The sequence below is a fragment of the Lolium perenne genome, chromosome 3, assembly GCF_019359855.2.
Source record: "Lolium perenne isolate Kyuss_39 chromosome 3, Kyuss_2.0, whole genome shotgun sequence".
NCBI classification, from domain to species: Eukaryota; Viridiplantae; Streptophyta; class Magnoliopsida; order Poales; family Poaceae; genus Lolium; species Lolium perenne.
The window spans coordinates 194,948,137-195,020,225 of record NC_067246.2 but is presented as its reverse complement, the minus strand read 5'-3'; the positions used below and the strand labels follow the sequence as shown (position 1 = coordinate 195,020,225).

The 72,089-nt window shown below is 43.5% G+C and overlaps 4 protein-coding genes across 4 annotated transcripts; 3 read left to right on the top strand and 1 right to left on the bottom strand.

The window, feature by feature from the left end:
- Positions 1–17,827: 17,827 nt before the first annotated feature.
- Positions 17,828–18,652, bottom strand: LOC127339742 (uncharacterized). The gene has a single exon (XM_051365559.2). It carries the CDS (start codon positions 18,650–18,652, stop codon positions 17,828–17,830), a length of 825 nt encoding a protein of 274 aa, XP_051221519.2.
- A 3,362-nt stretch (positions 18,653–22,014) lies between these two features.
- LOC127342974 (ATP-dependent zinc metalloprotease FTSH 9, chloroplastic/mitochondrial) lies at positions 22,015–28,390 on the top strand. Its single transcript, XM_051369037.2, has 17 exons — positions 22,015–22,555; positions 23,201–23,354; positions 23,804–23,896; positions 24,025–24,113; positions 24,555–24,678; positions 24,870–24,989; positions 25,147–25,197; positions 25,407–25,468; positions 25,769–25,826; positions 26,045–26,170; positions 26,244–26,324; positions 26,467–26,596; positions 26,875–27,023; positions 27,144–27,425; positions 27,495–27,584; positions 27,782–27,835; positions 27,920–28,390. Exons 1-17 carry the CDS (start codon positions 22,101–22,103, stop codon positions 28,055–28,057), a joined length of 2,256 nt encoding a protein of 751 aa, XP_051224997.1. The 5' UTR covers positions 22,015–22,100; the 3' UTR covers positions 28,058–28,390.
- A 6,074-nt stretch (positions 28,391–34,464) lies between these two features.
- On the top strand, positions 34,465–35,563 carry LOC127342973 (expansin-A9). Its single transcript, XM_051369036.2, has 2 exons — positions 34,465–34,650; positions 34,777–35,563. Exons 1-2 carry the CDS (start codon positions 34,518–34,520, stop codon positions 35,403–35,405), a joined length of 762 nt encoding a protein of 253 aa, XP_051224996.1. The 5' UTR covers positions 34,465–34,517; the 3' UTR covers positions 35,406–35,563.
- Positions 35,564–39,798: 4,235 nt separating this feature from the next.
- Positions 39,799–45,564, top strand: LOC127342972 (ARF guanine-nucleotide exchange factor GNOM). Its single transcript, XM_051369035.2, has 2 exons — positions 39,799–40,598; positions 41,568–45,564. Exons 1-2 carry the CDS (start codon positions 39,897–39,899, stop codon positions 45,132–45,134), a joined length of 4,269 nt encoding a protein of 1,422 aa, XP_051224995.1. The 5' UTR covers positions 39,799–39,896; the 3' UTR covers positions 45,135–45,564.
- Positions 45,565–72,089: the final 26,525 nt, after the last annotated feature.

Genomic DNA, 72,089 nt, shown 5'->3' with positions numbered 1-72,089 from the left:
AATGTGTAGGACACAAAATGGAACATGCAGCTTACATATATGCTATATGCAATAATAGATTTGAGCTAGCTTTTTTTCCTTATGTATATTCAGATTAAATGTTTTTTGTTTTCACAGTTAAACTAACTAATGTTCTTAGACAGAAAATATAACTATGGACAACAACGAAGAATCTAGGAACCCCATGGTTTCTCGTTTAGTTATGGATTACCTTAGTCTGCAGCCTGGCCCAGTAATTGGTGTCCTCTTGGTTTGTGTCCGTTTCTCTTCATCACCTGAGGCAATTTTTCATACACTCCACACAGTCAAAGCTTTGACTACTGCTCCTATCAATTATGTCGTAAACAGCACACGGCATGCTCAACTGATTGTTAGGTGCACAAACCCAGTTGATGCACTAAACCTAGATTACACAAGGGGCACCTTCAAGTTTAATGACACGTTGATCAAATGCATCAACTTCGAAACCATCAGCATGTTACCTTATGATGAAGACGATGTTTACTCATGCACTGTTGAGCATTTCCTTGCATGCCATGAGGGCAATTCTATTATGCACTACCCTAGAGGGTTTGGGACTCCAATCGAAGACATGGACTTGCATTACTACCCCACGTTGTCCGCCACCACAATGGACATCCTTGGTGTATAAGAAGGCCCTTCAGATTCTCTGCTCAGAGTGGAAATCAAGTATTTCGGACGCCCTAGGGATTTCCTGTATGCCATACGAGTTGCCAACCTCCCAAACCACAAGTTTGCTGTTGACCAAGATGGAACAATGTACATGAAGTACAGGACCACATTTGAAGCTCATTACACATCTATCCATCACTTCTACGTGGGTGGACACATGATGATCAAGTTCTATCGAGTAGCAAATGTCAACAAAAGGATTGCTGCCCTTGACGCGTCTTTCATGCCAATATATTTCAGGGCTTCAATTGATGATGCATGGGAACGTGTTGTCTAGTGCATCTAGGGGAGGAAATACCATCAGGCTGCACCGGGGGGGAGAGGCTTCGAGTGATCTTTTTTTTTGGAATTTCATAACTAGATTTTTGGGAGGATGTTCCCAAATCTTCTTTGTCATATTTTCCCTGTGTTTTTTTACCTATGCTGCAATGTACTTCTGAACATGGAAATGTAATAAGTACTTTTTATTATGTCGAACCTTCATTCTCATTTTGTATTAGTTCCTATGAACGACATTTATGGTCTGTAATTTTTTTATATATGTGTGGATTGTTCGTTTCTTTTTAGAGAGAGTCTATAACTCTTTTCTGTAATGTATTCCATCTCAATTTCTATTACTCTGAAATTTTAAGGGTTCACTTTTCTGGGGAAATGTCTTATGCAGGTTACATTTTTCTAATAAACTGTAACTTCTTTTTTTATGCAGATTTTTTGTTACAGGTACAATGACAAGATCTAGTAGTAACAAGAAAAACAAGTCTGTCAGAAGATATTCAAAGTACAACCAGATGCGCCATAAGCTTACACTGAAGCGTTCGATGTCACCAGTCCAATTCATAATCAAGCAAGAGGAAAATGTGCCTGAAGCTAGACCAGCCATTCAATTTGTGAAACAAGAATCTCCAGGGGCTGGTAATGAACAGCACCAAGATAATATGGTTAGTCACTTTATAACATCCTAGTCTACTGCCTTTTTTGCTCTTTTTCATTTGTATTCTGTAACTGTCATAGTGAAAAATACATCCTCTGATTTTTTTCAACTACTTTTTTGCTTTGTTCTGTAGACAAAAAGTAAGAAATTGTTTTAGAGAGCTTCACCTATGAGGATGGTCAGGTTATACCCAAACATTATAGAGGAACAACAGCTGTTGATAAGGAACAATGACTATGGCGGTCTCCTGGATATTAAGTGTTCTAAGTTGCATCCCGATCTGTGCCAGTTTCTAATGGAAAGCTTTGATCTTGCGTCTTGCACATTAGTGTTCCCGGGACGTGGCACAATACCTGTGACATAAGAGTCTGTTCAACAAGTTATCGGTGTTCCATTTGGAGATATTGATGTCATTTTTGCTCGAGATCGAGAGGCAACTGCTTTCATGAAGGAGCAACTATCGCTTACTGGGAGGAAACAGCCGACCCTTACCTCATTAGAAACAAGGCTTACTGCAATGAGACCTGCTAACAGCAAATTTCTGAGGCTTTTCATAACTTTTGCAATGTGCTCTGTTCTGGCTCCAACAACTGGAATCCGCGTCAGCCCTAGAGTATATCCTTCATTGATAAATATTAAAGAAGCAAAGCGGCTCAACATGTGCAAGTTTGTTATAATGATCCTTTGTAAATCATTGAGTGTAGATGCAGACAAGGAACAAGTCAGTCCATGCATGCTGTACCTCATGGTACCTCTTCCTTCTCCAATTTATTCATATGTTTTTGAAATCTAACTTTTACCCATGCATCGTCTCTTCTCAACATGATTCTACAAAGGAAACGCTTTTATTACATCCATGGTCTTCTTTTTCTTCTCTTTTTTTATGACAGGTAAGGTAAAATATCTTGACTCATTACAGTTGCGGGATTTGGATGTAAACCCTGAAGGTACTAGAGTGTTAGTATGGACAAATGAAATGGCTAGAAAAGCTATAAAGCAAGACACTAAAGAAAATGGCTCATTCGGTGCATTACCGGTGAGTTTTTCCCTCTTCATTTAGGTGCTTTTAGTGTTCGTTTTTTCATAAACTCCATTACTCTGACATGTTACATTGCATTTCACACCCATGTCTTTTTTAGAAACAACCTTATTATATCCTTATGTTTTTTTCTCGATATAATTGCAGCTAAAGCAAGAATTCTCAGAAGTACAAGATGCATCGGATGACAGGACAATAACAGATGGAAGTGATAATGAGAATGTGAATGTTGCATCCGATCCAGAGATGAATGAAAGCTATGGTAATGATGGTTGCATGTCGGAGTCTGAAGTTGCAAAAAGCATAACAAGCGGCCCATCTGATGCACTAGCGCAGGGGTATGAAAACAACAATACTGCTAATGACAATGGGCAATCAGAAGAAGACGAATATGTTCAGATGTCACAAAGCATTCTATTCTCAGACCCTCGCAAAATAACCAAGTTCATCGAAACGAATGCTCCACAAAACGTTACACAGGAAGTAAGTCGTGAAATCATTTTTTTATACTTGCACATTTAAATGCTGACCACTATCATTACATCCTTTTTGAAAAATTTATATAAAACACCATTTTCTATGAACAACAATTTTAAATTTCTTCTTCTACAGTACATCTCATTTCTTTCCAATTATCTTCTTTTGTAGGACAAAAGGAGATTTACAGAAGCAGTTGAGTATGCGTGCCATGGTTTTGAAGCTTCCTTGCAAATGCTAGTCAGGAACCTAGCCACGAGCCGAAGTGACCCAACGACATCAATGAACCACAATTCTATGCCAGAGAAATCAATATTACCCAGTCCAAAACAAAGCAAGAGAGCTCCTCCAAGGAAACCAAAGGTACACAAAGACACATAGTTGCAAGGTCCTAAACATGAGGATGTTGGTACGATTCATTCTCAAGTGGAAACCAAGGATTCAAGTAAAATAACGGCAGATGTAACTAAAGCAAGACCAAGCAATACTACCAGTTAAGAGAATGTACAAGGAGAATCAAAGTTGGATGGTAACACGCATGCCGCCCAACATCCTTCAGTTGGTGCAGTCATAGCAATTCGAGAGTCAGAGAAGGAAGAGTCTGATCCTGCTCCCGCAAGCTCTGATGCCAAAACCAAAAAGCTTGTCAGTGAACATGCGAGTTTGGAAAAAGAAGATGAAGCTTCAGTTGATGCGAAGAATCTTCAAAAGGATGAGGAGCATGTAGTTATAGTTGACACAGAAATATCAGCACAACAAAATGCAGTGTTGCCCATAGAGGACCAGCACACCACGAAACATGCTCTTCCCACTGCAAAAAGTGCTGCCACATTCGATAATCAGCTCAGTGATCATGGAAAACTTGAAGAACAAGCTGAAGTTACAGTAGTGGAGCAGGAATGTGGAAATGTTATTCCACTCATTGGTGGCAAAGGAAATAAAGTTCTTGAAGATGCAGAGGTTACATTGGCAGATACAGATAATGTCACAACCAACACCCTCAAGTTTACTCACATTGACAGTACGAAAACTGAACACATAGTGGCTTTGATGAGGGATCTGAAGAGGAAAAGATGTAACAGAGCAGAGGATGATATTGACCAACATGAAAACAATGAAGAAGAAGTTAAACCAGAAACTACATGCATCAATTTTGCTGCCATCGATCGCAACGCAAACATGACTTCATCATAGAAGGAACATGTGGTACAGACACCAAACATGTTAGCAGATGACAGCACTTGCAGTGAAGAATCAGAATCCAAACTAGAAGAAAATAGGAGGAAGGAGTTCTTGAAGTATGTTGGCACCGAGATACACAAACAGCCTGAATTTCCTTTGTTCGAAGAACCTGAGTTCGTTGATATCGGCACACCTATTCTAGCTAGGTGTCAGTTAATGAAGAACATACCACAAATGGAACCTTCAATGGATGGGCTGGAAACTGTGCATGATGCTATTCTGAGGCCTGATTGCCAACAAATTCTTGCTCAAATGGAGCCTAAAATCATACTAAAGAAAAGGAAAGATGTAAGGTTTGTTGACAAAAAAGACAAGAGAACCAAAGTTGAGGAAACCAATGTAACATCACCAGGCAGGTACCGAACTAGGTCTGTTGTGCGTCAAGAGCTCAAAAACAGTCCTATGAAGGATGGAATAGGCACAACACCAAGGAAAAATGCAACTGACTCGGGAGCCAGCCCAAGCAGTAGCAATTCGCGCAGGCAGACTAGGTCACAAGTGAAAGGATACGGATGTCGCCTAGAGGGGGGGGGTGAATATGCGGTTTAAAACTTTTACGAGATGGGCTTATCAAATGCGGAATAAAACTAGCGTTTACTTTGTCAAGCCCAAAGCCTATATGGTTCACCTATGTGCACCAACAACTTATTCTAAGCAAAGGTTCACCTAAGTGCACCAACAACTTATGCTAAGCAATACAAGCAAGCATGTGATAGCAAGATATATATAACTTCAAGCACGATGGCTATCACAAGGTAAAGTGCATAAGTAAAGAGCTCGGGTATAGAGATAACCGAGGCACGCGGGAGACGAAGATTTATCCCGAAGTTCACACTCTTGCGAGTGCTAATCTCCGTTGGAGAGGTGCGGTGGCTTAGTGCTCCCGAACGCCACAAGAGGCTCACCTTGAGGTGTGGTTGCTCGATGCACACCAACGCCACAAAGGCCTCACCCCAAGATGCGGTACTCACACCACACACCGAACGCCACGAAGGCGCCTCACCTAAATCTCCGGTGACCCTCGCCACAAAGGCCTAGGTCAAGGTTCCACTAAGGGATTTCCTTCGAGGCGAAAACCGGGCCTTACACAAAGATTGGGGCACACATCCACAACTTAATTGGAGGCTCCCAACAAACCGCCACAAAGGCCTAGAATCCGTCTAGGGTTCCAAGAACCCAAGAGTAACAACCTTCTTGCTTTCACCACCACGAATCACCGTGGAGAACTCAAACCGATGCACCAAATGCAATGGCAAGAACACCACAAAGATGCTCAAGTACTTCTCTCTCAAATTCCAACAAAGCTACAAAAGCTATTGGGGGAATAAGAGAGGAAGAACAAAATAAGAGGAGGAACACCAAATTTCTCCAAGATCTAGATCTAGTGGATTCCTCTCACAAAGAGAGGGATTTGATTGGTAGGAATGTAGATCTAGATCTCCTCTTCCTTTTCCCTCAAAAAGATTCAAGAAGCATAGGAGGAATAGAGGGAAAGGGAAGCTCTCAAGGTCAACAATGGTGGAGAGCACAAAGGGGAAGAGGTAGCTGCCCAAGGAGGAAGAAGGGGGGCATAAATACCCCCTCCCATCGAAATATGACCGTTTGGGTGTGCTCAGGCCGGATTTTCCGGGCCGGATATTTACAAAATATCCGGGCCCCAAAAAACGGCTAAGGACATGAGAAAACTGCTCTCAGCAAGGGGCCCGGACATTTGGCCGGATATTCGGCCGGATTTTCCCAAAAACCGGATATTTCGGGGGGGCCGGATTATCCGCCCCAAACTTGGGCCGGAATATCCGCCCCCCTGAAAACTGGCAGAAACATCAAACTGAAACGAGCATAACTTTAGCATCCGGACTCCGATTTTGATGATCTTGGGCTTGTTTTAAAGCTAGGAACAAGCTCTACAAGATCATGCAGGGAACCATCATAATCCAACAATGTAGGATAGAAATAAATGATGAAAGGTTTGACCTATCTAAAAAGTACATACCGGTAAAACCTCCAACCTTGAAAATGCAACAAGTTGCCCGTGCAAAAACCATTCTTGATGAAATAGAGCTTGTCATGAGAATAAGCACAAGCTCTAAATCATCACATGGATAAGATCCAAATAACAACCAAGAAAGATGATGAACCAAACTCGAAAACGCAACAAGTGATCTATGCGAAATCCGTTTTCGATGAACTAGAGCTTGTCATGAGAATAAGCACAAGCTCTAAAACATCACATGGATAAGGTCCAAATAACAACCAAGAAAGATGATGCAAGGATGCAAAGGTTTGAGCTCTCTCCGAACGATACGATCAAGTTACTCACTCGAGAGCCCTCTTGATAGTACGGCAACTAAACTATAAATCGGTCTCCAACTACACTATGAGACCGGTGAGAAACAAACCCTATCAAGAGCAAACCTTATACTTGCGCATTCCACTTGAGCTCGATGACGACGATCTTGACCTCAACAAGATGGAACGCCTTTCTTGCTTGTGCTTGCTTGACGAAGTCTTGTGGATTGCTCCCCCATAATCCACCATGGGAGAGCTTCTTCTTCGGCGCATCTTCACATAACCATGACCACCATGTGGATTGCTCCCCCATAATCCACCATGGGAGAGCTTCTTCTTCGGCGCATCTTCACATATCCATGATCACCATATGGATGGCAAGACTCAAGCAAAGGATCTCTTCGAGATGGCTCATCTTGAACTTGCACTTCATTTCTTCATTCTTCATCATGTTGATGCCTTGAAGTAACTTGAGGGCTCACTTCATCTTCATCTTCAAGACATACTTAACACTTGATATCCTTCATCAATTTCTTCTTATTGCAACCTTGAAGCCAACATATGGTTCAAGAATTGCCTATGGACAACTCCTACAAATATAACTCAATGCAAACATTAGTCCATAGGGATTGTCATTAATTACCAAAACCACACATGGGGGCTCCATGCACTTTCAATCTCCCCCATTTTGGTAATTGATGACAATCTCTTTGAGAGGGTTTATATAAGGAATTGAAGTAACAAATAAGTTGAATATATAGAGCAAACTCCCCCATAATATATGCATGTGTGAATGATCTTGACTTTCATTGCATATATTGGCATTCAAAGCCTAGTGGCATTCAAAGCCTAGTGGAGTTTCCTCTAAATATTCAACTATGCAAAGCAACAAGATGCAATGCAATAAAGGCACATGCTTAAGCACAAAGCAAAGACATAACCAAATTCTCTTAAACCCTCCAAACTTCTCCCCCATTGGCACCAATTTCCGAAATGGGTGAAAAATTTAGAAGGCCAATATAGTGAGATTTCCTCCATAGCGTGTGCATTTCTCATAATTTGAGTGGAATCAAATGCACATATCCAATGACGAATATTCGGAAGGAATCACACTATAGATAGGATCAAAGATTGCAAAAAGATAACAAAGTCAAGAAGCTTCAACAAATGAAGCAAGCAACCAAATGAACCACAAGGAAGATACCAAAAGAAAGATAGATATTATGATAAGATCAAGAAGATTGCTCTAAATAATATGAGGAAGCTCCCCAAGGTTTGTACACAAAACTAGACAATTTGCATTGGAGTATAAAGTGCACAAACATGGAATCACCACTCCCTTAATATCATTCAAAAACAAAAGATACCAAGTGAATCAAACTCTAATGATCACCACAAGATAGTGTTCTAAATCAAATGAGGAAGCTCCCCAAGGTACATGCATAAAATAAAATGTTGCATTTGAATACAATATGCATAACATGGGATCCTCACTCCCTCATTTAAAACACAAACATTTGTGATAGATCATAGATAGAAAAGTAAGCTAAACACTTGCAACAAACAAATAGTTGAGCAACAAGTAAGAGCACCATAATAAAAAGGCTCAACCAAGAGGATATGTGAAAGGCATGATAAAGCATATTATAAGACTATTACAAGGATGAGCAAAAAGCATCATCATAGTCTTCAATGAATTATATTGCTTAGCATGACCAATCAACATGCAATAAATAAATAAGATATCAAAAGGAGATGTATCATCTCTTATGTGTATAAGTTTCTCTAAGTGGGCAATATCACAAAGATATTTATCCACAAAGAAACATGCACACACAAAATAGATACGCAAGAAAAATAGTATGATATCCAAGACGAAGTCATGCAATATACCAATAAGAATTTTTGCTTAATAGCATGGCCAAAGGCTCAATTTTATCTCATTGTACATTCATGAACTTCAACCACAAACAACTAAAATACATCACAAATATCAACAAGGGATAGAAGATAGTTGGGATGCATTTGAGAAAGGCAACAAGTATCACAAACGGGGATACCAAAAGAAGTAACTAAATTTGCACTTTCATCTATATTGCACATGTGAGAGCCTTGAGGAATAGATATGCAACAAAATTGCTAGATAGGCATAGTTGGGATGGATGAATCATGAGCATGATTTAAAATACTTCCCAACAAATGCACTCATCTCAAATTACTCACATTCACAATAAAGAGGTTTCATTAAGACTTTTGCAAGAAGCACAACATTTGCAAATCAAGAGATTCATGCCAAGATGCAACAATAAGGTTGGATACAAGAAAAGTATGCATGAGAAGATACTTGTTACCAAGATAGCATTGGTGTGGATGTAGTAGATATGTGTTCGTTGACCATCCTAGCTTGCCTCAAGTTACCATTGAGTCACCACTTCTTTCCAAGAGTGAGACAAGCATTCAATGCATATCCATTGTACCTAACACAAAGGTAAGTACAAAATGGTCCCCAAACTAATTGGGTCCGAAGTAGTTAGACACTACAACATATAGGACAAACTCCACAATTCTATTTGCATATAGATATGAAATTGAATTTCATGCACATCTTAACCAAATTAGGATTTGATGGAGTTTATCCTATATATTGGATCAAAGAAAGTGACACATGCCATAAGATATACATATATTAAATATGCATGCACAATACTTTCAAGAACCAAAGGAAGATACAATTTGGACAAAACACCAAATAAACCAAGAGACAATGGTTGTCCAAATTATATCAAAGAATCAAATCAACACAAGATTGACTCCAAAGACTTATCTCATTATAAGAAGCTAATTAAACCTAAACACAAAGGAATGAGATAACCAACTCCCAAGAGAGCAAGGTTCTAACAAATAAACCAAACCCTCGAAACTTTTTATGATGGCACAAAGTACCAAAAAGAAAATTTTATGTCTCCCAAAACCAAATTTTTGATAAAGATCAAGGGATGTTAAGCATTCTAATAAATATAGAAGAGCTCCCCCAAGATTGGTGTATTATCTAGGATTTTTTATATGAATACAAAATGCACAAAACTAGGATCATCACGCTACCTATATCTTCTAACAATGCTAAGAACGTTTGAATAGACAACTTAGATCCATAAGATGCAAGGAAGACACATGGGAGTCAAAGCACAACAAATTCATGGCAATAAATAAGGAAATTTAAACACAAGAGCCAATGTAGATATGATCAATAAATATCTACCTCATAATGATTACCAATTGTCCTAGGACAAGAGGTATTAGGAAATATTTCCCGGTGGTAGTTTGTAAGTATACATAAGATCATATTTACACCGAACAAAGCATATGGTAAAAGGTAAGAGTTAACCATCATGCAAAGAAAGTTTCTTGATAACTTCATTTAGTCACACCAACATGCAAGGCAATTAATAGTATTCATACCAACATGCAAAGCAATTAATAGTATTCATACCAACATGCAAAGCAATTAATAGTATGACTTGAAGCACATGATTTTTCCAAAAATGTATTGAGGGACACGTTGTGAAAAACCATGCCAAGAAAAACTTTCACAAATAAGATCCACAAAGATATTAGCAATGAAGCTATTTAAGCAAATTGGAGCTTGTTTGAGCAAACATGCCACATAGGAGAGAGATAATTTACAATATCAATTCTATGTGACACAACCTCAAATGTTCACATTTTCTAGGCTTGTAATATGCACAAAGCTTATTACTCCCCCATAATGTGATAAGGAATTTATTTTCACAAGAGGCAAATAAGATCCAACTAGAGATATTAATGGACATTAGAATTTTAATTTCTCATGAATACGACATACCACATAGAGACTAGATAATCTTGCAATATCAATTCTAAGTGATATTCCTCATGTACACACATTGTTAGGATCATGAAATTCCCAAAGGAATATCACTCCCCCAAAATGAGATAGTCCATATCGCTCATAAGAGCCATATAAGATACAACAAGATGCAAAGTGGCTCCAACACAAACACAAATACATGGTGTGCAACCCAACATGCATAGACTTGATTTCTCAAGAAAAGCAAGTAGGAAGCACAACATATACAAACACATGTTAGGAACAAAAACTAACACATGCAAAGGGGCGAGTAACTTTCAATATAAATGAGTTGAGCACATGTTACCGCAAGGAGGAACATTGATCATATGATAGAAGCAAGATAACCAAGACTTGGCTTGAGATAATATAAATGATGAAGATCCCTTAATTCTTCATGATGTAGCCAAGTCTCCAATGCCCTCCAACAAGCACCTATTGATCAAGTTTTGGATTGTTGGTCCCCAACTAAGTTGGGTCCTAAGAGGTTAGTCACAATAGGCTTGGCAACCCAAATGGTTCTTTTCTTGACACCACTTTGAGCACCAACATATTTGGCAAACACATGGCCACCCTCATCCTTACGAAGAGAATAAACATCATCAATGGTGATAGAGTTGGATGAGGTACCAATAGTGCAAAAGGAGGAGATGTGGCCCTTCTCGCGGCATATGTAGCAAGTTCTTTTCTTCTCCTTCTTCTCACTAGATTTCTCCACAATGGGAGCATTGGCTTGATTCTTCTTGGGAAGTGGCATTTCTTCAACTTGAGGTTGAATATGTGTTTGAGCTTGAGGCCGCTTCCCTTTTTGCTTCTTCTTCAAAGGGCAAGATCTAACATGGTGCCCTTCAATTTTGCACTTGAAGCAAACAATCTTGGCCGGGTCTTTGACTTGTACTTGGCCCTTCTTGTTGTTGTTCTTCTTGGACTTGTTCTTGTTGTTGGATTTGAATCCAAGTCCACTCTTGTCATTGGGGGATTGTTGCACACTTAACATCGTGTCAAGTTTGCATTTCCCTTCATGACTCTTTACCAAGTCGGTCTTCAAGGAAGTGACTTGGGCCTTGAGCTCTTTGATTTCCTCTACATGGTTAGTAACAACACAAGTACTAGAGGAAGTAGAACCTTCATTGTTAGAGCAACAAGGCAAGGAAGATAATTCACCACAAGATTTAGCAATACTATGAGTGGATGAATTACTAGTACTAACACATGACAATATAGCATTTTGAGTAGTAGTGCTAGTATCCACATGAGGCTCACAAGGTGTTTCCTTTGATATGATAGCCTCATGAGCTAACTTTAGCCTATCATGAGAAGCTAGAAGATCCTCATAGGAGCTAGAAAGCTTTCCATGATTTTCTTCCAATTTCCCATAATTGCTAGTTAGCAATTTAAATTGAGCCCTTAGCTCAACATTCTCCTTCAAGATAGATGCTTCACAAGAAGTAGAGTTAGTAGCACAAGCATCATTATTAATAGCAATGGGAGAAGGCAAGTTGTCATGCTCTTTTAGATAAGAAGCTTTAAGTTGCTCATGCGACTCGGTGAGTTTGGTGAGCGCACTCTCAATAGCCATTGAGCCTTTTTTGAGTTGCTCAAAATCCTCAAGGAGTTTAGCATTAACAAACACAAGCTTATCATTTTTTAGCTTTAGTTCATTTGCCACCTCAAGAGCTCTATCATGGTTTTCCTTTTCTCTAGACAATTCTAGAGCAAAGGTTTCCTCAAGAGCTTCCTTGGTGGTTTGTTCTTCTTCAAGTTCATCCTTTAGGGATGCCACATCATTGGCATACTCACGTTCAAGAGCACCCATTTTATCAATGGTGTTCTCATGCATCCAAATAAGTTTTTGGCTCTCAATAGCGGTAGTCAAGATTTCAAAGAAGTGAGAGCTAGCAATTTTATCTTTGCAAAGAACCTTGAATACACTCTTACCCTTATCGCGTAGAGAGACAACCCAATCCTCTTCTTCATATTCATCCTCATCCTTATCACCACGAGACATATTAGGTTCCATGGTAGGAGGTACCGTGGAACCCTTGGCCATAAGGCATACATGAGGACCGTGAGATAAAGATGAGGAGTTACTTGAGGCTCCTTTCAAGATCTTGTCTTGACCAATAGAATCTTTGGTTTCCTCTACATTGTTAGACACATAACAACTAGAGGAAATAGAAGCATTTTTATCATGGCCACAAGATAATGCAAGCATATCATCATTAGATTTATTCAAGCAACTTACACATGATATGCAAGGACTATCAACACAAGCATGTAAATCATTTCTAGTGCTAGATGTGTTTGAGTCCGTAGATGAAGCATTGCAATGAGATAGAGATGAAGAATCATCAATAGTAAGCTCAATATCAACATTGCAATTTTCATCACCACTCACCATATCATTACCTTGTGTCTTGACACACTTTGGTGAAGTGGATGAAGATGAGAACTCATCACGGCCGGAAGTGGAAGCAATACAATCATCCTCAATAATATTGGACACATCATATTTATCTTGAAGCTTTGTCCATAATTCATGAGAGCTCCCAAAAGGCATGATTGATGAAGTAACTACATTGCTCACAACAATGGAAAACACATGAGAAGCAAGAGCATCGAGGCAAGAGTTTTTCTCCTCCTCAAGAGATAAATTTTGAGGATCCTTAGGAGAAGAAAAACCCATGCCAAGAAATCGCTCCATGTCCGGGGACATACCCCGTAAGATTTTAAGCACATAAATTTTCCATAGAGCATAATTTGTGCCATCAAATATAAACAAGTTATTGTGCACTAATCCCCTAACCGACATCTTTACTCTCAAGGCGGTGAAGCCTAAGAATGAGAGACCTCGCTCTGATACCAATTGAAAGGATACGGATGTCGCCTAGAGGGGGGGGGGGTGAATAGGCGGTTTAAAACTTTTACGAGATGGGCTTATCAAATGCGGAATAAAACTAGCGTTTACTTTGTCAAGCCCAAAGCCTATATACTATGGTTCACCTATGTGCACCAACAACTTATTCTAAGCAAAGGTTCACCTAAGTGCACCAACAACTTATGCTAAGCAATACAAGCAAGCATGTGATAGCAAGATATATATAACTTCAAGCACGATGGCTATCACAAGGTAAAGTGCATAAGTAAAGAGCTCGGGTATAGAGATAACCGAGGCACGCGGGAGACGAAGATTTATCCCGAAGTTCACACTCTTGCGAGTGCTAATCTCCGTTGGAGAGGTGCGGTGGCTTAGTGCTCCCGAACGCCACAAGAGGCTCACCTTGAGGTGTGGTTGCTCGATGCACACCAACGCCACAAAGGCCTCACCCCAAGATGCGGTACTCACACCACACACCGAACGCCACGAAGGCGCCTCACCTAAATCTCCGGTGACCCTCGCCACAAAGGCCTAGGTCACGGTTCCACTAAGGGATTTCCTTCGAGGCGGAAACTGGGCCTTACACAAAGATTGGGGCACACATCCACAACTTAATTGGAGGCTCCCAACAAACCGCCACAAAGGCCTAGAATCCGTCTAGGGTTCCAAGAACCCAAGAGTAACAACCTTCTTGCTTTCACCACCACGAATCACCGTGGAGAACTCAAACCGATGCACCAAATGCAATGGCAAGAACACCACAAAGATGCTCAAGTACTTCTCTCTCAAATTCCAACAAAGCTACAAAAGCTATTCGGGGAATAAGAGAGGAAGAACAAAATAAGAGGAGGAACACCAAATTTCTCCAAGATCTAGATCTAGTGGATTCCCCTCACAAAGAGAGGGATTTGATTGGTAGGAATGTAGATCTAGATCTCCTCTTCCTTTTCCCTCAAAAAGATTCAAGAAGCATAGGAGGAATAGAGGGAAAGGGAAGCTCTCAAGGTCAACAATGGTGGAGAGCACAAAGGGGAAGAGGTAGCTGCCCAAGGAGGAAGAAGGGGGGCATAAATACCCCCTCCCATCGAAATATGACCGTTTGGGTGTGCTCAGGCCGGATTTTCCGGGCCGGATATTTACAAAATATCCGGGCCCCAAAAAACGGCTAAGGACATGAGAAAACTGCTCTCAGCAAGGGGGCCGGACATTTGGCCGGATATTTGGCCGGATTTTCCCAAAAACCGGATATTTCGGGGGGGGGGGGGGGCGGATTATCCGCCCCAAACTTGGGCCGGAATATCCGCCCCCCTGAAAACTGGCAGAAACATCAAACTGAAACGAGCATAACTTTAGCATCCGTACTCCGATTTTGATGATCTTGGGCTTGTTTTAAAGCTAGGAACAAGCTCTACAAGATCATGCAGGGAACCATCATAATCCAACAATGTAGGATAGCAATAAATGATGAAAGGTTTGACCTATCTAAAAAGTACATACCGGTAAAACCTCCAACCTTGAAAATGCAACAAGTTGCCCGTGCAAAAACCATTCTTGATGAAATAGAGCTTGTCATGAGAATAAGCACAAGATCTAAATCATCACATGGATAAGATCCAAATAACAACCAAGAAAGATGATGAACCAAACTCGAAAACGCAACAAGTGATCTATGCGAAATCCGTTTTCGATGAACTAGAGCTTGTCATGAGAATAAGCACAAGCTCTAAAACATCACATGGATAAGGTCCAAATAACAACCAAGAAAGATGATGCAAGGATGCAAAGGTTTGAGCTCTCTCCGAACAATACGATCGAGTTACTCACTCGAGAGCCCTCTTGATAGTACGGCAACTAAACTATAAATCGATCTCCAACTACACTATGAGACCGGTGAGAAACAAACCCTATCAAGAGCAAACCTTATACTTGCGCATTCCACTTGAGCTCGATGACGACGATCTTGACCTCAACAAGATGGAACGCCTTTCTTGCTTGTGCTTGCTTGATGAAGTCTTGTGGATTGCTCCCCCATAATCCACCATGGGAGAGCTTCTTCTTCGGCGCATCTTCACATAACCATGACCACCATGTGGATTGCTCCCCCATAATCCACCATGGGAGAGCTTCTTCTTCGGCGCATCTTCACATATCCATGATCACCATATGGATGGCAAGACTCAAGCAAAGGATCTCTTCGAGATGGCTCATCTTGAACTTGCACTTCATTTCTTCATTCTTCATCATGTTGATGCCTTGAAGTAACTTGAGGGCTCACTTCATCTTCATCTTCAAGACATACTTAACACTTGATATCCTTCATCAATTTCTTCTTATTGCAACCTTGAAGCCAACATATGGTTCAAGAATTGCCTATGGACAACTCCTACAAATATAACTCAATGCAAACATTAGTCCATAGGGATTGTCATTAATTACCAAAACCACACATGGGGGCTCCATGTACTTTCAACAAGTTGCTGCAGCTATCAAATCAGAGGAGGAAAATTCAGTACTGGCCAAGGACACTGACGACAGATGTGCCCCAATCCGCTGCACATGATCCTATGAATAGAAAGCTTGACTTCGAAAGCTCTGAATCGAAAAAAAGGGAAGAAGCAATCAGACGGGCTGCAGATCCTCCACTGTTTGATCTCGACACTCCTCCAGATGTCAATGACCTAGGCGAAGGAACTGAAAACGAACAGAACAATCTTGATGGAACTGAAGCCAGGAAGGAAGATGTAGCTCAAGATCGCATGAATCCAAAGTCGAAACAACCAGCATCTAGCATTACACCAGTGCCTCATGAGTATGAAAAGAGGATTTCCAAGCCAGGACAGTATGCGAAATCGCCTTTTGTCAACTCACAAACTAGTAGAACATTTTATGTCAACAAGTCTGTTGACGAGGTGTATAGCATGGTCTGCCAGCATGGATGGAAACATGCACCAAGGGACCCTTTCAACAAGGAAATAGTTATAGACCTGGAGGACATATATGTTAGTCTCGGTGACCTTGTTGAATCTATTAGGCCAAGGAACAAGTTGTACAACACTGTTGCAGAAATTGGAATCAACATCATCAAAAGGGAAAATCAAAACCCAAAGAAGGTCATTATGCCTCTGCGTATAGCTGTAAGTTACGTCCAATTTGTTCTCGTTCTTTTTTTTTGGATAATCAGATAGAACTTGAATTTTAGTGGAACACATGTGCACCTAATTGTTCTTTCTCTTTTTGTCAATAGTAATTGGTTTTACTTTTTATCTGTTCGAACAGTCGTACCTAATTGAGGGACGTGATAACCTCAAGGAAGTAACCCGATGTTTCGAAAACAGTCCATCAAACAGATTGGATCACAAAGACATTGTAAGTACTAACCTGATTTTTTTATTACTAATCATTTTCCTGATCAAACCTTTTTACTACTAGAATTGTTTTTATCTTTTCTGATTCCTCATCACAATCCCACATCCTTTTTTGTTACATTACAGGTTTGCTTCCCTACACTTCAAGCTTTTCCTGGAACACCTAAGGATGCATCAGGCCATTACTGGCTTGTTAACCTGAACATCAAAGCTCAGAGGTTCGAGATATATGATTCACTAGGAAACAATTCCGAGCCAGTAAACATGCACGCTTGCCACTTGCTAATTGCTGGCATAAAGACTAACTGGACCAGACAGTACTCCAACTCAAAGATAAAGATCATGGACTGGCCTATAGAGATAATTGATAGCCCGCGCCAAAACAATGGGTAAGCTTCATAATACTTTTCAATTCAAACGTATAAAGCATTTTTTATATTTTTTTGGAACAATGTAACTTCATTTTACCGCAGGTTTTTCATTTTCTGCTGTTTCTAACAGTCTGACTGAACACACTATATTTTTTCATCTCCCAGGTATGACTGTGGTTTTTTCACACTGAAGAATCTTGAAGCATGCCCAAGCAGGACCCCAGCAACGTTCTCACAGAAAGACATTCCAAACATAAGGAAGTTGTACACAGATAAATGGTTACGTTTCACGAAGAAAGCAAATTGGCAGTTATTTGTCTAGCAAATGTGGTCAAGTGGTAATGCATATCTCTAACCATGCTCTTTTTTTTCCTTTTTTCCTACTACCTATGTATCAATACTGTCTTTGCATAGTTACTTTATTTTTACTCTATCGAAAAGAATTCAGCAAATGCAATAAAGTATAAGTTGACAATCATAAGATACATTTTTTCGCATCAGAAAACATACTATCTCAAAAATCATTTGAATATTCGCAAAAAGGTCTCGTACAAATTTGTTCGACAAGGTAACATGAGGCCTGTAATGTAACACATATTTTTTAAATCAAACACAATGTCCTTCACTTCTTATATATTTTTCTTCTTTTTTTCAAATCAATGAAAAATGCCCAACAAACTGTACTTCTCTGGGTTTGCTAGTCGCACCTCGCACGTACGAGCATCGTGACCTGGTTGCTTGCACACACCACAAAGACCTTGTTTTGGTTTCTGTAACTGTAGACCACCTTTCTTTCTTTTTGAACCTGGGCGCCCTTTTGTCGCTGACATTGGTGGGTTCCTAGCTTTCCGATTCTCCACGATGTAAACATCTTCTTCCATAGGTACACTTTCTTGTGAATCATTAGCAGGGTTGGTGTTTACTGGATGCTTGGCGCTCTTCCTTTTTTTGAGTGCATCAGCATTAGCCTTTTTCAAATCTGCCATCTCTTTCTCCATTGCTCTCATGTGCCGTTCAGCTATTTCATTAGTTTTCTCTGAGGCCGCTAAACCAACAGCAAGCTTGGCAAAATCACTGCAGAGGTTACCATATCTAAGCAATCTCATATCTTTTCTAGATAGTTTCTGGCCAACAGGCTTTTCTTGCCTCTCATCCCGCGGTGCAACTATGTCGGGAGGGGGTAGACACCACCTGGGTAGGATGTAGTGCTCTGGGTATTTTGTAACCATCCCTAGATGTGTCATAACTTTCATTGCATGGCAGCACAGGATACCATCCCTGTTAATTTTGCAACATTCACAATTGTAGATTCCATTAGCTACATCAGCATCGACACGATAACTCCTCCTACCGTACCCGCGCACGGATCCTTGTATTGGGAAAACCTCATGAATGCTCCCTTGTTCAGTAACACCAATGTCACGAACATTGTAGGATGTAATCTTCCGAAGCTCAAGCTGAAAGCGGTTGTAGATGGGCATGGTGTATGTGCTCAGGATGCTGCTTCTCCATGGGAAAGTCCCCCAAAGCTTGTTGTCTTCTCATCACCATCAAACTCATGAGCATCTTCTGTTACATCAATTCTTTCCTGCAGTTTCATGTACTGCTTGAAGAAACGAACAAGGCTATCATGTGGATGAACATACTGCTTAAGAACAGGATTAAACCCTTCACTTCTAGATGTAGTTTGAAGGAATGGGAAAAACCGGTGGCGGAAATATCTTTGGCACAAAATACTCACGCAAATCATAGAGGTCAAGAAAATGTGTGTTATCTGCAACCCCATGCGTTTCCACCATATTTGCCCACCGCTGTTCAAACTCTTCCGGTGTCATGTCTTGTAGTCAATCACATCATTGAACTCTAAACGCAAGTCTTCTCTCCGAGCAACAAAAGTACCAAGTTTTTCCTGTACTTTTTGCATTATATGCCATATGCGAGAACCCGTATGATGCCAATGAACACAATGAGGATAGCAGTTCGATAGCCGCATCTTGATCTGTAATGATGTTCAATGGATGTAGTCCATCCATTGCCTCTAAAAACCGCTCAAACAACCACACAAAATTCACGGAAGATTCATTCCTCACAAAACCACAACCAAAATTTGGATGGATTGACCATATCTATTTATTCCAATGAAAGGAGCACATGGCATCTTTGTCTTGGTTTGTCATGAATGTTGTATCAAAAGAAATACAATCATTGTACAGGGGTAGACATCTCTTGCTTTGCTATCCACCCGAACGGGTTCTCCACTTTATTTTACGCATCTAGCTTGAACTTGTAGAAAAATCTGGGATCATCTTTCTTGATTTCTTCAAAGTACTCTAGCAGCTCTGGGATATCTTTAATCCTGTCATAGTTCCCTAGTTTTGCGGTGTAGTTACTAAGCTGTTTCTTTGTTGTATGGGACATTCTGCTTGCTCCCATATAGCTCCCCCATGATTTCCATGATTCTTCCTGAAGTAAGGTTGACTTCATGCAACAAGTCAATGAACTTTTTCTCTTCTGCAGGGATCTTGTTGTGTGATCTCAAGTACTTCTTAAGCGCAAACTTGTCAATCACCTCATGTGTATGCACCTCAACAAACTGAGTAACTTTCCATCTAGCACCATCACGTTTTACTCGAAGCTTTGCTTTGCAGTCGGTCAGCACAGTTAGCTTACGATTCCTCTACTTAATCAACCGCTTCTTCTTCTCTAGGCTTCCCAGTTTGTTGCGGACATAAACAAATTTATCTAGCTCACCATCTTTAGCACATCTCCTAGATGATTCTATCTTCACCGAAAAACCAATGTGGTGAGCATATCTGTTGTAGTGCTTTGCAAAGCTAGTTCAGTGTGTCAAACATCATGCCAACAAATGGAACCTTTGGAACATATCCTTCGAGCGTTGACTCAACCTCGACTTCACCATCGCTTTCCTCACCGGAAAGTGTAACACCGATCCGTGCACGCGAATCGACTTCTTGATCATTGTTTGAAGGACCTGCTTCATCTCCTTGGGGATCGACACGATGGCCTCCGACTTCTGGCGGCTGCCCAGCATGTTGATCAGTTGATGTACTAGCTTCATGAGTTGCATTGAGATCAATGCCACCAAACCAGTATTCAAATCCGCGAGCCCTTTGCATTCTTCTTCAAAAACAAATATCTGCATGGAATCAGTGACATGAATCATTAAGATTTTTTGGTTGCACAACATTTTTTAAAGTAAATTTACATCTATTTTTTACCATCTTCAGTTAAATAACATTCTCCTTTTTTTTTTCCCTGTTTTACAGGTGCAAGTTGTAAATATCTTTGTGTTCCGCAGAAAACCAAGGCAATACCAGGAAAGATCATGTGACTGACATGGCAACTAGTATGGGCAAATTTTATGCAGTACTACTTTTACTAATGGCAAACCAGTATGAACTGATAACCAGTATGAGCATGTAACATATTAGCTGCAGTCTAGTGTTCTTTCTAGCTCTGCCCCTAACTTTTCTGTTCTACCTAGTTGTTCTCCCAGTTACATGCTTTTTTCTTGTGTTCAACATGGTTGTCCTACCTTTGTGTTCTACCAGTTACATGCTATCTACTTTTTGTGTTCCATCTTTTTTTGTGTTATATCATGTGTTCTACATGCTATCTTTGTGTTCTATGCTCTTTTTTTTAGACTTGTTACTTTTTGTTTGTCCTATAGTTACATTAGTGGCACATGTAACATAGCATGTAAATATAGTTACATTAGTGGCAACTACTTCTGTCTGAAGGCAGTAGAGAAGTCACCTACTAAGTGCTTGTAACATACATTAGTGGCAGCTATAGCTGTCTAAAGACTTGATGCTGCCATATTTTTTTCACTAGATGTAGCAAAGGGAAAGGTGCATGTAACTGAATCTGGGCAAGATAGTACCTCCAGTCAACTGAATTTGTAGAGGGATAGACGATGTAGCAGGGGGGGATGGGCTGGAGGTGATTTTACTGGACCTGCTAGTCGTCAGATGTAGCAGATCCCTCCCTCAATGTAGCAGATCTCTCCCTATATGTATGTAGCAGATCTGAAACAAGCAAGTATGTAGCAGATCTCTCCCTCAATGTAGCATATCTGTTCGTCAAGTAGATTGAATCGATGTATGTAGCAGATCTCTCCCTCAATGTAGCAGGTTAACTGGTGGCAGGAACTGGACGAGAGGAGAGGAGTTTTTTTTTCAAGAATCTGGATGTGACTGTTCTTCCCTGGTTCATCCTTTGTTCTTGGCGTGTTGAAGAAGAAGATGGGGATCCAGAGCACATGTAGCAGGTAAGAAGAAGATGGGATCCGATGTAGATGTAGCTTTATGCTGCGGTCCCCAAAAAAAGTGGCGCTCACGTGGGAGATGATCGTATGCTGCGGGGTCCCCACGGTGGACCAGAAAAGGAAAGTGCGTGGTCCCCACGGTGGGCCAGAAAAGGAAAGTCCACCTGGTCAGACTGACCTCGTTTTATCAGGAATCGAGGTCGACCTCGATGTAGCACAGCCCACTTTATAAATGCAACTTCCATGAGATGAGACCATGATGGTTCATTCGTTTCTCGTCATGTGCGTCTTCTCCGTGCGCACGCTATGGAATCCGGTCCCTTGCTTCAACCACAGTGCCTGCCAAGTGAGATCCCACACGGCCTCCCTCCACGCAGTCTCGCCGTCATTGAACCTCAGCCGTCCGTCCACGTCGCCACTCTCCAAACCAACGGTTCGGGTGAATGCTGCCAACCACCGAACCGCCTCTCTCACTCTACTCCCGTCCGGCTCACGATAAGGCTACTCCTCGTGGCCACTAAAAACTATACCGGACCCCACCCACAAGTCAGTCACAAAGAAAAAACAAACCCCCTCCGCCTCCTCTCCAACTCACGCCTCTCCCACCTCGCCGGCGCCGGCGCCCCCCCGCCGCTGCCGCCATGAGCGCCCTGCAGGCCTCCCTCCTCCTCCGCCCCCTCCCCTCCCCCCTGCCCCAACGCCGCCGTCTTCCACTCCCCCCCAACTCCCTCTCCTTCCCGCACCACCGCCGCCCCCCGCTCTCCCTCCGCGCATTGGCCTCCGACGGGCCCTCCCAGTCGCCCGACCCGCCCGCGGCGGCCGCGGCCGCCGCGGCGGAGGGTCCCGCTCCCGAGGGCGGCAAGGAGGAGCTGGAGGACCTGGTGGACAGGGCTAGGGTTTGGGCCCTCGCCCTCGCGGCCGCCCTCGTCAACGCCGCCAGGAGGTTCGTAGACTGGGTCGTGTCCGGCGACTGGATGAGCTGGTGGCCCTTCTGGCGCCCCGACCGCCGCCTGCAGAGGTTGATCGACGACGCCGACGCGGACCCCAAGGACGCCGCCAAGCAGAGCGCGCTGCTCCACGAGCTCAACAAGTTTAGGTTCGTGCGCTACACAAAAGATTTCTTTTTTATTTTTGTCTGCTGTCCTTTGGTTAGTAGTCAAACTCAGATAAGCATTGCTTTGGGGGAACCCACTTGGAAATGTGTTTAGGCTTGGCCTGGGTATCAGGGGATTAGTTTCTAATTTGTACGTTTCGACTATTTGACTTACCTTTCTAACGCAGTTGCAACCAGGTTTGAGAAATCTGTCCATCTCAGTTTCAGTTTTTATTTTGTGATGCTGGGTGAATTCTGGATCCTTGGTAGTATTATAATGTGTTCATTGGCATTGATACGATCAAGTTCATTTTTACCTATTACTCGAAATTACAAGGAATATGACCAGTAACTGACATTTCATACGGATGCATCATTTGCTTTACTGAAAATCTCAAATCTAGGAATCATGCACTTTGTAGCCAAAGCGCCAGACCCATTACATAATAGTTTTGGCGTCGTTGATATGCGATGTGGAACAATGTACTTCTCCTGCCATCTTTTGATGCTACTGAAACGATTAATTGGAATGGTAGAAACGGGTTAATCTTCCTTTTGTGTGTTTTCCTTTGCACATTGCATATAACGGTCCAGTGTCCTACTTAGATTTCAGAGAATGATACGGTTCTTGGTTTTTCATCCATGTAGCCCAGAAGACGTCATTAAAAGAATTGAGCAAAGAAGTCACGCGGTGGACAGCAAAGGTGTTGCAGAGTACCTCCGAGCTCTCATTCTCACCAATGCTATTGCTGATTACCTACCAGATGAACGGTATGGGCGTTCGGCAACCCTACCAGCTCTGGTAAGTTTCCTTTTGTAAGTATGCAACTTGCATAGATTTGTGTTATCCTAGTCAAAAAGTGCAGCTTGAAAACTATCCTGGTTATCAACTTGTCATACTGACAATAAAATGGCACTTGATGAAGTTCCATGCCCATTTATAATACCACAACAGATGACAATGTCGGGTGCTAAAATACGTTATGTATGTTTTCTATTTCTTCAAGAAAGCAATGCATCAATTCAGATACTTATTTTAATCAAAAATTGTTCAGTTCTTCAGAGAGATGTACGTTGCTACCATTTTGAACATAAAAAAGCTTAAAGCTTCAAACCTCCCATTACTGCTCTATGTAGCATCAGTTTCCCTCACGTGTCGTATGTTTGTACATTGTAATGGTTTGAAAATTTTAGTCACCATTTTGTAACACACATTTCCCGCTAGTTACTTATATACATTTACGTCAATAGTTGCAAGAATTGAAGCAGCGTGTATCTGGGGATGAGGACAAGCCTTTCTCAAATCCTGGGATATCACACAAGCAACCATTGCATGTTGTAATGGTAAGTTCACTCAACCTTCAAACCACACCATTATGCTATTATATTATTCATGACCATTTTCATGTTCTGGGGTGATTATTGCTTTCACTATATGATCCTGATAATGTTTGCTTTGATTGCCATCATAGGTTGATCCTAAAGCTACCGGTAGATCAACTCGCTTTGTTCAAGAGATTTTCTCGACTATCTTGTTCACAGTTGCTGTTGGACTAATGTGGTATGCTCAACCTTCCATAAGTCACCACTCTAATTACTTTGAACTTTTAATATGTCATCTATTCACATCTTACTTGTTTACGGACTCTGTAAGGTTAAATGGTCTGTATTTGCCATGCAATTTCTTGCATAGTGCAACTGAAATTTAGTTTCATAGATTTAAGTTTCAAACACGAATCCGCTACCCCTGGTGTTTAAGGCATGCATGATATTTTTTAATGTCATATTCAGAGTTGTAATGCAAATAGTTGTTTCCTGTGATTATATATGAATAGCAAACTAGTTGAAGTCCTGTTGTATTTTCTTTCCCATACCTTATTCCATGGATAACTTCTTAGATTTGTTTTTGGTTCACGTGGCAGTGACAAACTCTTTGTGTTAACCTTGAGTATCTTTTGAACATCAAGTTTGTTCTTTTAGTGACCACTAAATTTTGTTTCAGGGTAATGGGTGCCGCTGCGCTACAAAAGTATATTGGTAGCCTAGGTGGAATGGGCGCGTCTGGTGTTGGTTCTAGTTCGTCATATTCTGCAAAAGACTTGAATAAGGATGTAACTCCGGAGAAGGTGTGATTTGATGATATCTCGATCTACCATCAGTAATGCAAAAATACATTACTGAGTGCATTTTTTGTTTCCTTTTGTGGTGTATGCCTTACTTGCACTGTTAGTATGCAATGGTTCAATTACTCAGTGCTGAAAAAGAGAGCAAACATATGTATATTCCAAATGATCCCTTTATGCTCTTTTATATGCAGAATGTCAAGACATTTAAAGATGTCAAAGGCTGTGATGATGCAAAGAAAGAACTTGAGGAAGTTGTCGAGTATCTGAGAAACCCTACAAAGTTCACGCGCCTTGGTGGAAAGCTACCAAAGGTAGTTTGTTCTGTAGCAATCTGCAAGATACATTTTCAATCTCCTATGTACCTTCCATATGGTGGTAGATACTTGTTTGCAGGCTCAAGGCATCTTTTTATTGAATGCCGACTCAGTAACTATAGACCTTGATATTCAATAATGTGTTTTTTTGTAGGGAATACTTTTAACTGGAGCTCCAGGAACTGGGAAGACACTACTTGCGAAGGTACAAGTTGTTTGAAAGAATCATGTCTTGCTTCATGTTTGTTAATTAAGAATCATGTTATGCTTCATGTTTGTGAGGTCCTTGCTAAACAATACAGTTCTCTGCTTAGCTTTCGAAAACTAACACTATTAGAAGACATCTCTATCTATTTACAACAATCATTTCCTTGATATATACAATACCTTACTAGAGCTGGTCTTGTGCTTTAGGCCATTGCAGGTGAAGCTGGTGTGCCGTTCTTTTACCGAGCAGGTTCTGAATTTGAAGAAATGTAAGATCTCTTCTGTCATGATTTTGGGATTCATATTTTATTGTATCTTTGCTAACCCTAGACTACTACTTTGAATTGCAAAAGTTGCCTATCTTGACTTCAGAAAACATGGCTTTCTGGCATCATACCATTGTATGTGTTGCAATCGAAGCAGTACTAAAATTGTATGTATCGGGCATGTAGGAGTCATGACTAGTGAGGCATTTGCATTCCAATGGCACCGTACCTATCAGTTGTATGCCTATCCTGCTTTCATGCCTTTCAGTTTAATCAGAATTTACTAACATCATATTATGTCAGGTTTGTTGGTGTCGGTGCTCGGAGAGTGAGGTCCTTGTTTCAAGCCGCAAAGAAAAAGGTGTTTTACCCTTCTCTTCCGTTGCCTGAGTTTGCTCCAACATTTCCTTCACTCTATAGATCTAGCCTGCACTACAAGAGTATTTTCGTTGCACTGTTTACTTATGATGGGCCATGCTCCATCGCGATTCTCTTTTCATCTCCCTAATAGGCAAACTGGCTAAGCTTTTATCAGTAAAAATTGATGTTTTAACAGATTTTTATTGTTTCTCTTTACAGGCACCATGTATTGTTTTCATTGATGAAATAGATGCCGTGGGATCCACTAGAAAACAGTGGGAAGGGCACACAAAGAAAACATTGCATCAACTTCTTGTTGAGATGGATGGATTTGAACAAAATGAGGTAACATCATCACATAAGTGAACAGAGTGCTGCAGAACTTTGCGTAACTCTTGTTTCCTAACAATGTGTACAGGGAATAATAGTAATGGCTGCAACAAACTTGCCAGACATTCTTGATCCGGCACTTACGAGACCTGGTAGATTTGATAGACATGTAAGTTTTCTCGAGTAGATTTTTCCATCACCGCAACTATTATCATCAACGACTTATATTTTTTGCGAGAACAGCGATTACATATAACCAAATTTTGTATAAATAAGCAATTTCATTTATTTATGCTGACATTGGTTATTAGATTGTTGTCCCTAGCCCTGATGTGCGCGGCCGCCAAGATATTCTGGATCTCTATTTGCAAGACAAGCCAGTGGCCACTGATGTGGATGTCAATGCAATTGCCCGTAATACCCCTGGCTTTAATGGGGCTGGTGCGTACAACTTCCCCTCGCATGATCTCAGCTAACTATGAGGTGTTTTGGTACCAATAGGATAGCTATTTTTAATTAACAATTGGGATCTCTTTGTTCTTTTTGCCGCTTCACCATTTTAATAAGTCCCAAGTTCTAACACATAGATCGGCAGTATTCCACTTTTCCCCACTAGAATATAAGAATAAATATCTTACGTTTGAAAGATGCTATAAATTTTGACAGCAATATCATGTGGAGGACTGATATTGACTCATCTTTCTTTGTTTTTCTGTCAGACCTTGCAAACCTGGTAAACATTGCAGCAATTAAGGCTGCAGTTGAAGGTGCTGACAAGTTGAATGCATCACAATTGGAGTTTGCCAAAGATCGTATCATCATGGGTACTGAAAGGAAATCAATGTTCATATCTGACGAATCGAAAAAGGCAAGTTGCTGTTTTCTTAGGCACACTCGGACTAATAGTTATAGCATCCAATGTTTTTGAAATTTTGTAATCTGAAGAAGCTGTGAATTTCAGTACTAACTGTTCTTTTTTGTTCCTTAGCTTACTGCATATCATGAAAGTGGGCATGCTATTGTTGCACTCAATACCAAGGGCGCTCATCCAATTCACAAGGCAACTATCCTGCCTCGTGGATCTGCCCTTGGAATGGTTACACAACTTCCCTCACAGGATGAGACTTCTATCAGCAAGAAACAACTCCTGGCACGTCTTGATGTTTGCATGGGTGGAAGGGTTGCTGAAGAGCTTATATTTGGGGAAGAGAACGTTACAACTGGAGCAAGGAATGATCTTCATACTGCAACAGAGCTTGCTCAGTATATGGTGATTATTTTGTACTTTTTTTCTTTTTTTCTTGTTAGATGTGTCTAATGCCTTAACATACTGGTGTAGGTATCAAACTGTGGGATGAGTGATGCTATTGGTCCAGTGCATGTGAGAGAACGTCCGAGTGCTGACATGCAATCGAGAATAGATGAAGAGGTACATATTCATAGGTTTTGTAATTAAGAATAACATTTCTCTAGTATATTATGACCACTTACCAGTACAAGCTAGTTATCAATGTTTGTTGTGCTTGTGCATGGTGTATCAGTATTTTCGAATCACTGGGTATAACTGTCCTACGGAGGATAGTTACCATCTCTTCTTGCATTTTGTCTGATCATGTGGCCTTGCAGGTGGTCAAACTCCTAAGAGAAGCTTATGAGCGGGTCACGCGTTTACTAAAGAAGGTTTGTTTCTCAACTTTGACTGCTTTTTACCAACATATTTATCTTTTAATCAACTCAGTTCTGACTGATCCAATTTATTTTCAGCACGAGAAGCAATTGCATGCTTTAGCAAATGCCTTGCTAGAACGCGAAACTCTCACCTCCGATGAGATCAACAAAATAGTCCATCCATACCAAGAACCCCAGCTTCCCTTCCAAGAAGAAGCATTTGCGCTAACTTAGATGTAGTACCATTTGTTGCATCAAGACGGTAGTCCCAACTGTAAATCCGTGTACAGTATTTGGAAAATTGACTTCAGTTCTCACCATTTTGCACAGATGGGGTCAACCTGGGTTCATTTTCCTTTTAGGTGAGCATGCAGGAATTTAGAAGATGAGATTGTCGGTGTTGGAAAAAAGTTGTGTGCTTATGAGCTAATGGTTGTCCGATACGGCAAGGCTGACCCTGGCGCCAACATGAAACTCCGAGTTGAGAATTCCGTGCTCGGTTTAGTTAGGGAAGCAATACAAGTGTAGCACTGCATATTTTGAATGAACATTTGGATTTTTATCCAATACTCTGTCCCTTCATTGTTTTAGGCAAACCGTATATATATAATGGCTTAGTCTGCCCTTTTTGGACATTCAGCCTGTCACTAAGATGCACACACTGCTGTTACAGCAAGAAAGGTTACATCATCGTGACTGGCTACAACATACTGCCTTTTGTTTTTGCATTTGTATACCACTATTTTTTGCAGTCAAACAATCACAGCATGATCAAGATTGGCCAATTTTGGGCATAGACAACCAGCATGGCAGACAATTTTAGTTCTAGTTCTTTGAAGACGATCAACATACTAAACCATCTTCAGTGACAAAATAAGAAGGCATATTCTAAACATGCCATGTGAAAATACGAAGACACAACACCATCAGTTCTATCATGGGAAACAAAGGCACATCCAGACCAGTAGAGAGTTATATATGTCATGGAGCAAGAATCCAACACCTTTCGCGCTTTTGTTCAAATTCCACTTGTTTAATTGATTGCTGATTTGTTTGTCTTGCAATAACACCACGTTAAGCATGTAATATATGGCATACTTTTCAGATTCGCAGCTCCCTCTGCTTATTACGTTCTGCAATGGAGATGGATATCACGGATAGGCCCATAAGGAAAACCGTGTTGCTGATGATACTTGTTCTCTTATCCACGATATTGCAAACTGAGAACAAATAGCATGAGAACAAATAGCATGAGAACAGACCGTCGGTCTGGTGGCTAGGCGTGCGGGAGCGCATGCCCGGGTTCGAACCTTGGGTTCGGCGGGTGCTCAGGAGTTTTTTTCTATAAAAATGCCAACGGGTGCTAGTGCCTGGGTTGGTTGCGAAAAAAAGAACAAATAGCATAGCTGCATAGGAGATCTGTACCCCAATTAAACAAGGGAAGAATACAAGGCTTGGCGAACTAATACTAACAATGTAGCAATAAAAAAAAAGTACATGGACTATGCAGGAATACATGTGGAAGAACGGGCAGCCCTCGCCGTGTCATTAAGAAATAGCAAAAGTGTGTTTTTTTCCGGTAGTATGTAAATTAACTTATCATGAGAAACAGTCATTCTGGTTTTTATAGCCATTTGGTTTGCATAATTTCATATTTTCATAAGTTGTATTTTTTCTCTCAGTTCTACACACGACAACCTTCATACAGTCATAGTATAGTATGTCCTTCATTTTTGGAGACAGTGCCCACTATGATTATACCTTATTCACCACTCTTATCATTCATTGTCAATGCCATCATGTATGCTCCTTCCTGTCAACCTACCCTTTGATACCATCCCTATGGTGGGATGCTTAGTTTTGGTTACAGAAAACTATCAGTACATGTTATAATGTTCAACCTTTTAGGATTTGAAAAATAAAATACATCTAACAATTATTCATGAAAGTTTTAAAAAGTGTATGAGTTGACATGAAATTTCAAGACATCTAATTTTGGCAATTTTCAAGATTACTCTCATTTTGGAAATTCCGATGAAACCATGAACCCTGCTCACAAACCGCCTTAGATGAACATCCTCTTTAGTCTCTAGCCTTCCCTGTTAGATCGCGGAGCATGGTGTTCTCCAGGGACGGGGTTCCACCACCCTAAACTCCTACTCGATTATGACTACCTCTTCTTCGAGTTTCGTGAGGGATGGGGAAGAGAAAGGAAAAAACAAAGAAGAAAAAATCGATCAAAGCTCAAATATTTTTTTAGTTCAAATTTAAAATATCTAGATTCAAATCTCCACCTGTGGACGTAGTTCCTTACCACCAACTAGCATAAACCCGTGCGTTGCTACGTGCCACATTAAATCAAACAAATATTCTTTTATATGTTTAAATTTGTTTGTTGATCAATTCCAAATGGCAGGGACCTCGCTTTTATTGTCCTATCTTTTGAACCCTGCATGTATTAGTGAAAATCATATAAACATCCAAATGTGTAAGGAAACAGTTATGCTAAAAGCTAGTAGAACGTAAAATGCAGGAAACAGTTAATAGTCCTCGTGCACAACCTTTTTTTTTTGCGAAAAGACCCCAGATCTATTAAAAAGGACCAAGACCAGCAGTACAATCCTCAGAAAACATGAATATTACAATCCAGTCCCTGAAGATCCAGCACCTCGACCTCGCCGCCGCGGGACAGGGACGCGCCGATCCGCCACTGCCGCCGCACTCCTCACGAGCCGGCGCCGCCTTGACGAAGAGCAGCCTTTCCGCGGCCGGGAAGTCACCATCCTCAGTCTTCCGACTCGCACGGCGGAGAAGAGAAGCGCTGGAACACCGCCAGAACCACACCGTCGCCAGGACCACCGATGACGAAGCCGTCGATGTCGAGCGCGACCTTGATGATCTGAAGCCCCGAACTCCTGTACACCCAGCACCAGCCTCCCGCCGACGCCGGAGAAAGCATCGACCGAAGGAAAGCACCGCCACAGCCTGGCAGCGTCGTCGAGGACGACGCCGAAGAAGGGAGGCCATGGAACAGCAAAAGGACGACGCCGACCACCCCACCTCGCCGGCGCCGACCACAAGCCCCTTATCTACAACGCCGGAACGCAGATCTGGGGATCCCCCGTCCTCCCGCCGCCGCGGCGGCCGGCGGAGGGCGAGGAATCCCACAGATACGCCGGCGGCCGCCGGGAGAGCCCGAGTCGCCTTCGAGTCGCCTCTTAGCACTGTAGAGAAAGAGAGGGTTCCAGAAATTGGGTGAGTGTTCGTTTTAGTCCTCGTGCACAACCTGTTTTATGTGAATAAATTGTGACCCACTGGTGTTGAACATGGTGAAGTTGTAGGCATTTATTTCACTTAGTTTACATCCACTCCTCGTTGGCTGCTTGTTTATGCTTGAGATTCAGCAAACCACCAGTAGAATAGATTTACTGCATGAAGACCTGGCGACCTACTTGTCCCGTCCGGCATGACCGCTGCGTCCATCACTGACGTCGACGGCACCACGGCCGCGGATGGCTGCCCGCCTGTTTTGTATTCGAGTTGTTTCAGCGATCTGCGGGTTGTTTCACCGATCCGAGGCGGGACGTACGACGTACGTCGCATTGCCGGTTAATAGTAAAGATATCTTGCTGCATTACTTCCCGGCTGTCATGCATGTGGTTGTTTTTGTTTGAAGAGAGAAGAGACCAAGCAAGAAGCACAGTTTCATGCATTCTGTTTTCTAATTTGTATTGGTTGATGAGTGTGCTTTTACGACCAAGCACGTGATCGTATCTTCTTGGTGATCTATGTATGTGGGTAACCACCATAACCCATTCGGTGTTCCTAGAGACCTGGAAAACATAATATTTAATTAGCTCCATGATCTCGTTGGAAGATGATGAAGATTCTTACATCCTAAATGACACGGGCTATCATGTTTTGAGTATGAGAACTGAGTTCTAGCTCAGTGGCAGCGAGGGCGCAGCCAACCCACCCGGATTCGAATCCTTATCTGGCGGTAATTTCGTAGGGAGGGGCAAACTTTAAACCAGGTTATCATCCTAGCGTCCATCCGCGGGGAGAGTCTCATTCTACCTAAGAGCATCTAAAGTCGCGTCCCCCCAAAGCGCCCCCCAAAGCAATTTGGGCGGGCCGGACCAAAAAACGGTTCCAGCCGTGTCCCCAAAAGCCCATTTTTGTCCGGCGCGCCCCGATACGGTGTCCGGCGCCCCGATCCCGTCCCCGCCCCACAGGGGACGCATCGGGGACGCCGGACACACCAAAAAGTGAGGCGGGGAGTGGCGGGGTCGACCCGTCAGCGGCACAATAAATTTTAACCTAACCGTCGCCTACCTCGCGACGGAAGTTATTGGCGCGCAGCGACGGTGCAGTTCCCGCAGAGGCGCAGCGATGCGTCTCGTCGCGCCTAGCTCTGCGTGCCGGCGTTAATGAGCGCCACCGCTCCCCCGCCTCCCTCCGGTCTATAAAAAGGGCCGCCTCTCGTCGTCCCTCTCACACACAAACCCTAGCGCCTCTCTCCCCAACCCTAGCCGCCACCATCTCAACAAGAGACGACGCCATGTCTAGTAGAGGCGGAGGCCGAGCTCGCGGGTGGCCGTGGTCGTGGTCGTGGCCGCGGCAGAGCGTCACGCTCGCCGTCGCCTGCCACGCCGTCGTCTTCACCGTCGGAGATGGACGTGGAGCCGGGCGTGCTGTTCGAGTTCGTCCTCGTCCTCAAGGGCGACCCACACGGCATCTAGAGGCTGCCGAACTCCTTCGCCGAGTATGTCGTCGGCGACGACCGCCCGCGCACGATGCATCTGTGGGAGGCTGCGTGCGGCTACTACCGGTGGATCGTCAACGTGATCTACGACGCGCGCGGCAAGATGTACCTCAACATTGGCTGGGAGAAGTTCGCGCGCCACCACAGCCTCGAAGCCGGCTTCATCCTCCTGTTCTCCTACTTCGGCGACAGGGACATGAGCGTCAAGGTCTTCGACGAGACGCGCTGCCGCCGGGACTACCACGGCGACAGCACCGACAAGGAGGACGACTGATGATGAAGAGTGTTGTTTCTTCGCAGCGAATACGTGCACGGAAATTTCTCCTCATCGGTAGAACCAACAAGGGCACCATCCTCCCGCTGGATTTTCCAGTTTGGGTGACTGGGTGTGCCCTCGAGTGTTCTTTCTTAGCAGCGAACACAGGGAAACCTTGGATGCACGGCCTAGTTAGGTTTAGTTTTTTTGCAAAATTTTATATTTGTGTCTACCATGGTTCAAACTATGTATTAGTTTGTGGAAAACCATGTTCCAAACTGTGTCTTCCCGTAAACCATATTCCCAATTATGTATTAGTTTGTGGAAATTAAAATAAAAATACCAAAAAAAAGTATTTTTAATGTTTGGGGGCGGCGTTTAGGGGACGCGGCTGGGGAGCGACGTCCCCCAAACGCGGCACGAACAAAACACGTCCCCAAACGCTCAATCCGGTGCGGTTTGGGAGACGCTTAGGGGGACGCGACTGGAGATGCTCTAACAACTTATAGCTAAGGGAGGGATCATTCCCCTGTTGGTCAACAACAAAAAAAAAATCATGTTTTGAGTATAGACCACTCAGCTCTGATCGTTATCATTCGGTCGATAATTTTCACACCGGCTGGCAGTTGAGTTACCTATATCGAGGCAGAATGCTCATGTATCATAACAGATTCGTCATCTTCATCAAATGATTGAGGCAAAACGTGTTCCAGTTTGCTGGTCACTCGGGGAATTATTGAGAAAATCCTAGAAGAAAATGTTGGGCGAACAGGAAGTTCTCATTTGCAGTTTTGTTGCGTTGGGTCGTGTCTGAACTACTAGATTGTTAACTGAATTTAAACTCATTCCCCATCATTATGTCCAAGTCCAATCAATCATATGAACTTCCGCGTCCTAGTTAGTGACATCACTTGCCAAAATATAAAAGCAACAGTTCTCGTATATGGAGATCAACGGTTCTCGTATGTGGAGATCCTTATGCGCAAAGAATGATATGTTCTCTTTTGCAATGCTTCTAGCAGAAAACTCTGAACTTTTGCCTCCAAACAGAAAAGACCACCATCCTCAAGAATCATTTGATGTTCCCATCCAGTGTGCTTGTTCCTCGCTTGTTCCTCCCTTATTTCCCTCGGGTACTAAAATGAGGATAACTTTTCTTCTACTGTTCAACGTCTTTTCAGAGATGTAGGTCCAGAATCTGCGAGGACAGAAATAACAGCCGTCACGGACGGATCAAATTCTATTATATGGAGAATGCCTTGCTGCTCTCATGATCACAGACCGATCGCAAGAGCTAAAACTCGCTTCCAAGGAAGAACTACCAGAAGAACATAGTCTGAACGGACAGGATTAATCATGCCATATCCCAGAGATTCACCATCCTCTAATTTATGGTATTATTTGCCACCAGCTACTAGGTGCATAATGCATGTGTGTGATCTGCCACTTATGCCCATGATTAGTCCAAGGAACAAAGAAGGCACATGCCCAGTGTGTACATGCATGATCCTCGTCAACGATCCCCGTTGATGTGATGCACATAAACAGAATTCCAATCAGCTCGCCGGCTGTTGCTTATAAGTTCCAGAGAACACACGCAAGGCTTTCAGTATGCAGCAGAGTTGAAGTTAGATCAGATAAGCACCCACTTCAGCAGAGTTAGTTTCGGTGACATGGAGAAGGTCGCGATCCTGGCATTGTTTCTGGGCTTGTGCGTGTCACAGCTCGGGGGTTCAGTGGCTCAGCAGTACTGGACGCCCGCCAATGCGACCTTCTATGGCGGGGGCGACGCGTCCGGCACAATGAGTATGTGTAACCTCATTATGCACAGATCTTTGCCAGTTTTGCTACTACCAAATAACGGTTTTCTTTCGAGCACTGCCGAATGCATGAATTCTTAACATTTGTTTCTTCTCTTGCATATATATGCAGATGGGGCGTGCGGGTACGACAACCTGTACAACGACGGGTACGGGACAAACTCCACGGCGTTGAGCACGACGCTGTGGGGCGACGGCAAGTCCTGCGGCGCGTGCTACGCGATCACCTGCGATGCCTCACGCACGAAAGACTGCAAGCCAGGGACGTCCATCACCGTCACGGCCACCAACTTCTGCCCGCCGGACAACAGCAAGCCCAGCGACGCCGGCGGGTGGTGCAACTCGCCGCGGCAGCACTTCGACATGTCGGAGCCCGCGTGGGAGTCCATCGCGCAGTACAGGGCCGGCATCGTCCCCGTCAACTACGCCAGGACGACGTGCAGGAGGACCGGGGGCATCCGCTTCACCATCACCGGACACGACTACTTCGATAACGTTCTCGTCACCAACGTTGGCGGAAGCGGCGCCGTGTCGGCGGTGTCGGTGAAGGATTCCACCACCGACTGGACAACCATGAGCCGCAACTGGGGTGCTAACTGGCAGAACGGCGCCTACCTCACCGGCCAGAGTCTGTCCTTCAAGGTGCAGACGGACGATGGGAAGTCCATCGAAGCGGACAACGTGGTGCCGGCATACTGGAAGTACGGCGACACCTATGAGTCCTATAACAACTTCTACTAGCATCGAGCATTGCCATTAATCTCAGATTGCCAGGGCGAATTGGCTGACCTGATCCATTCAAACTGATAGGTTAGCCACGCAAGAAATTAAGGCCGAGATAAGTTATGGAAAGTCACCTAATGTACCTATTTCAACTTGTAGGAGAACTGCAATTCAAGGGGCTACGCAGTGCCATGGATGCAGATGTTTCTGCTTATGTACATTAATAACACTCTATATCCCTTAAAAATGCTTAAAACATTCTTTGACACCGATCGCTAATGTATGTTTGCTCTTTTACATAGATCTGCAGTTTTTGAACAACTAGCTAGAGGGTCCTTGCAAATACGAGATCATCTACTTAAGTCGTTCAGAGTATCAAAAAACAAATAGTTATGACATGACAGTTACTTAGTTTTGTTGCCAGCTAGTTGATGGTTATTATGCGATTTAAGATCAACGCCTGTGGCTGAATGTCAAATTTCCGTCGTTGATATTAGATGCACAAATCTAAAATTCAAAGCCGTCTCCTGCGATTGGGCGCACATGAGCCAAACCTAAAAATGGAGCTGTATATTCTAGAAAAATCAATTGGACACTTTCACTTTCACTTTATTATAAACTTCAGTATGGGACTAATCCCTTGTTTCTACTATTTCTCTAATTATGCTTTGCAGCATCAGAGCCATACAAGATATGCTTTTTCCGGTCGAATGTCATCGGGTCAGACTGTTTTTTCAAGTGCCTGATAATAAAAAGGGAGGCAGGAGTGGACATTTGAAAATATGTGCAGACATAGTGTCAGCCTGATCAGAACCAAATACTTTCACTAAACTTCTGTGTTTTTGGACATGTGAAAGGGGAACATGCTGAAATAGTGACATTATCTTTTATAAGCACCTACACACGCGAAACAAGATGATACTCCTTGGTCATTCACCTGTTGTGCTATCTCTTCTGAGAATATTTAGAATAAACAATAAGACTATAATCATGAGGATGCTTGATGAGAATATTTAAAATAAACAATCAGACTATGAATGCATGGCAGTAGCTATATTAAGAGCGTGATAATATAGCTAAATCCATAGGCATATGAGAACAAAGAGAGAACATGAATAGTTAGTAGGACCATTGCTTTATTCTCAGCAAGTTACTAGGATGAATTCATGGTGTACCGCTAAGCAACCATGTGTTACTGCTGGATGTGTTGTGTTATCCTGAGATAAGCCGCCACCCGTTTCCATATCCAACGCGAGTGCAGGCAGTCGATGAAGAGATGCAAGCTAGTTTCCAAGTTTCGCATGCAAAGGGGGCAAATGTAGCCATTGGACCACTCCAGAGTAAGTAACCTGTTGGCCGCCATCAAACGGTTCTGGACAAAAAGCCAAGCAAAAAAATGGCATCGCGACATGGCCCCTAGTTTCCAGATGAGGGGGAACGAAAGGGAAATCTACCGCACCCGCAAACTGAAGGCGATACGCCGAATAGATGCCATTGCTAGAGAACTTCCAAGTAAACTTAATCACCCACATCTGGAGAGAGCTGCGCAAGAGCCATCAAGGCGTGGAGCGTGACGAAAGAATCTAACAAGGCCGCAGCGACGGATCCTTCTCCCATGCCCCGTTCCTAAGCGCGTCGCGGACACACCGGTGCTTACGCCGGGAGAGAAAGATAACTCATTTGTTTCTAAATGTTCAATAGGACATGCATGACACAACCCATAATAGGTCTAGTATCACTGGGCACGGGCGGATCTAGAGTGTTAGCCATGGGGGGCAAATGCCCCCACTCAATTTTTTGTCTCTTTGTAATAGTAAACTTAAAAGAGTCATTTGCTCCCACATAGCATGGGAATTTTTCCTCATTAGCACATTTTTGCCCCCTCTTGATTTTAATCCTGGGTCCGCCCCTGTCACTGTGGGACTTGATTCATGGGAGTACAGTTTAGTGTTGCTATACGAATTTTATTCCGTTCCTTCATTGTGAACGGACGGCAGATCAATCTTCAGCTAGTCATTTTGATACATTGCTAATAATAGAAAAAGGAGATCACAAGACGTGATGCCAAGAAATACACATCCTTTTGTTCATGTCGTACTTGCACATGTCATTATCGTTTCGGAGTATATCTTTTATGGTTGGAGCAGTTCTCCTCTGTGTTTTTCTTTTACGGTGGTTTTCCTTTATGTTAGTAGTAATGCTGGCCTCTTGGTTGCAAGCATTTCTACGAAGTTAAGGGTTGAAGAGTTAAAATTCAAAAAAAAAAAAATGGTTGAAGAGTTGAAGTATGTTATGTCTGCCTGGTTTAACTTCACGTCAGTAGTGTCAGATTTTCGCATGCCCGCGAAAAAAAAAACTTCACGTCAGTAGTGTCAGATTTTTTTGTGTTCAAATAGGCCTTCTACTCTGTTTTGATCTAGGGGCGTGCTCAGCCACCGTCGGTCGGCTGATTTGAGCCAGAAAATCGGTTGCAGTCTGCGCTGTCCGATCGCGATCCAACGACCAGAACATGCCGCAGTGCAGTTTAGCATTTTAACCCCTAGATTTTGAGAAATCAACCCGCGGTCCTAACTTCTTCACTTAAAAACAAAAAGGTGTATCTATGCCACTGTGCTGATTTGTCACTAGGGTAGAGGGTGTTACAACAAAAACACTCACCCCGTATACAAAAAAAATATACTTTTACAACAAAAAGTCACAACATTTTTAAAAAATAATGTCACAATAAAGTGGTTAAACCAACAAATTGTTTTGCTGGAGATCGATTTGCAACAAAAGTAGCCAATATTATTAACAAAAACCGGAGTTTATTACAACAAAAATCCATATGTTTACAAAAATAGAAAATAAAATATTAATTTGCTACATATTGAATTACAACAAAAGTCACCAACTTCTTATGTTTGCAAAATGATGGAAAGTGGTCAAGCGACATTTAATTTGCTACAGATTGAATTACAACAAAAGTCACAAACTCTTTTTTATAAAGGTGTCAAACGATTACAACAAAAGTCTATATATTTACAAACACTGCAAACTGGTGAATTAACAATTAATTTGCTACATATTGAATTACAACAAAATCCACCAACTATTTATACAAAAGTCAAAAAGATTAAAACAAAAATATATATGTTTGCAAACACTGCAAAGTGGTCAAGCAAAATTTAATTTGGTACATATTAAATTACAACAAAAAAAATACCAACTATCTTTACAAAAATTCACACATGAATACAACAAAAATTGGGTGCACAAAGAAGCGAAGCAGTGAACCAGAAAATTGGTCTCTATGTGTGTTTAGTGCTGGGCCGAACGGACGAACAGGCACTATAGAGTTTTCGCCTACCTATGAAAAGTGAGATGAGGGATGGGCCATGCGGGCGAACTGCTAATGGGCCAAATTCCAGGCAAGCCAACGAGCTACGGGCCAGCAGCGACGCGGAACCGAGAGACCGATCTTTTCCCTCGATCGGTCGCCGGATGGTCGCCGGATGAGAAGCTTTTTCCTTTGATCTATTATTAACCTTCAGTACTAGACTTTACTTAGCTATGAAATGTCGAAAAATTTGGATAAAAAACTCTACATGTACATCTCCATAATATATGAATGTTTGTCAAGTTTCACGAAAAAATAATATTTTTTGTGATCTATGTAAAAAGAAGAAAGTTTATTTTGTGAAAAGCATTATTTTTAGCACTGAATTTTGTCTTTTTTACACACGTCACATGATAAGTCATTTTTTTATGAAACAACTTTGTAAGCGCGTAGCACGTAAAGATGTACGTGCGGATTTTTTGTTTCAATTTTTTTGAAATTTAAAACATATGTAAGATGCATTTCAAAATATAGGGAGCATATGCACCCATGTTCTAAAACACCACTCTCTATCTATCCTTCTGTCCTAATTATGCCAAATCATATAAGCTCTTCCACAGCCATCTTGAACAGCTGTCTGAAGTTCTGAAGTTATATAGAATGACAGCTGAACTTCAGTTATATAGAATGACAGCTGAACTGGGATGTCTGGTTGATTTGCTCATCGGGGTTGCTTCATTTTGGCAACCTGCAGCAGAGCCAGCCACGAACCTAGGAAAATGGCCACTAGTCCACTACCAAGATCCCGGTCTAGATCCCCATGTTTCGGTACAATTTGCCACACCCGTGTTGAAAACATGATTAAAATTCAGTTACAGAGGAAGTGCAAAGTCGGCTCAAACTTTTCGAGATTACTGTAGTTTCTTTGTGATTGTCCAACCTGATGCAAGCCAAAGGTCGCACCCGCGGTTAACAATTTCGGCCAAATTTGGTGCCACAAGTTTGGGTGAAAGTACAGCAGTGTCAGCAGCGGTTGAGTTTGAGATGGACCAAAGCAGTGCATTGCTTTGGCTGTACGGGTACACCGAACCGAAGACCAAACCAAAACCACATCTCGCGCAGATCAGATCCCAATTCCACTCGCGAATGCCCTCCTCGTAGCTGCGCCCAGCCCACGCCGGTCCGCCTCCATGGGCGGCCTCAGTGCAGCGTCGCCGTCGCCGTCGTCGGGGGTGGCGATGGCGTGCGTGGTGGCGTCGGAGGTGGCCACGGTGCTGGCCGTCATGCGCCGCAACGTGCGCTGGGCAGGGGTCCGCTACGGCGGGGACGACGGCGACGGCGGCGCCGGCGACGAGTACCTCGACCACCCGCTCATCGCCGGCCTCAAGTCCCTCCGCCGCCGCGCCGCCTCCTGGGGCGGCCGCTGGCCCGCCGGCGGCGACGTCGACCCGCTCCTCTACCTCCGCCCCTTCCTCGACGTCGTCCGCTCCGACGAGACCGGCGCGCCCATCACGGGCGCCGCGCTCTCCTCCCTGCACAAGATCCTCTCCCTCGACCTCGTGGCGCCCGGCCCGGGCGTCGCCGACGCCATGGGCGCCGTCGTCGAGGCCGTCACCGGCTGCCGCTTCGAGGTCACCGACCCGGCCTCCGAGGAGGCCGTCCTCGCCAGGGTCCTCCAGGTGCTGCTCGCCTGCGTGCGCGGCCGCGCCGCCCCGGCCCTCGCCAACCGCCACGTATGCGCCATCGTCAGCACCTGCTTCCGCGTCGTGCAGCAGGCCGGCACCAAGGGGGAGCTCCTGCAGCGCGTCTCCAGGCAGACCATGCAGGAGGTCATCCGCTGCATCTTCGCCCGCCTTGCGGACGTTGGTGTCACCGCGATCGCCAATGACCAGGTGGGGTTTTGCCTCGCAAGGTTCCACTCTGCTGTTTCTTGCTACCTATTTAAGAGTTTTAGTGGGGATTAACAGGGATAATCCGCTCCAAACTTCAAATCCCCACTTATCCCCAATACATGTTTGGTGGTAGAGTATGAGCGAGTTTAATCCACACTTTTCCCCACTTTTTCCCAAATTTTAGTGTAATTTTTTCAATCCCCAATACTCTACCCCTACCTAGTGGATTGGGGTTGGAGTTTTATGGGGGATTGGGTGACAAAAGTGATTCACCCAATACTCTAGAGTATTATCCCCACTAATCCCCACTAAAACACTAGTACCAAACAAGGCCTTAGTGTAACATAGTCAATTTTAGAAAACTTATGATTACTTCACACCACCAGTTTCTTCTGTACGCTACATCAAAAGAGTGTAAACCATAATCTACTGGTACCATGTACTATGTCTGTCATTTCCTTGCATCGAGAATGATTAAACTAAGCTGGTTGGTTGCAATCTTAACAAACCAACACAAAGGGATACGATCCGATGAACATCGAACTCAAAGTTTTTGTTGTCAATTACCATAACCCAAGGATGATGTTTAAGTCTTGAAGCTAACAGAAGTTAGGTAGAAAGTAGACTTTCCTGCATCACATAATCATGTTTTCTAGGCTTCTAGCACATTTTTATTCCATGATTAGATGGCAAACATGTGAAGGCTACGGCTACATAGTAATGTGTAGCTGCCACACATTAACAGACAGACACACACACACCTCACTTTATTTCAACTTTTCAAGAGCCACAAACATGTTTATTTATGGGTTGTATGCTTATTACTGATAATTTTGGGTGTGCCAGGTAGTATGCCAAACTGAAACTGTGCGCTTTAAAAACAGATAACTTATACACTATGTAAAAGGCATTTCGGTGTAATTCCAAGTTTGATGACATATTAATGTGGTGGTAGCATTTGTTCTGCAGTTTAGCAAGAACCAAGATTTGGATGCTGCGGAGCTGAGCAATGGGAAGAGTGATTATGTTTGTTTGGATAGCTCCGGGGACGAGGTGGGAGCTGAACTTGGTGTCGTGCAAGATAAGGCCATGATGGAGCCGCTTGGGGTTCCTTGCATGGTGGAGATATTGCAGTTCTTGTGTTCCCTCTTGAACATTGCGGAAGACATGGATGTGAGCCAGAGGATGAACCCTATTGATTTTGACGAGGACGTGCCACTCTTTGCTCTGGGGTTGATAAACTCTGCTATTGAACTGTCGGCTTCGTCCATCCACAGGCATTCAAAGTTGCTGGCATTTGTACAGGATGAACTGTTCCGCAATCTGATGCTGTTTGGGTTGTCAATGAGCCCCTTGATTCTGTCGACAGTGTGCAGTACTGTTTTTACTCTCTTCTACCATCTACGCCAGGAACTTAAGCTGCAAGTTGAGGCTTTCTTCTCTTGTGTGATCCTAAGATTAGCCCAAGGTAGATATGGGGCTAGTTATCAGCAGCAGGAAGTTGCACTGGAGGCTCTAGTAGATTTCTGTCGGCAGAAAGAGTTTATGGCGGAGATGTATGCTAACATGGACTGTGATCTACAGTGTTCTAATGTTTTTGAAGACCTAGCTAATCTTCTGTCTAAAAGTGCATTCCCTGTAAACAGTCCATTGTCTGCCTTGAATGTGCTTGCATTGGATGGTTTGGTTGCTGTCATTCAGGCGATAGCAGAGAGGACTGATCATGCACATCAGCATCATGAGCAAACAGTGCCAGAAATAAGTGAATATTTTCCTTTTTGGCAGTTGAAGTGCGAGAGCAGCAATGATCCTGATCAATGGGTTAGATTTGTTCACCAGCAAAAAAGCATCAAGATAAAGCTAATGGTTGGTGTTGAACATTTCAATAGGGACAAAAAGAAGGGCTTTGAGTACCTGCAAGGTTTGCACCTATTGCCTGATAAACTTGATCCATGCAGTGTTGCTCTGTTCTTTCGGTATACACCTGGACTGGACAAGAACCTTCTTGGGGAGTACCTGGGGAATCATGATGAGTTCTCTATTCTGGTACTTCACGAATTCGCTAAAACCTTTGACTTCGAGGAGATGAACTTGGATGCTGCCCTAAGGCTCTTCTTGGAAACTTTCCGGCTGCCTGGCGAGTCACAAAAGATACAGCGGATTCTGGAGGCCTTCTCTGAGAGGTATTATGAACAGTCACCACACATGTTTGTTAACAGGGATGCCGCCCTGGTGCTGTCATATTCAGTAATCATGCTCAACACAGATCAGCACAATGTAAGGGTTAAGAAGAAGATGACTGAAGAAGACTTTATCAGGAACAATCGCCTTATCAATGGCGGGACTGATCTTCCGCGGGAGTTCTTGTCAGAGCTGTTTTATTCTATATGTCGGAATGAAATCAAAACCATTCCCGAGCAAGGAGCTGGATGCTCTGAGATGTCTTATAGCCGCTGGGTTGATCTTATGTGGAAGTCAAAGAGGACATCATCATACATTGCTTGTGACTCCTACCCTTTTCTTGATAATGACATGTTCCCTATCATGGCTGGACCATCAGTTGCTGCCATCTCTGTGGTTTTTGATAATGTTGAGCATGATGAGATTCTTACAGGATGCATTGACGGTTTCCTGTCAGTAGCAAAGCTGGCTGCATTCTATCACCTCGATGATGTATTGAATGATCTTGTCGTGGCGCTATGTAAGTTCACCACTTTGCTGAACAATTCTTATACTGACGATCCTGTAATAGCTTTTGGAGTAGATGCCAAGGCTAGAATGGCAACAGAGGCTGTTTTTACTATTGCAACTACTTATGGTGATCATATACAAAGTGGATGGAGGAATATAGTAGATTGCATTTTAAGATTGCACAAGATAGGCCTTCTTCCCAGTCGCCTCACTGGTGATACAGGTGATGGTCAGGAATCCTCTTCAGATTCCATGCCCAGCAAGCTTGGTTCGTCTACAGTTGCACCTCATGTTTTACCGATCAACGCTCCTAAAAAAACATATGGGCTGATGGGGAGGTTTAGCCAGCTACTTTACATGGATGCTGAAGAACCAAGGTCCCAGCCAACTGAGGAGGAACTGGCAGCTCAGAGGAATGCTTTGGAGACTGTGAGAAAATGTCAAATAGGTACCATCTTCACTGAGAGCAAATTCTTACAAGCCGACTCGCTCTCAAATCTAGCAAGAGCCCTCATTCAGGCAGCAGGCCGACCTCAGAGGATTAGCAGCTCGCTTGATGATGAAGGCACAGCAGTGTTCTGCTTAGAGCTACTAATCACTGTCACATTAAACAACAGAGACAGGATTGTGCTTTTGTGGCAGGGTGTTTATGAGCACATAACTCATATTGTCCAGTCCACAGTGATGCCCTGCAATCTGGTGGAGAAGGCTGTTTTTGGTCTCCTGCACATCTGCCAGAGGTTGCTTCCTTATAAAGAGAATCTGGTAGATGATTTACTGAAGTCGCTGCAGCTAATTTTGAAACTTGATGCGCGTGTAGCTGATGCTTACTGTGAGAACATCACATTGGAGGTCACAAGGCTTGTGAAGGCCAATGCAACCCATATCAAATCCCAGACGGGTTGGCGGACTATAATTTCCTTGCTATGCGTCACCGCTCGCCATCCAGATGCTTCTGATGCCGGCTTCGAAGCTCTGGTTTTCATCATGTCTGAGGGGGCACACCTCTCACCTGCCAACTTCATCGTTTCAGTGGAGGCGTCAAGGCAGTTTGCAGAATCTCGGCTCGGGTCTGCAGAAAGATCTGTCCATGCTCTGAATCTTATGGCCGACTCAGTAAATTGCCTTACACGCTGGTCGCGCGAGGTCAAGGAAGCTGGTGGCGATGCAGACAGGATACTGGAAGGAATTGCCGAGATGTGGTTGCGGCTAGTGCAGGCATTAAGGAAGATGTGCACCAATCAGAGGGAGGAAGTGAGGAACCACGCGCTGTTATGTTTGCAGAGATGCTTAGTAGTTGATGGAATATCAATTTCGTCTTCCACGTGGCTGATGTCCTTTGACATCATCTTCCAGTTGCTTGATGAGTTATTGGAGATTGCCCAGACCTACTCACCGAAGGACTTCAGGAACATGGAGGTCTCCCTCTTGCACGCCGTAAAACTGTTATGCAAGGTATTCTTGCAGTCACTTAAAGACCTGTCTGCACAGAGCAGTTTTGTTAAGCTGTGGTTGGAAGTCCTCGACATGGTAGAGAAATTCATGAAAGTCAAGCTGAGGGGTCGGAGGACTGAGAAGTTACATGAGGCGATCCCCGAGCTACTCAAGAACATACTGCTGGTGATGAAAGCAAATGGTATCCTGTCAAACACAATTGCTAGCGGAGAGAGCACTCTGTGGGAAGCAACTTGGATTCAAGTTAACAAGATCGTGCCATCGCTGCAGTTAGAAGTCTTCCCTGACAATGAAATTGACGCCGCGGCGGGGAAAGGCAAACTGAGTAGTCCGGCACATGAGGGTCAAACTGCTGAGCGACCGGCCATGGTACCACTCGCTGCCGCCTGATCAAGTTACCTGAATAGAAAAATGGGATCTGTGAAGGCTGACTTTCCAGCGTTTTTCGTGGAGCTATACACAGAATGATCGGCTGTGCTCTCGGTGGACATTAGGAAGGGAGAGCTAAAGCTGGTGATTGTAATTTTGTAGTCTATAATAATTGCCTTTTTTGGGTTTATTGACTGAGTTTTGTTGCCTTCTGTGGTTGGTTCCCTTTGTTGTTGCAACACCTGGGGAACATTGTATGATAGGGTATATCGCAGCAGTTACATACAGGATGGATTTTCCCTACACAGCATTGTTGTTACATTTGTCACATATATGAATAGGTCATGAGGCAGCAGAGCTCCTTGGAATGCATGTGAATCATTTGTTTCTCTGTATCCATTAAAAGCTGTAATGACACACAATATTAATACACTGTACAATCCTTGGTGCATGCGTCCACTGCCTTGTGAGTGAAGTGGATTGAGCATAGTTTAACGCCTCTGATTAATATGGCTTTCCTAGGAATTTGGGAGTGATTTGGATTCAACATAGTTTATGGCTTCTATGATTAAGCTGCTTTCCTAGGAATTTAGGTGAGTGAATTGGATTGGACATAGGTTAGGGCCTCTTTGATTCAAATGGTTCTCTAGAAATTTGGGTGGTCTAATGATCTACGATATTTTCCTATATTTGTTCGTTTTGTTTTTTTTACACAAATTATCTAACTATGATATCTTGATCTACCGTCGGTTATGCAGAAATACAACTACTGAGTGCATTTCGTGTTACCTTTTTGTGGTGTATGCCTTATTTACGCTGTTTGTATGCAATGGTTCAAAGTACTCAGTGCAGAAAAAAAGAGTTAACATATGTATATTCCAAATGGTCTCTTTATGCTGTTTTATTTGCAGAATGTCAAGACATTTAAAGATGTCAATGGCTGTGATGATGCAAATAAGAACTTGAGGAGGTTGTCGAGTATCTGGGAAATCCTACAAAGTTCACCCGCCTTGGTGGAAAGTTACCTTGCTTATGGAGCTAGATACAAAGTTCACTCGCCTTGTCGTCATTCTCGAGTATCTGGGAAACCCTACAAAGGTAATTTGTTCTATATCAATCTGCAAGATACATTTTTTATCTGCTATGTACCTTGCTTATGGAGCTAGATACATGTTTGCAGGCTCAAGGCATCTTTGTATTGAATGTCTGACTCAATAGCTATAGACGTTGATATTCAATAATGTGTTTTTTCTTCGAGAAGTAGGGAATACATTTAACGGGTGCTCCAGGAACTGAGAAGACACTACTTGCGAAGGTATAAGTTGTTTGAAAGAATCATGTCTTGCTTCATCTTTGTTAACTGTGTAAAAAATCATGTTTTTTTGTGTGTGTCTGTAAGGTCCTTGCTGTGCTTTGTACTTCTGTTTTACATGGAAACAATACGGTTCTCTGTTTAGCTCTCAAAGACTAACCTTCTACTAGAAGACATCTCTATCTATTTACATACCTGTTGTTCTGCTTTAGGCCATTGCGGGGAAAGTTTGTGTGCCGTTCTTTTACTGAGCAGGTTCTGGCAGCCCGACAAGGAGGCGATGGCCACTAGTTTCTACGTGGATCTGGTGGGACGCCCGCTCCCTAGGGTGCATGATCTCGATCTGGCTGGTATCGGGCTAAACCCCGTCGACTTGGCTGGGCTCGAGGCCCAATTTACCGAGGATGAGGTCTGGTGCGCCGTCAAGGCGATGCCTGCGAATAAGTCGCCTGGGCCGGATGGGCTGACCTGGGAGTTCTTTCGCGCTTGTTGGCCTGTGATCAAGGCGGATATCATGGCTGCTGTTCTTGTTGTGTTCCTCGGTAGGGACTGTGCATTTGATCTCCTTAATTCTGCCTTCATCACGTTGCTGCCAAAGAAAGAGGATGTTGTGGATATTCGGGACTTCCGGCCAATTAGCCTTGTGCATAGCTTTGCTAAGCTTGTCACCAAAGTGATGGCCCTTCAGTTGGCGCCGTGGATGGTCGAGCTTGTGGGGTGCAACCAAAGTGCTTTCATTCGCGGAAGATGTATCCATGACAACTTTGTCCTTGTGCAGCAGTCCGCCCTTCTGCTGCATCGCAAGAAGGTGCCGGCGCTCCTCCTCAAGCTGGACGTGGCTAGAGCCTTCGATAGCGTCTCTTGGTCCTTTCTCCTGAGTGTGCTGCGGCAGCGGGGGTTCGGCCCCAGGTGGATCGGGTGGCTTATGCTGTTGCTTCGGACGGCGTCCACGAGTGTGCTTGTCAATGGCGCAGCCGGACCAGCCTTCTTTCACGGCCGAGGTCTCCGTCAAGGGGATCCGCTGTCCTCACTCCTGTTCGTCCTGGTCATGGATGTGTTGGACGCTATGTTCCATGCGGCCGAGCGTGCCGGGGTTCTGGTGGACTTGGCGGTGGATGGGCTGAAGCATCGCGTATCACTCTATGCCGACGATGTTGTGGTTTTTGCCAGGCCTGAGGAGCGGGAGTTGACCGCTGTAAAGGAGATCCTCGCATGCTTCGGGGCTGCTTCTGGCCTCCTCGTAAACTATGGCAAAAGCGCAGCTGTTCCGATCAGATGCGATGAAGCTTCACGGCTCGCTGTTGCTCCGTTCCTCGACTGTCAGTTCCAGGAGCTGTCGTTGAAGTATTTAAGGCTGCCTATGTCGCTTCGTAAGCCCTCCAAGGCCGACCTCCAGCCCGTGCTTGACAGCTCGCCAACAAGTTGGCGTTTTGGAAGGCTAGGCTCATGTCACGAGATGGCCGGGTGGCGTATGTGCGTGCGGTTATGGCCGCATCGGTGGTGTACCAACTGCTGGCCCTTGACGTCGATCTCTGGTTCCTCCAAGCGGTGGACAAGCTCAGGCGCGGCTTCTTGTGGGCCGGTAAGAACGAGGCGCATGGCGGCAATTGCTTGGTCGCTTGGGATGCCGTGTGTGCACCTAAGCATCTGGGAGGACTTGGCCTTCCGAATTTACGGTGGATGCACGCGGTGCTGCGTGCTCGCTGGATTTGGTTGCAACGCACGGATCTCACCAAGCCTTGGACAGGGTTTAGGTTTGCCGTTCGGGCGGATGTTGTTGCCATGTTTAATGCTTCGGTGGTCATCTCTGTTGGCTCCAGCGCTAGTCTCTTGTTTTGGGAGGACCCCTGGATCCAAGGCCTCTCCGTCGCAGCTGTGGATCCGGAGGTGCTCAAGCTAGTTAGGCCGGGCGTCGTCAAGCGAAGATCTGTGCGGGATGGGCTGCTCAACCATGCATGGGCGATAGATATTGGGGGAGAGTTGTGGGTCGATGCAGTTGTGCAGTACCTACGGCTCTGGGCCGCCGTTGCTGCCGTCCCCATCAACGGCGGGGCTGACACTTTTCGGTGGAAGTGGACGGAAGACGGTACTTTCACGGTGCGGTCCGCTTATCGTATGTTCTTCCACGGCACGACCACCCTCCCAGGTGCAGTGCATGTCTTGAATTCCTTCGCGCCGTACAAATTCCGCTTCCATGTGTGGCTTTCTCTTCGTGGGAGGTGCTGGACGGCGGATCGTCGGCTTCGGCGAGGCCTTCCCTCTCACGTCTTATGCCCCCTCTGCTCCGCTGCCGCGGAGACGGCGGACCATCTTTCTCTGCTTTGTCCCTTCGCTCGCTTGGTTTGGGATGGCTTCTCGAGGCGAGCTGGAGTGCAGATTCCGGCGCCTACGGTCGGCAGCAGGTTGCCGGCATGGTGGTCGAGTGCGGTGGAGGGGCTGTGTACGGCGGATGCTAGAGTCACCAACTCCACTATCATGCTCATCCTGAGATCCCTGTGGCTTGAGCAGAACGCCAGAGTCTTCGAGGATACTCCCTCTACTGTCGATCATGTTATTGATGTAGTTTGCCAGGATTGGGGCCTCTGGCTTACTTGTAGAGGTGGGTTGGCGAGAGAAGCGGTGTAGGTGTTGTCTGCCGCTTTTATGCGGCATGGTGGATGTTTCGAGCCCATGGTTCGGTTGTAATCGTTTCCCCTTAATCTTAATGAAATGACGCGCAGATCTCGTGCGGATTCTTAAATTTTTTTTTGAGAAAATGTAAGATCTCTTGTGTCATGATATTGACATTTATATTTTATTGTATCTTTTCTAACCTTAGACTGCCAACTGTGAATTGAAAAAGTTGCCTATCTTGACATCAGAAAATATGCTTTTCTGGGCTTTCTGGCATCATACCATTGTATGTGTTGCAATCAAAGCACTGCTAAAATTAAGTATTGGGCATGCATGAGTCATGACTATAGTGAAGCATTTGCATTCAAATGGCACTGTATCTATCAGTTGTATGCCTATCCCGCTTTCATGTCTTTCGGTTTAATCAGAATTTACTGACACTATATTGTGTCAGGTTTGTTGGTGTTGGACTGTTGGTGCTCGTAGAGTGAGGTCCTTGTTTCAAGCTGCAAAGAAAAAGGTGCTTTACCCTTCTCTTCCGGTTTCTGAGTATATAAGCAAATTATCATATGAATTAATTCGAACTAAAACTTGAAAAATCATGACTACATAAACAACAGATGAACTAATCATGCAGATCAACAGATGAACTAATCAGAAGAGTAGATGAGCAAATAACATCTAGACAATATAAACCTATCGCATCTACTCCAAACAGCAATACTAGAAACTCTAGCAAGATCTAAAACGACAAGGACAGATATTTGTACCGTCCAGCGCTGGCCGCAACAACAGCGGCGATGTTGGTGGCAGTAGGATCCTGGTTGTTGTCGCCCATGTTGAGGTTGCCGAAGAGGTTGTCGATGTCCGGGAAGAAGTCGTCGTTCGGGAACTCGTCGTCGGACGGCGTCGTGGTGTCAGTAGTTGCGCGTAAGCGCTCCCCACAAACCCGATTGCCCCTCACCCGTATAGGTGTACGAGAGGCAGGGTTTCAGAGGCCTACTATCCCGCCGCTCGGTGCACACCGAAGGACGGGATGAGGAAGACGAAGGCGGCGACACAATGTACTGGAAAGAGGCGGTCACATATGGTGTCTCGTACATGCTAGGGTTCGCGTCCACGCTTATATAGTGCGGTTCGGGAAGGTCGTGGGGCGCATCCCACGTCCGAGTCCACGATCCAGAAAAACCGGAACGAAACGGCTACGTTAACGACTCATAATTGATGATACAATTAATTTCCTGAACACCGAAAAGATAAGCTCGGCTCGGCGAGATTCCCGCAACCTGCGGTGCATCGTGGCGTGCGTGCGTGACGAGGAGGGCGGGCGGCGGAGGAGGCATATACCACTAAAACTCTCCCTCATCTAGCAATGTGGACTAAATTTTAGTCCCACCCCTTGCCGTTCCCACATGGGCCAAGAGAATTTCTGAATTTGTATTGGGACATGGGCTAAGGCCCAAGGCCAAATTCCAGCAATCCCCCACTAAGTCTCATTGGCATATTTAATACCATTATTCCTGAACATTGTTTTATATACCGGTGCGTGGTGGAGTCTATTAAATTGAACTTCCACTAAGAACTTCATATTACACTAGTTTGCAACTTGAATAGTGGACTATGCCTTGAACTTCAACTTTTCTGTGAACTAGCTTTACACAAAGTCTACACCGATACAAGGCTGCTGCGAGGCTTCCTCGCGGTGTGGAGCTTATACGTCATACTCCAGGTCCTTTCATGAGTTTATTAGAGAGTACCCAACTTTTATAGATTGCGATGTTTAACAATCAGACTCATATATGTGTGTTCTTCAGAAGATGTTAGAAGATGTTCTGTAGGAAAACATCTTTGCTTGAGTAAACCACTTAGAACACATTAAGATAAATATCAATCTGCCATGCATATTAGGAGAGTATTGCATCTTCACGGAGAGGGTAAATTCAGTGTAGGGATACTCTCCTCTCAGCTGACCAACAACTTGTCTCCCAGCTCTAATTCATGGGATCTCCGATCACATAGAGTGGGTTACCACTGTGGGCAACTCATAGTGTGGGTCTCAAGCCCATCTCCCTCGATGCATTCTCTATTACATTTCGTGGTAGACCCTTTGTGAAAGGATCTGCCAAGTTTCTAGACGTTTTGGATATAATCCAACACAATAACTCCGGAGTTTCTCATTTTCCTGACATATTTCAATCTCATCTTCACATGTCTTGATGACTTTATATTATCCTTAGAACTATTAACTTTGATGATCACAGTTTGATTATCACCGTTCATAAGAATAGCGGGTCTTGGTTTCTCAACCACATGTAAGTCCATCAAGAGCTCACGAAGCCACTCTGCTTCAATAGTGACAATGTCTAGTGTTGTGAGTTCTGCTTCCATTGTTGACCTCGTTAAGATGGTCTTCTTGCAAAACTTCCAGGAAACAGTGCCACCACCAAGTGTAAACAAATAACCACTCGTGGCCTTAGTCTCATCAGCATCAGAAATCCAGTTGGAATCACTATAACCCTCAAGTACCCTCGGATACCCAGTATAGTGAATACCATAGCTCGCGGTGCCTTTCAAATAGCGCAACACTCTCTCAAGAGCATGCCAATGAACGTATCCAGGTCTCGATACAAATCGAGCCAATTTGCTTACTGTAAAAGAGATGTCAGGCCTCGTGGCACTGGTTAATACATAAGCGAGCCAATAATTTGAGAATATCAAATATCTCAATTAATCTCTAGAAGCTCTTTTGTTCTTTCGAATTAGCAAAGTAGGATCATAAGGCGTTGGAAAAGACTTGTAGTCGCTATACCCGAAGCGACTCAATATCTTTTCCACGTAGTGGGATTGAAGCAATGTAATCCCACTATCGTTATCCTTGAGAAGATTGATGTTTAAGATTACTTTAGCTACTCCTAAGTTGTTCATCTCAAAGCAGCGAGATAGGAACTCTTTGACCTCCTTAATGATAGTAAGGCTGGTCCCAAATATCAATATGTCATCAACATAGAGACAAAGGATAACTCCCTCGCCCCCACCATGACGATAGTATACACACTTGTCAGCTTCAATTACAACAAAGCCTTCAACGGTTAAGGTTCTTTCGAACTTCTCATGCCACTGCTTAGGTGCTTGCTTAAGACCATACAAAGACTTCAACAACTTACACACCTTTCTTTCTTGACCATCTACTACAAATCCATCAGGCTGCTCCATATAAATTTCCTCATCGAGTTCTCCATTTAGGAAAGCTGTCTTAACGTCCATTTGATGAACGAGAAGACCATGTGAGGCAACCAAGGAAAGTAGTACTCGAATAGTGGTCAGTCGAGCTACAAGTGACTATGTATCAAAGAAGTCTTCGCCTTCTTTCTGAGTATAACCCTTGGCCACAAGTCGTGCATTGTACTCTTCAATAGTACCATCGGGCCTAAGCTTTTTCTTTAACACCCACTTGCATCCTACATGTTCGCACCCATAAGGACCATCAGTAACCTCCCAAGTTCCATTAGATAAGATGGACTCCATCTCGCTACGGACAACTTATTTCCAGTAGTCAGCATCCTGAGATGCATAGGCTTCTGAAATAGAAGTGAGAGTATCATCCATGAGGTACACAATGAAATCATGACCAATTGACTTTGCAGTCCTCTGTCTCTTGCTCCTTTTGGGAGCTTCATTGTCGTCCTCCACAGGATTATCATAATGTTCTATCGCGATGGTAGGTTCAAGAATTGTAATTAACTCCCGACTCGATGAACTAGGCATCTCCCGATTTGATGAGCTAGATGTGTCTTTCATAGGAAAGATGTCCTCAAAGAAAGTCACATCATTTGACTCCATAATTGTACCAACATGCATGTCGGATACGTCATATTTAATTATCAAAGATCTATTGCCAATGCTATGAAATGCATATCCCAGAAAAACACAATCCACAGTTTTTGGTCCAAGCTTGCGCTTCTTGGGTATTGGCACATTCACTTTCGCTAAGCAACTCCAAGTACGTAAGTAGGATTCAGCCTTTTCCTTTCACAATCCTCAAATGGAGTAATGGTTTTGTTCTTTGTGAGAACACAGTTTAGAACATGACACTCGGTCATTATCGCCTCCTCCCACCATACATTGGATAGACCCGATGTATCTAACATGGTGTTAACCAAATCAGTTAGAGTACGGTTCTTTATTTTGTCCACCCCATTAGACTGAGGTGAGTAAGGAGGAGTCCTCTCATGGATAATATTATGCTCCATATAAAATGAATCAAACTCATTGGAAAAAATACTCTCCACCACGATCTGACCTAAGCCGTTTAATCTTTTGATCAAGTTGATTTTTTTTCTTCAGCTTTATAGATTTTGAAGTGATTAAAAGCTTCATCTTTAGATTTTAGAAGGTACACATAACAATATCGAGTGGAGTCATCAATTAAAGTCATGAAGTATATTTTTCCACCTTTTGTCAAGTCACCATTCATCTCACAAAGATCTGAATGTATGAGTTCCAGCGGTGACAAATCTCTTACCTCAGTAGTCTTGTGAGACTTGCGAGGTTGCTTAGCTTGCACACACAATTGACACTTGGAACTCTTGACGGTAGTAAATTTCGGAATTAAATTCATATTGGCTAGCCGTGTCATGCACCCAAAATTAATATGACAAAGTCGTGGATGCCAAATATTGGACTCACTATCATTGCAAACATGATTAATAATTTGACTACATAAGCTTAAAAAGTAGCGATAAAGATAAGCGAAACAAGCCACCACACTCATAACCTTTTCCAAAAAATTATCCATACTTAGAAATTACAACTTTATTGGACTCAAAAACCAACTTAAAACCATCTCGACATAAAAGCGATCCACTGATGAGATTCTTATTGATGGAGGGAACGTGCTGCACATTCTTCAGATGGATGGTCTTCCCCGAAGTAAACTTCAGATTTACCGTACCAACACCATGAACATAAGCACGTGAGCCGTTTCCCATCAGCAGAGAGCAAGTTCGTGCGACCTGATAAGAAGAAAACAAGGAAACATCACAACATCCATGTGTATTGGCACCCGTATCAATCCACCAATCAGGAGAGTTACATACTGAAAGGATAACAGGAAAAATATCGTACCCAACGCATCTCAGTATTGCCACCAATAAAAATATTAGCGGTCTTGCCACCGTTTCGACGCTTATCATAGCGATTAGGAAAATTAGGAGCCCAATGGCCAGGCTCACCACAGATGTGGCAAGCCCATTTCTTCTTATCAGTCTTCTTCTTGAAGTTGGTTGAGTGTGAGGCCTTATTATTGCCATCAAACTTGCTTTTGCCTCCAGATTTGTTCTTGTTCTTGAAATTATGGGATTAGAAGTTTTTCTTGTATACCACATTGGCGCTAGAACCTCCCTCAAATTCTCGAGCACGTGTGTCATTTGCTCTCGCCTTTTCTTCCACATGAAGAGACCCAATGAGATCCAAAACGAAAAACTCTTGTCTGTTATGTGATACGTCTCAAACGTATCTATAATTTCTTATGTTCCATGCTACTTTTATGATGATACTCACATGTTTTATACACACTTTATGTCATTATTATGCATTTTCCGGAACTAACCTATTAACGAGATGCCGAAGTGCCAGTTCCTGTTTTGTGCTGTTTTTGGTTTCAGAAATCCTACAAAGGAAATATTCTCGGAATTGGACGAAATCAAGGCCCACGATCTTATATTTCACGGAAGGTTCCAGAGCACCGAAGAGGGACCAGAGGGGAGCCAAGGGGGCCCCACCCCACATGGCGGCGCGGCCAAGGGGGGGCCTAGTGTGTGGGTCCCCCAGGACTCCTCCGAGGCTGCCCTTCCGCCTATAAAACCTCTCCGTCGCGAAAACCCTAAAAACATAAGCCACGATACGAGAAAAGTTCCAGAGCCGCCACCATCGCGAAGCCAAGATTCGGGGGACAGAAGTCTCTGTTCCGGCACGCCGCCGGGACGGGGAATTGCCCCCGGAAGGCATCTCCATCGACACCACCGCCATCTTCATCGCCGTTGCTGTCTCCCATGATGAGGAGGGAGTAGTTCTCCCCCGAGGCTGAGGGCTCTACCGGTAGCTATGTGGTTCATCTCTCTCTCATGTACTTCAATACAATGATCTCTTGAGCTGCCTTACATGATTGAGATCCATATGATGAGCTTTGTAATCTAGATGTCGTTATGCTATTCAAGTGGATTTTACTTATGTGATCTCCGGAGACTCCTTGTCCCACGTGTGTAAAGTTGACAGTGTGTGCACCGTGTGGGTCTTTTAGGCCATATTTCACAGAATACTTGTTCACTGGGTTATGATTTGAGTTGGATGTCTCTATGAAATTGTGGTGTGTTAGTACCTCCTATGAATGCTCACAGTGACAGCGTGGGGTGTTTATTAGTACTTGGGAATACATCTTTAAGGTTTGCTTTTGCAGCCCTACACGGTGAATTAGTGTTCGTTATCCTGCCAGAGAGTAATTCAGAATAGCATAGTGAAGTGGTTATATTTATATTCCTTGATGATAACATTGTTGAGAGTGTCCACTAGTGAAAGTATGATCCCTAGGCCTTGTTTCTAAGCATTGAAACACCGTTTCCAACAAGTTCTGTTACATGTTCGCTTGCTGCCATTTTTATTTCAGATTGCAATTACTACTTACAATCATCCATATTACTTGTATTTGACTATCTCTTCGCCGAACTAGTGCACCTATACATCTGACAAGTGTATTAGGTGTGTTGGGGACACAAGAGACTTCTTGTATCTTAATTGCAGGGTTGTTTGAGAGGGATATCTTTGACCTCTACCTCCATGAGTTCGATAAACCTTGGGTGATTCACTTAAGGGAAACTTGCTGCTGTTCTACAAACCTCTGCTCTTGGAGGCCCAACACTGTCTACAGGAATAGAAGCGTGCGTAGACATCAAGCTATTTTCTGGCGCCGTTGCCGGGGAGGTAAGGTAAAAGGTATTCACATCCTCCGACTACTAAGCTATTTTCTAGCACTGTTGCCGGTGTGTGAGTGCTCGAAGCTATTTCCTTTAGATCCTGCAATTATATCTTTTTGTTTCTTGTTTTTATTTCACTAGTTAGGCTTAATGGAAAACAACAAAAAAATTAGAGATCTTTATGAAATTTATATTGAATTAGGACATGAGGTGTTTGAAGAGAAAATTAAAAAACCTATGGAACTTTATATGCATGCTAATGGCAATGTTATTAGTATGAATGCTTTGAACACCATTGTTTCTAATGCTATGGAAAATTCTAAGCTTGGGGAAGCTGGTCTTGATGAGCATGATATTTTTAGTCCCCCAAGCATGGAGGAGAAAATTTACTTTGATGATACTTTGCCTCCCATTTATGATGATTATAATGATAATGGTATTTTGGTGCCACCTACTATGGAGGATAAAGTTTATTATGATTATAATATGCCTCATACATTTGATGATTATGGTGATGAGAATAATAATGATAACTACTTTGTTGAATTTGCTCCCACTACAATTAATAAGAATGACTATGCTTATTTTGGGAGTAGTAATTATTTTATGCATGAGATTCATGATAAGAATGTTTCATGTGATAGTTATATTGTTGAGTTTGTTCATGATGCTACTGAAAGTTATTATGAGAGAGGGAAACATGGTTATATGCATCTTAATAATATTAAGTTTCCCCTCTTTATGTTGAGAATCTTGAAGTTACTCGTGTTTTATCTTCCTATGCTTGTCACTTTGCTCTTAATGAATTTATTTGTGTACAAGATTCCTATGCATAGGAAGTGGGTTAGGCTTAAATTTGTTTCATACTTGCTTTTTGAAGGAGATATGCCCTAGAGGCAATAATAAAGTGGTTATTATTTATATCTTTATGTTTATGATAAATGTTTATATATCATGCTATAATTGTATTAACCGAAACATTAGTACATGTGTGATATGTAGACAAACAAGAAGTCCCTAGTATGCCTCTTAAACTAGCTTGTTGATTAAGGATGATTAGTTTCATAATCATGAACATTGGATGTTATTAATAACAAGGTTATGTCATTGTATGAATGATGTAATGGACACACCCAATTAAGCGTAGCATAAGATCTCGTCATTAAGTTATTTGCTATAAGCTTTCGATACATAGTTACCTAGTCCTTATGACCATGAGATCATGTAAATCACTTATACCGGAAAGGTACTTTGATTACACCAAACACCACTGCGTAAATGGGTGGTTATAAAGGTGGGATTAAGTATCCGAAAAGTATGAGTTGAGGCATATGGATCAACAGTGGGATTTGTCCATCCCGATGACGGATAGATATACTCTGGGCCCTCTCGGTGAAATGTCATCTAATGTCTTGCAAGCATATGAATGAGTTCATAAGAGACCACATACCACGGTACGAGTAAAGAGTACTTGTCAGGAGACGAGGTTGAACAAGGTATAGAGTGATACCGAAGATCAAACCTCGGACAAGTAAAATATCGCGAGACAAAGGGAATTGGTATTGTATGTGAATGGTTCATTCGATCACTAAAGTCATCGTTGAATATGTGGGAGCCATTATGGATATCCAAATCCCGCTATTGGTTATTGGTCGGAGTGAGTACTCAACCATGTCCGCATAGTTCACGAACCGTAGGGTGACACACTTAAAGTTGGATGTTGAAATGGTAGTACTTGAATATGGAATGGAGTTCGAATATTTGTTCGGAGTCCCGGATGAGATCCCGGACATCACGAGGAGTTCCGGAATGGTCCGGAGAATAAGATTCATATATAGGATGTCATTTTATGTGAATTAAAATGTCGCGGAAGGTTCTATGGAAGGTTCTAGAAGGTTCTAGAAAAGTCCGAAAGAAACCACCAAGGAAGGTGGAGTCCACATGGGACTCCACCTCCATGGCCGGCCAACCCTAGTGGGGGAGGAGTCCCAAGTGGACTCCCCCTTAGGGGGCCGGCCACCCCCCCATATGGGAGGTGGAACTCCCACCTTTGGTGGGAGTCCTAGCTTGGCTAGGTTTCCCCCTCTTATGGAAGGTTTTTGGTTCGGGTCTTATTCGAAGACTTGGACACCAACACTTGGGGATCCACCTATATAATGAGGGGCCAAGGGAGGGGGCCGGCCACCCCAAGACCACAAGCTGGCCGCCCCCCTTGAAGTGGCCGGCCACCCCCTCCCAAACCCTAGCCGCCCCCTCTCCTCCATATCTCCCGCGTAGCTTAGCGAAGCTCCGCCGGACTTCTCCACCGCCACCGACACCACGCCGTCGTGCTGTCGGATTCAAGAGGAGCTACTACTTCCGCTGCCCGCTGGAACGGGAGGTGGACGTCGTCTTCATCAACAACCGAACGTGTGACCGAGTACGGAGGTGCTGCCCGTTCGTGGCGCCGGAACCGATCGTGATCAAGATCTTCTACGCGCTTTTGCAAGCGGCAAGTGATCGTCTACCGCAGCAACAAGAGCCTCATCTTGTAGGCTTTGGAATCTCTTCAAGGGTGAGACTCGATACCCCCTCGTTGCTACCGTCTTCTAGATTGCATCTTGGCTTGGATTGCGTGTTCGCGGTAGGAAATTTTTTGTTTTCTATGCAACGTTATCCTACAAGTGGTATCGTGAGCCGTGTCTATGCATAGATGGTTGCACGAGTAGAACACAATGGTTTGTGGGCATTGATGCTCTTGTTATCTTTAGTTTGAGTACTTTGCATCTTTGTGGCATAGTGGGATGAAGCGGCTCGGACTAACTTTACATGACCGCGTTCATGAGACTTGTTCCTCGTTCGACATGCAACTTGTATTGCATAAGAGGCTTTGCGGGTGTCTGTCTCTCCTACTATAGTGAAGATTCAATTTACTCTTCTATTGAAAACATTAGTATCAACGTTGTGGTTCATGTTCGTAGGTAGATTAGATCTCTCTCGAAAACCCTAAACCACGTAAAATATGCAAACCAAATTAGAGACGTCTAACTTGTTTTTGCAGGGTTTGGTGATGTGATATGGCCATAATGTGATGATGAATATGTATGAGATGATCATTATTGTATTGTGGCAACCGGCAGGAGCCTTATGGTTTTCTTTAAATTTCATGTTGAGTAGTATTTCAAAGTAGTTGTAATAGTTGCTACATGGAGGACAATCATGAAGACGGCGCCATTGACCTTGACGCTACGCCGACAATGATGGAGATCATGCCAGAAGATGATGGAGATCATGTCCGTGCTTTGGAGATGAAGATCAAAGGCGCAAAGACAAAAGGGCCATATCATATCACATATGAACTGCATGTGATGTTAATCCTTTTATGCATCTTATTTTGCTTAGATCGCGACGGTAGCATTATAAGATGATCCCTCACTAAAATCTCAAGATAATAAAGTGTTCATCCTTAGTAGCACCGTTACCAAGTCTTGTCGTTTCGAAGCATCTCGTGATGATCGGGTGTGATAGATTCAATAAGTACATACAACGGGTGCAAGACAGTTTTGCACATGCGGATACTAAGGTGGCCTTGATGAGCCTAGCATGTACAGACATGGTCTCGGAACACGTGATACCGAAAGGTAGAGCATGAATCATATGGTTGATATGATGAACACTTTGAGTGTTCGCCATTGAAATCACACCTTTTCTCGTGATGATCGGGTTTAGGTGCGGTGGATTTGGTTCGTGTGATCACTAAGACAATGCGAGGGATATTGTTTTGAGTGGGAGTTCACTTAGTTTTTTAATTATGTTGAATTAAAATTTGAACTCAATTTGTCATAAACTTAGTCTAAACTATTGCAAATATATGTTGTAGAGATGGCGTCCCCAATCAATTTTAATCAGTTCCTAGAGAAAGAGAAACTTAAGAGCAACGGTAGCAACTTCACCGACTGGTTCCGTCATGTGAGGATCTTCCTCTCTGGCGGAAATCTGCAATTTGTGCTTGATGCACCGCTAGGTGACCCTCCTGCAGAAACTGAAACCGATGAAGTAAAAGCTGTTTACGCGACTCGGAAAACTCGGTACTCTCAAGTTCAGTGTGCCATCCCGTGCGATCTGGAATCCGATCTTCAAAAACGTTTTGAGCACCATGATCCTCATGAGTTGATGAATGAGCTGAAAGCTATATTCGAGACTCATGCGGCCGTGGAATGCTATGAAGCATCGAAACATTTCTTCAGCTGCATGATGGAAGAAGGCAGCTCCGTTAGTGAGCACATGCTCGCCATGACCGGGCATGCGAAGAAACTCGTTGACTTGGGAATAGTGATTCCTAACAGACTGGGATTAATCGTGTCCTTCAATCACCGCCACCAAGTTACAAGAACTTTGTGATGAACTACAATATGCGTAACATGACCAAGGAGTTACCTGAACTCTTTGGCATGCTAAAAGCTGCTGAGATTGAGATCAAGAAAGAGCACCAAGTGTTGATGGTCAACAAAACCACCAGTTTCAAGAAACAGGGCAAGTCTAAGGGAAAATTCAAGAAGGGTGGTAAGAAAGCTGCCACGCCTCCTATGAAACCTAAGAACGGCCCTAAGCCTGATGCTGAGTGCTATTACTGCAAGGAGAAGGGACACTGGAAGCGTAATTGCTCCAAGTATCTGGCTGATCTGAAGAGTGGCCTTGTCAAGAAGAAGAAAGAAGGTATATCTGATATACATGTTATAGATGTTCATTTCACTGGTTCTCGTTCTAGTACCTGGGTATTTGATACTGGTTCAGTTGCTCATATTTGTAACTCGAAACAGGAACTAAAGAATAAACGACAACTGCTGAAAGATGAAGTGACGATGCGCGTTGGAAACGGATCCAAGGTCAATGTGATCGCAGTCGGCACACTTCCTCTACATCTACCTTCGGGATTAGTTTTAAGCCTAAATAATTGCTATTATGTACCTGTGTTGAGCATGAACATTATATCTGGATCTTGTTTAATGCAAGACGGTTATTCATTCAAGTCTGAGAATAATGGTTGTTCTATTTTTATGAATAATATCTTTTATGGTCGAGCACCACAAAAGAATGGCTTATTTCTGTTAGATCTCGATAGTAGTGATACGCATATACATAACATTGATTGTAAGCGAATTAAATTGAATGATAGTTCTACTTATATGTGGCACTGTCATCTTGGTCATATTGGAGTGAAACGCATGAAGAAACTCCATACTGATGGATTACTTGAATCACTTGACTTTGAGTCACTTGATATATGCGAAGCATGTCTAATGGGAAAAATGACAAAGACTCCATTTTCTGGTATGATGGAGCGAGCTACTGACTTATTGGAAATCATACATACCGATGTATGTGGACCAATGAGCGTAGCATCGCGCGGTGGTTATCGTTATGTTCTAACCTTCACAGATGATCTGAGTAGATATGGGTATATCTATTTCATGAAACATAAATCCGAAACTTTCGAGAAGTTTAAGGAATTTCAAAGTGAAGTAGAAAATCAACGTAACAAGAAGATCAAATTTCTACGATCTGATCGTGGAGGTGAATATCTGAGTTATGAGTTTGGCATGCATTTAAAGAAATGCGGAATACTTTCACAATTGACACCGCCGGGAACACCTCAACGTAACGGTGTGTCCGAACGTCGTAATCGAACTCTCTTAGATATGGTTCGTAGTATGATGTCTCTTACTGATTTGCCGTTATCATTTTGGAGTTATGCATTAGAGACAGCCGCATTCACTTTAAATAGAGCACCATCAAAATCCGTAGAAACGACACCGTATGAATTATGGTTTAATAAGAAACCTAAGTCGTCGTTCTGAAAGTTTGGGGTTGCGAAGCCTATGTAAAGAAGTTACAACCGGACAAGCTAGAACCCAAAGCGGAGAAATGCGTCTTCATAGGATACCCTAAGGAAACTATAGGGTACACTTTCTATCACAGATCCGAAGGCAAAATCTTTGTTGCTAAGAACGGAACCTTTCTTGAGAAAGAATTTCGCACTAAAGAAGTGACTGGAAGAAAAGTAGAACTCGATGAGATTGATGAATCTATACTCGTTGATCAGAGTAGCGCGATCGGAAGTTGTACCTGTACCGCCTACACCGGCAACGAGAGGAAGCTAATGATAATGATCATGAAACTTCGAACGAGGAAACTGCGAACCTCGCAGATCGACAAGGGAACGTACCACTCCTGATTGGTATGATCCTTGTCTAAATGTCATGATTGTGGATAACAATGATGAGGACCCTGCGACGTATGAAGAAGCGATGATGAGCCCAGATTCCAACAAATGGCAAGAAGCCATGAAATCCGAAATAGGATCCATGTATGATAACAAAGTATGGACTTTGGTAGACTTACCTGATAGCCGAAAGGCTGTCAAAAATAAATGGATCTTCAAGAGAAAAACAGATGCTGATGGTAATATTACTGTCTATAAAGCTCGACTTGTCGCAAAGGGTTTCCGACAAATTCAAGGAGTTGACTACGATGAGACTTTCTCACATGTAGCGAAGCTAAAATCTGTGAGGATTTTGTTAGCAATAGCTACATTTTTCGATTATGAGATTTGGCAGATGGATGTCAAAACGGCGTTCCTTAATGGAGACATTGAGGAAGAGTTGTATATGGTACAACCCAAAGGTTTTGTTGATCCTAAAAATGCTGACAAAGTATGCAAACTTCAGCGTTCAATCTATGGACTGAAGCAAGCATCAAGAAGTTGGAACCGACGCTTTGATAAGGTGATCAAAGACTTCGGGTTTATACAGTGTCATGGAGAGGTTTGTATTTACAAGAAAGTGAGTGGGAGCTCTGTAGCATTCCTGATATTATATGTAGATGACATATTATTGATCGGGAATGATATAGAACTATTAAGCAGTGTTAAAGGTTATTTGAATAATAGTTTTTCAATGAAAGACCTTGGTGAAGCATCGTATATATTAGGCATCAAGATTTATAGAGATAGATCAAGACGCCTAATAGGGATATCAGAGAGTACATATCTGGACAAGATTCTAAAGAAGTTTAGAATGGACGAAAGTAAGAAAGGGTTCTTACCTATGTTACCAGGCAAGGTATTGAGTAAGACTCAAGGACCGGCTACGGCAGAAGAAAGAGAAAGGATGAGTAATATCCCCTATGCCTCGGCAGTAGGATCTATCTGGTCTGCCATGCTATGTACTAGACCGGATATAGCACATGCCGTTAGTTTGACTAGCAGATATCAAAGTGATCCAGAATGGAACACTGGACAGCGGTCAAGAATATCCTGAAGTACTTGAAAAGAACTAAGGATATGTTTCTTTGTTATGGAGGTGACCAAGAGCTCGTTGTAAACGGTTACACCGATGCAAGTTGGAACACCGATCCCGATGACTCTAAGTCACAATGCAGGTACGTGTTTATATTGAATGGTGCCGCAGTAAGCTGGGCAAGCTCGAAGCAGTGCACGGTGGCAAAGTCTTCAACAGAATCAGAGTACATAGCGGCTTCAGAGGCTTCATCAGAAGCGGTATGGATGAAGAGGTTCATTGTAGAGCTCGGTGTGGTTCCTAGTGCATTGAACCCATTAATCATTTACTGTGATAACATGGGTGCCATCGCCAATGCACAAGAGCCAAGGTCACACAAGAGGCTGAAGCATATCAAGCTGCGTTACCACTCGATTCGCGAGTACATCGAAGATGGAGAAGTAAAGATTTGCAAAGTACACACTGATCTGAATGTAGCAGATCCGTTGACTAAAGCTCTCCCTAGGGCAAAGCATGACCAACACCAGAATGCCATGGGTGTTAGGTATATTACAATGTAATCTAGATTATTGACTCTAGTGCAAGTGGGAGATCAAGGAGATATGCCCTAGAGGCAATAATAAAGTGGTTATTATTTATATCTTTATGTTTATGATAAATGTTTATATATCATGCTATAATTGTATTAACCGAAACATTAGTACATGTGTGATATGTAGACAAACAAGAAGTCCCTAGTATGCCTCTTAAACTAGCTTGTTGATTAATGGATGATTAGTTTCATAATCATGAACATTGGATGTTATTAATAACAAGGTTATGTCATTGTATGAATGATGTAATGGACACACCCAATTAAGCGTAGCATAAGATCTCGTCATTAAGTTATTTGCTATAAGCTTTCGATACATAGTTACCTAGTCCTTATGACCATGAGATCATGTAAATCACTTATACCGGAAAGGTACTTTGATTACACCAAACACCACTGTGTAAATGGGTGGTTATAAAGGTGGGATTAAGTATCCGGAAAGTATGAGTTGAGGCATATGGATCAACAGTGGGATTTGTCCATCCCGATGACGGATAGATATACTCTGGGCCCTCTCGGTGAAATGTCGTCTAATGTCTTGCAAGCATATGAATGAGTTCATAAGAGACCACATACCACGGTACGAGTAAAGAGTACTTGTCAGGAGACGAGGTTGAACAAGGTATAGAGTGATACCGAAGATCAAACCTCAGACAAGTAAAATATCGCGAGACAAAGGGAATTGGTATTGTATGTGAATGGTTCATTCGATCACTAAAGTCATCGTTGAATATGTGGGAGCCATTATGGATCTCCAGATCCCGCTATTGGTTATTGGTCGGAGTGAGTACTCAACCATGTCCGCATAGTTCACGAACCGTAGGGTGACACACTTAAAGTTGGATGTTGAAATGGTAGTACTTGAATATGGAATGGAGTTCGAATATTTGTTCGGAGTCCCGGATGAGATCCCGGACATCACGAGGAGTTCCGGAATGGTCCGGAGAATAAGATTCATATATAGGATGTCATTTTATGTGAATTAAAATGTCGCGGAAGGTTCTATGGAAGGTTCTAGAAGGTTCTAGAAAAGTCCGAAAAAAACCACCAAGGAAGGTGGAGTCCACATGGGACTCCACCTCCATGGCCGGCCAACCCTAGTGGGGGAGGAGTCCCAAGTGGACTCCCCCTTAGGGGGCCGGCCACCCCCCCCATATGGGAGGTGGAACTCCCACCTTTGGTGGGAGTCCTAGCTTGGCTAGGTTTCCCCCTCTTATGGAAGGTTTTTGGTTCGGGTCTTATTCGAAGACTTGGACACCAACACTTGGGGATCCACCTATATAATGAGGGGCCAAGGGAGGGGGCCGGCCACCCCAAGACCACAAGCTGGCCGCCCCCCTTGAAGTGGCCGGCCACCCCCTCCCAAACCCTAGCCGCCCCCTCTCCTCCATATCTCCCGCGTAGCTTAGCGAAGCTCCACCGGACTTCTCCACCGCCACCGACACCACGCCGTCGTGCTGTCGGATTCAAGAGGAGCTACTACTTCCGCTGCCCGCTGGAACGGGAGGTGGACGTCGTCTTCATCAACAACCGAACGTGTGACCGAGTACGGAGGTGCTGCCCGTTCGTGGCGCCGGAACCGATCGTGATCAAGATCTTCTACGCGCTTTTGCAAGCGGCAAGCGATCGTCTACCGCAGCAACAAGAGCCTCATCTTGTAGGCTTTGGAATCTCTTCAAGGGTGAGACTCGATACCCCCTCGTTGCTACCGTCATCTAGATTGCATCTTGGCTTGGATTGCGTGTTCGCGGTAGGAAATTTTTTGTTTTCTATGCAACGTTATCCTACACTTTTTGATGCTCTCTTTGCTTCAACTCTCATCCTTATGTGAGCATCATTAAAATTACTGAGCCCATCTTAATGGCTATAAAGAAAGCACTTCTTGGGAGATAACCCATGTTTTTATTTTGCTATTGTTTTGTTGTGTCTGGGAAGTTGTTACTACTGTAGCAACCTCTCCTTATCTTTATTTTATTGCATTGTTGTGCCAAGTAAAGTCTTTGATAGTAAGGTTGATACTAGATTTGGATTACTGCGCAGAAACAGATTTCTTACTGTCACGAAATTGAGCAGCCCCATCTGTAGATAACTCAGAAAAATCTGCCAATATACGTGCGTGATTCTCAGATATGTACGCAACTTTCATTCAATTTGAGCTTTTTCATCTGAGCAAGTTAAGTGCCTCTAAAACATTCATCTTTACGGACTGTTCTGTTTTGACAGATTCTGCCTTTTATTTCGCATTGCCTATTTTGCTATGTTGGATGGATTTCTTTGTTCCATTAACTTTCAGTAGCTTTGTGCAATGTCCAGAAGTGTTAAGAATGATTGTGTCACCTCTGAATATGTGAATTTTTGATTATGCACTAACCCTCTAATGAGTTTGTTTTGAGTTTGGTGTGGAGGAAGTTTTCAAGGGTCAAGAGAGGAGGATGATACAATATGATCAAGAAGAGTGAAAAGTCTAAGCTTGGGGATGCCCCCGTGGTTCATCCCTGCATATTTTAAGAAGACTCAAGCATCTAAGCTTGGGGATGCCCAAGGCATCCCCTTCTTCATCGACAACTTATCAGGTCACCTCTAGTGAAACTATATTTTTATTCCGTCACATCTTATGTGCTTTACTTGGAGCGTCTGTGTGCTTTTATTTTCGTTTTGTTATTTTCATTCTCTGAATAAATTCATGCTTGTGTGGGAGAGAGACACGCTCCGCTCGTTCATATGAACACTGGTGTTCTTAGCTTTACTTTTAGTGTTCATGACGAAGGTTGAAACTGCTTCATTCATTGTTATATGGTTGGAAACAGAAAATGCTTCATGTGGTAATTGGTATAATGTCTTGAATAATTTGATACTTGGCAATTGTTGTGTTCAAATAGTTCATGTTTAAGCTCTTGCATCATGTACTTTGCACCTATTAATGAAGAACTACCATAGAGCTTGTTGAAATTTGTTTTGCATGATTGGTCTCTCTAAAGTCTAGATATTTTCTGGTGAGGTGTTTGAACAACAAGGAAGACAGTGTAGAGTCTTATAATGCTTGCAATATGTTCTTATGTAAGTTTTGTTGTACCGGTTCATACTTGTGTTTGCTTCAAACAACCTTGCTAGCCTAAGCCTTGTATTGAGAGGGAATACTTCTCGTGCATCCAAATCCTTGAGCCAAAAACTATGCCATTTATGCCCACCATACCTACCTACTACATGGTATTTCTCTGCCATTCCAAAGTAAATTACTTGAGTGCTACCTTTAAAATTCCATTCTTTGTCTTTGCAATATATAGCTCATGGGAAAATAGCCTTAAAAACTATTGTGGTATTGAATATGTACTTATGTATCTTATTTCTTATAAGTTGCTTGTTGAGCGGTAACCATGTTTCTGGGGACGCCATCAACTATTACCTTTGTTGAATATCATGTGAGTTGCTATGCATGTTCGTCTTGTCTGAAGTAAGGGTGATTTATCATGATCCAATGGTTTGAGTATGCATATTGTTAGAGAAGAACATTGGGCCGCTAACTAAAGCCATGATCCATGGTGGAAGTTTCAGTTTGGACTCTAATCCTCAATCTCTTGTGAGAATATTATCAGTTGTTGAATGCTTATGCATTAAAGAGGAGTCCATTATCTGTTTTCTATGTTGTCCCGGTATGGATGTCTAAGTTGAGAATAATCAAAAGCGAGAAATCCAATGCGAACCTTCTCCTTAGAATTTTGTACAGGCGGCATAGAGGTACCCCTTTGTGACACTTGGTTGAAACATATGTTATGCAATGATAATCCATGTAAATCCAAGCTAATTAGGACAAGGTATGAGCACTAATGGTAATCTATGCATGAGGCTTGCAACTTATAGGATGTCTTATGCATAGCACATATGCTTTATTACTACCGTTGACAAAATTGTTTCTATGTTTTCAAAATGAAAAGCTCTAGCACAAAAATAGTAATCCATGTTTCCCTCTGCGAAGGGCCATTATTTTACTTTTATGTTGAGTCAGTTACCTACTTCTTTCTATCTTAGAAGCAAACACTTGTGTCAACTGTGTGCATTGATTCTTACATGTTTACCTATTGCACTTGTTATATTACTTTATGTTGACAATTATCCATGAGATATGCATGTTACAAGTTGAAGGCAATTGCTGAAACTTAATCATCCTTTGTGTTGCTTCAAAACCTTTGTACTAAGAATTTATTGCTTTATGAGTTAACTCCTATGCAAGTCTTATTGATGCTTGTCTTGAAAGTACTATTCATGAAAAGTCTTTGCTATATGATTCAGTTGTTTAGTCATTATCTTTACCATTGCTTTGAATCACTTCATTCATTTCATATGCTTTACAATAGTATGATCAAGATTATGTAAGTAGCATGTCACTTCAGAAATTATTCTTTTTATCGTTTACCTACTCGAGGGCGAGTAGGAACTAAGCTTGTGGATGCTTGATACGTCTCAAACGTATCTATCATTTCTTATGTTCCATGCTACTTTTATGATGGTACTCACATGTTTTATACACACTTTATGTCATTATTATGCATTTTCCGGAACTAACCTATTAACGAGATGCCGAAGTGCCAGTTCCTGTTTTGTGCAGTTTTTGGTTTCAGAAATCCTACAAATGAAATATTCTCGGAATTGGACGAAATCAAGGCCCACGATCTTATATTTCACGGAAGGTTCCAGAGCACCGAAGAGGGACCAGAGGGGAGCCAAGGGGGCCCCACCCCACATGGCGGCGCGGCCAAGGGGGGGTGCCTAGTGTGTGGGTCCCCCAGGACTCCTCCGAGGCTGCCCTTCCGCCTATAAAACCTCTTCGTCGCGAAAACCCTAAAAACATAAGCCACGATACGAGAAAATTTCAAGAGCCGCCGCCATCGCGAAGCCAAGATTCGGGGGACAGAAGTCTCTGTTCCGGCACGCCGCCGGGACGGAGAATTTCCCCCGGAAGGCATCTCCATCGACACCACCGCCATCTTCATCGCCGTTGCTGTCTCCCATGATGAGGAGGGAGTAGTTCTCCCCCGAGGCTGAGGGCTCTACCGATAGCTATGTGGTTCATCTCTCTCTCTCCCATGTACTTCAATACAATGATCTCATGAGCTGCCTTACATGATTGAGATCCATATGACGAGCTTTGTAATCTAGATGTCGTTATGCTATTCAAGTGGATTTTACTTATGTGATCTCCGGAGACTCCTTGTCCCACGTGTGTAAAGGTGACAGTGTGTTCACCGTGTGGGTCTCTTAGGCTATATTTCACAGAATACTTGTTCACTGGGTTATGATTTGAGTTGGATGTCTCTATGAAATTGTGGTGTGTTAGTACCTCCTATGAATGCTCACAGTGACAGCGTGGGGTGTTTATTAGTACTTGGGAATACATCTTTAAGGTTTGCTTTTGCAGCCCTACACGGTGAATTAGTGTTCGTTATCCTTCCAGAGAGTAATTCAGAATAGCATAGTGAAGTGCTTATATTTATATTCCTTTATGATAACATTGTTGAGAGTGTCCGCTAGTGAAAGTATGATCCCTAGGCCTTGTTTCTAAGCATTGAAACACCGTTTCCAACAAGTTCTGTTACATGTTCGCTTGCTGCCATTTTTATTTCAGATTGCAATTACTACTTACAATCATCCATATTACTTGTATTTCACTATCTCTTCGCCGAACTAGTGCACCTATACATCTGACAAGTGTATTAGGTGTGTTGGGGACACAAGAGACTTCTTGTATCTTAATTGCAGGGTTGCTTGAGAGGGATATCTTTGACCTCTACCTCCCTGAGTTCGATAAACCTTGGGTGATTCACTTAAGGGAAGCTTGCTGTTGTTCTACAAACCTCTGCTTTTGGAGGCCCAACACTGTATACAGGAATAGAAGCGTGCGTAGACATCATTATGTTTCAGAGAAATACTCCCTCCGATCCAAATTAATTAACTCTACTTTGTCTAGATACGGATGTAGCTAGATGCATTCCTTGACTAGATACATATGTATCTAGACAAAGTGGAGTCAATTAATTTGGATAAGAAGGAGTAGCAAAGTTCCTCCATGAAGGAGGAAGCTTGACAATTATGCCACCAGCCAGAAACTTGTCCGGTAAGGTACACTTAAACAGTTCTTTGGCAAGTGACTCTATCTCATGAGCTTGCTCAACAACGGAGCGTTCACCAGTCATCTTGTAGTCATAGTATTGCTCCATGACATACAACTCAGTGCCAGCATCCGAGACCCCAAATTTGTCCTCGAGTGCATCACACACATCCTTACCATGATCAAAAGGCATGATCAGGTCAACAATGCTGTCTGCAAGAATACTGAAGAGAGCCGCCTTAAACATGTCATCGACTTTCTTGTAAGCTTCCTCTTGAGCAGGAGAAAGATCACCCTCAGGTTTGCCAAGAAGGGCGCTATCGCAGTTCAGGTTTGGAAAACAGAGAAGTGCCCTCGTGCGCCACCTCTTATAGTGCGAACACTCAAAGAGAGGCGGCCTAGTAGCAGCGACAATGCCACTTGAATTCATTTGCCTATAATCAGGTTTTTGGATCGTTGAATATATAAGAAAATTATCATATGAATTAATCCAAACTAAACTTGACAAATCATGACTACATAAACAGCAGATGAACTAATCATGCAGATCAACAGAGTAAATGAATAAATAGCATCTAGACAAGATAAACCTATCACATCTATTCCAAATAGCAGTACTAGAAACTCTAGCAAGATCTAAAACGAGAAGCACGGATATATATACCGTCCAGCGTTGGCCGCATCAGCAGCAACAACGATGTTGACAGCAATAGCATGATCCTGGTTGTTGTCTCCCATGTTGAGGTTGCCGATGTCCGGGAAGAAGTCGTCGTTCAGGAACTCGTCGTTGGGCGACGTTGTGGTGCCAGTAGTCACACGTAAGAGCAACTCTAACAGAGCCCGTAAATCCCACCGGAACCGAACTTTTCCGGCGGATTTACGGGTTCGGGCTGAAATGCGCGCAGATCAGAGCCCGTAAACATGGGCCGGCCCGAATCGAAAGTTCAGGGGCCCGAGAAATCCCCCGCATGGCCCCTATTAAAAGGGTTCGCGGAGGGGAGTTTGGTTCGGACACCCTACTCCCCTCCCGCCGCTCCTCTCCCACCGCCGTAGCCCGCCGTCGCTCCGACGAGCAATCCCGGGCGCTCGGACGCCGCTCCGCCGCTATGGCCACCACCCCGCCGTCCGAAATGACACGTGCAACACGCGTGAGTAGGGGCGGCGGCCGATCCGGCGTCGGAAGGGCAAGTCGCTGTCCCCCGGGCGTACGGGCGGAGACGGAGCGCGGCAGGCGGGCGCGCTCCGACGGCGCATGGAAGCGGGCCGGCCGCAAGTGGCCAGACCTAATGGCGCGCCACCTTCAAGGGCGCGCGGAGGCGGCTGCGGCTGCGGAGGCGGCTGCTGCGGCTGGGGAAGCGGAGGAGCCCCCCGCTGCCGGCGGGTGCAGCTCGCCGCTGCCGCCGTTGCCCCCGAGCGGCGACGATGATGATGCAGACGGACCGCCTCTGCTCTGCGGGGGCACCTCCGGCGCGGCGGAAATCGAGCTGGCGGCCCTCGTCGTCGCCTAGCAACCGGCGGCGTCGAAAAACCCTCCTCCGCCGCCCGGTGACAGTATAGTCGCCGGGAAATTTAATTTCTTGTCTAATTAGGCTCGTAGTACGTAATTTAAGTCCAATGCGGTTGTATTTTGTCACTATTTAGTGTGAATTATGATCGAATTAAGGTTGATCGGATGAAATCGACTGCAATCCCCGTCGATAGATTTCCCGCGTCATTTGATTTTCGCGAGTTCGGTTTGGGTTTACAATTTCTGTTCTGCGCCGTGCCCAAATGCTCTCTCAATTTGTTTTTCGGGAGACTGAACTCCGTTTTTTCGGTTCCGACAAATACGGGCTTTGTTAGAGATGCTCTAAGCGCTCCCCCAAAAAAACTGATTGCCCCTCACTCGTACAGGTCTACGAGAGGCAGGGTTCCAGAGGCTTACTGTCCCGCCACCCAGTGCACGCCGAAGGACGACATGAGGAAGACGAAGGCGGCGCCGCAATGTACTGGAAAGAGGAGGTCACATATGGTGTCTCGTACAGGCTAGGGTTCGCGTCCACGCTTATATTGTGCTCGTACATGCTAGGGTTCGTGGGGACGCAGCCCATGACCGAGTCCACGATCCAGAA

Coding starts and splice junctions, on each gene's coding strand:
- LOC127339742 (XM_051365559.2), bottom strand. CDS start 18,652: ATGCCCATCTACAACCGCTTTCAGCTTGAGCTTCGGAAGATTACATCC.
- LOC127342974 (XM_051369037.2), top strand. CDS start 22,101: ATGAGCGCCCTGCAGGCCTCCCTCCTCCTCCGCCCCCTCCCCTCCCCC. Junction 26,171..26,243: donor ATGGATTTGAACAAAATGAG/GTAACATCATCA, acceptor CAATGTGTACAG/GGAATAATAGTAATGGCTGC. Junction 27,426..27,494: donor CAGAGCTTGCTCAGTATATG/GTGATTATTTTG, acceptor ATACTGGTGTAG/GTATCAAACTGTGGGATGAG.
- LOC127342973 (XM_051369036.2), top strand. CDS start 34,518: ATGGAGAAGGTCGCGATCCTGGCATTGTTTCTGGGCTTGTGCGTGTCA. Junction 34,651..34,776: donor CGACGCGTCCGGCACAATGA/GTATGTGTAACC, acceptor ATATATATGCAG/ATGGGGCGTGCGGGTACGAC.
- LOC127342972 (XM_051369035.2), top strand. CDS start 39,897: ATGGGCGGCCTCAGTGCAGCGTCGCCGTCGCCGTCGTCGGGGGTGGCG. Junction 40,599..41,567: donor CCGCGATCGCCAATGACCAG/GTGGGGTTTTGC, acceptor TTTGTTCTGCAG/TTTAGCAAGAACCAAGATTT.